This window comes from Anser cygnoides, chromosome 2 (assembly GCF_040182565.1).
Source record: "Anser cygnoides isolate HZ-2024a breed goose chromosome 2, Taihu_goose_T2T_genome, whole genome shotgun sequence".
NCBI lineage: Eukaryota > Metazoa > Chordata > Aves > Anseriformes > Anatidae > Anser > Anser cygnoides.
Genome location: NC_089874.1, coordinates 161,923,627 through 161,994,194, shown reverse-complemented (window position 1 = coordinate 161,994,194; position 70,568 = coordinate 161,923,627). Strand labels below are relative to the sequence as shown.

The following is a 70,568-nucleotide window of genomic DNA, read 5'->3' as shown; positions in this document are numbered from 1 at the left end:
TGGCCAAGGCTCCATCCAGCCTGACCTTAAGAATCATACCTCTGTCCCCATTTAAATCACTAATGAGCAGCTTCTTTTCAATGAAATATGTGTGCAGTTGTACAGACATCTTGCAACGAATGCATTATCATTTTCTTTCCTCTTCCTTCTTCTCCCCATCTTTTAATTAAAGTGACGTAGATGCTAATGACGGCGTTTAGAACGGGAGTTACTGGTCATCGTGACATGACCCGCAATTACGTGATGAGTCTGGTAAGAATGCACCATGCTCCATTATCTCATTGGGCTTGAGATGTGCCTTCCTCTGGTTATCTCATCCTTTGTCATCTGTCAGGGTCAGCAGGGCTTAATCCTGCTGGGACCACAGGGCTCAATGTTCACTGTGACCTGGAGTCCGGCCCTCTGCTATGCACATTAGGTAGCACAGGGCAAGCCGGGGAAGAAGCCAGCAAAAGTCATGTAGTTACTATTCCCTAGCTTCTCTGTGCCTAAGCCTTCTTCCTGAGAGGGTTAGAAACCTTATGTTCAGGGTAAATTTGTTCCTTGCTGCTTGGTGTGAGTAGATGTTGTAGTTCCTGTGGGATTACTGTGGATCAGAGGGATGGGGATGCCATCAGGTGAGACCAAGATAGCACCCACAATGTTCTACCTTTCCAGCAACAGGGTTTTAGCTCTTTTTTCTAGCTACCTGATAAACTTGGTTCTGGACTTAATTATCCTTGCAACAGCTCTACTGCAAGCAAAGAGCTTGTTTTAAAAGCCATCAGCATAGCTGTGTCCTGGTGCGTGTTCACGCCTTTACAAGGCTATTCTGAGGAAGCCACACTGGACAATCCCTTGGGATAAAGCTACAAAAAAGTTTGGGAGACCTCGTTATTCCTTCCAATGGCCCATTCCTTCCTATCTTGGTATTTCAGAGTTTCCTTGTGCCAGGGACTTGGTTATGCAAGTGAGCAAGGGCTAGCGAAAGTGTGGTCAGCAGGTTCCTTGCCCTATACAAAGTTGTATTTGTGGCATTGCCAGGTTCACAATGAAGTTTGTTTCACACGTGTTCTTGAGTCTATAGGTGATGAGCAGATTGCATATGGAGAAGTTAGTTTTCTTCCTTTTTTTTTCCCCCCTTTTCACTCTTGTTTTCTCTTTCCCTCCTTGTGCAGTATATTCTTGTACACTTCATATATGGAAGAAGATATATTTGCAGTTTTTCCTTTCAAACACAGCTGGCAAAGATCTCTCTGAAAGATATATGTGTATTTGAGAGACAGAGAGGGTATGGCAGCCTGTCAAATGCAGGAGATGTAATTCAATATTTTAATCCCAGGCATTTTATGAACAGTTCTCACATTTCCTGGTCCCACTGTAGATATTTTTTGCCCCCAAATCCCCAGCACCTGAAATCATGTGAGAACCTCAGCTGTCGTAAAGCCCAGGAGTGAAAGGCCTGAAAATGTGCAGCCGTAGTAATTAAAAACATTAATAATACAAATGAAATAAATAGTAAGAGCCCAGCATTTACAGAGCATTAAAACTGGAGGCTGTTAAACCAAATGCCTGATTTGGAGCTGGAGGGCCATGATGGGACTGCCCTTAAGTGCTCTGAATGTGTTTACTTGGGCTGGGGAATTAGAGATCGAAATCTCAGCAGAGAACTCAGATCTTCACTTTTCCTGACAAGAGGGGAGGTTTTGAGGGGAGGCAGCTTCACTCTGTACAAGCATAAAATATCCTGGAACAGTTTTTGCTGAAAAATGAGAACAGCTTAGGTCAAAACCTGCCCACTTTGGAGCACGCTAATGAGAAAATGGTTTCTGTGCTTCCATCCTGGAAATGGCTGTATTTCAACGGCAGCTGCTGCCATCTACCACTATGTTAACGTCACAAGGGCTCCCATTTTTTATGTACTGTCTGCAAGTGCTCAAAGCTCACTGCAGCACCGGTCCTCTCTGCTCAGGTTCAACTGGGCTTGCTATTTGCCAAAAGGACTTAAAAAACAAAAAACGTTCCTCCAATGGTTTTTGAGATTATTTTATTTTATTTTATTTTATTAGCAAAACAGCAGACCTTCTCTGTTTGGAAAACACAGACTTGAGGGGACTTCCTTGAAAAAACAGCCAGAACAAATAGGGCCAGTTACTTGTTTGCGGTACTCAAAGAATGTCCTTGCTTGGTGTTGATTTAGTCAAGTTATGTGCTACTACAGGTGACTGTAGTCCTGGAGACTTTTGTAATGAAGGTGGCTGTTGGCCCACAACTCTTGAAGGCAGCCTGGTAGTTATGGTCCTTGGACGCTGTGAGATAGAGGTGCTCAATGCTCTCCCTTCTCTGGGAAAGGCAGATGTGGTGCACATCAGGATGCTTGGAGCTTTAGGTCCCCATCAGAAGGTTCCTGTGAGCCCAATGATTTGCACACAGAAACTGCACACAGAAACTGGGCTCTTTTCCTGAGGTGCTGTGGGTCTTAGCTATTTGGATGGATATGTCTCTGAATCTTCCTTTGTAACTCCTGGAGGAGTTACTTCCCCCCTGGAAAGCTGCTGTCTGAGGGTGTTGAACTGAAACGGAGATAGACACACCCAACTCTGCGGTTTGCTAGGAGTCTTTGTGGTGTACAGGGAAGCGAAGCCCTGAGTCAGTCCTGCCATCTACTGGCTTGTGGTAGACCTGGGAGTGATGCTTTGAAGCCAAGATCTCACAGGTCAAGGAGAAACCCTTAACACAAATAAAACAGAGAGTCAGGACCCAAGGGTGAGCTACCTTTAACCAGATAATTGCATGCAAAGCAGAGTATCGGAGGCATCAGAAGTTGATTGAATGTATTAATTTGTCCAGCTCTGTGCTCTTAGTGTAAATTGAGAAATGAAAGGCATAAAAGGCTTCCCAGGTCCAACATTTTCCAAGGGAACACTTTTCCAGCCCCAAACCTACCACTTCATCAAAACCGAAACACTTCATGAAATTATAAGGCCAATAAAGTGTTATAGAAAAAAAAATATTGTCACATTTTATTTCAGCTTTGTTGAATGATCTCATTTCACTGGAATGGTTACATTGAAATGTTGATTTTACTAATACATATGTGTGAGCTTTGTAATTGTGTATTACCTTTATTGCAACAGAATAAGCAGAATAAAGAAATATTGATTTCTTTCAGTATATTAACATAAGTACATGTGCAGTGTATGTTACTTAATGTTTGTTATACTCTAATAAAACTATATGGAATTAATAAAAAAGGTACACTTGGAACAATATTTTTTTCTGGATGGTTCTGTGTTACGTATATTTTTTACAGATATTACCTCTTGCTTCACTTTTTCTTTTGCTTTCTTGAAAGAAACAGCTCGGGTTGGATTCAAAGCCTAGCACTGGGCATTACAGGCTGATCAGGAAGACCACAGACATGAAGCTGAGCCTATAGGCTATAGGGAGGGATAAATCGGTACTTGTCATCTCAAGGCCATTGGAGTCTTTTCCTGTTGATGGATAAAGAACAGGGATTGTCTATGCCTTCAATAGCTGTGCTCATAAATATCACTGAATGGCCATGACCCTCACAGGAATGGAGTTAGGATTGTCCTTTGAGCCTGCACTCTTGTGGGAGAGGATGGCTATTTTGGGCACATAATGGCCCCTGTGTGGGTGTCTCTGGGCAGCTGCTCCTCTTCCTGAGCTCCTCGGGGCTGCAGTGCTGCGGGAGCTGCTCTGGAGACTCCCCCCTGTTCTCCTGAACCGGGGAGCATTCCTGCTGCTTTGCCAAGATGTGTAGTTACAATTTTTGTTTAAAGCTTTGTTATTTTGGGGGCCCCGAATAGCTCAGTCTCATGGGAGAAGGAGATTATGTTCCCTGGGGAACGTATGGTAAATGCAGAATAACAGCAATGGGCTGTCAGAGTTTCTTAGGAACAGCCATAATCTGGTTGAAACAAATAAAAATATCTTTCTTTTTCTCTGGATAACCCCAACCTGGGCTTTGTCCTTCCTGGGAAAGGGTCTTCTCCACTGCTCCCTCTCTTTTCAATTTATATTTTGCAGCCTATGAGTGCTTTTGGGAGGGGACAGCACTGCACACACAGCAAGTGGGGACAGAAGGAACCTGTTCCCAGGAGGCTACACCTGCTTCGTGCCGGGTATTCCTGTCCTTTCTGCTCACGTTGCCTCCCATGTCCCTGCTCCTGCTCCTCACATACGGACCTATCTGTCTCCAGGCAGGCCCAGGATGTGCTGTCCCACGTTTTGGTGTTCAGAAAATTCATGTAAAATGGTGCTGTTTCGTCAGATCTGAGAGCGGACGCCATCAGTGTTTTGACCCAGAGGTACCAGAGGTGTTTCCTTCATTAAGGTCCGTATTTCCCAGTGAGCTTCATTAAGAGATGCAGTGATACCAATGCCCGAAAGTATTTCTGGAAACAAAACAACACGGGTCGCTGTTTCGGTTGGCTCTGCAGATGTTTCTCACTGGCATTCCAAGGACGTGTTGATCATCTCAGGGTATGAGACACCCTGCGCTAGGTGACAGGCTTGCAGCAGCAGCATTCCTGCCCTCCCATCCCTGCCCTTTTCTGTCCCTCTGGATCAGTAACTCATGCCTCTGCTATAGCCATGGCACACGCAGGTTTTGGAGGAAGGAAGAGTTCTGGAGCTGGAGGGGAGTCTCCAGAAATCAGGTTCTTTTGCTAGTTTAATGTAAAGAAGTTGAGATAAACATGTAGGTAGATAGCTTGTAAGCCAAAATTTGAGGTTTGAATGCTAAAGGAAGAAAGAACCCAACTGAATCAAGAGCCCTACATCCCTTCCAGTGCTGAGCGTCTCCATTTCCTTTCCCTTGTTTCTTTTTTTTTTCCCCAGTTTGTGGGTATTGAGGTCCACATGCAAGACTATGGGGAGCAATGGGGAAGCCAGCATCCCAAGGATGCAATGCTGAGCCCACAGCCTGAAGAGCAGCTGTGATGGAAAGAGGCTGGAAAGATAGGAGGTGCATTGCTGTGGGAACATGCTCTGATCTTCCTGTTTATCATATCCCAAGTGAAAAAGCGATTTAAAGCAATGCACAATGGCCATATGGCTTGGTGGCCTGGCTTCGCCTGTGACACAGGAACATTTGGCCATCCAAGCTGCCATTAAGTTAATAACACTTGTCCTTTATATAGCAAGAATCAGTCTAGCACATCTAAAATATAACACATACATCATCAAACCCAAGGGGGGAGAGGTGTGAGCAGCGTGCCGTGCTCTCCATGCCAATTAACACAAATAACAACTGTGTGTGTTGTGTGTGATTCACACAGGTTCTTGTCATGCCCACATCACCAAGAGCAATGTCACATTGTTGTCCCTGAGCACCAGGTGCTTCTGACTCCTTGGTTTTCTTCTCATTGCCAAAATTGTGGGGATGCAGTCACCCATTGCTGCAGGAGAGTCTGAGCTTTGCATGAGGGCCCCTTCCTGAGCGCAGACCAGCCAAACCTCCTGGTCCTAGGAGAGGCACCCACTTAGTATCATGGCTAAAACTATTAGAAGAAAGATGACAAGAAAACAAGTACAACCAGTCAATAAGTGTGGGGTGGTGGTACTTTGTAAGTGACCACTTTGCAATGCTCAGGACGTTTATCAGGGCAAGACATTGCTGTTCCTCAATTGAGATTGGAGTTCAACTCATGGTTTGTTCAGGGCAGCTTAGGTAGATTAATTTTTTTCTCCTTTTTAAATTTTCATGTGTATGTAACTCATCCTAAATCTGGTTGGAACCAATTGAATAGGAAACACTGTTTTGGAAACTGTGAAAATAAAAAAAAAAACTACAAAAATTTTCCTAATAATACCTTCGTTTTGAGGGGGAAATGAGCAAGAATCAGGCATTGGCATTTCATTCTCTTGTCAGAAGGTGGCAGTAGCAGGCCCTAGATCTGTCCTTAAGAGCTTGGTAGGTTGTCCTGGAGTGGGTTTGTTGATGTATCAGGACCACAAACCCCTTCTGCTAAGGGACATCACGCAGCAGGAAGCTTATCTGGAGCCTGGAGAGGAGGAAGAACTGCGTTAGCCCAGCATGCTCTTGGCTGCATCCCAAGTGTGGAGACACCACAGCCTTTTTCTGGGCACTTGTTCCAAGTTTTGAACACTCAACATAGAGAAATATTTCCCTTCCTGCCATTTGAGGCTAGTGCTGCTTGTCTTGTCCCTGGGCATCCTCAACGACAGCCCAGCACAGCCTTCTCTTTGACCCTCTTTTTTGAATGTTGTTAGATTCCATGAGCTCTCTCTTCTCTAGGCTGAACAATTCCAGTTTTCATAAATTCTTATATCACCTGTGGTCAAGCCCTTGGCCAAAACACATGAAAACATGGGATCACAGCAATGTGGCAGGATAGCTCACATAACAGCTTGCTACCAAGGATGGACACAGGCTCTTTAGGAAGGACAAGCTCTGAAGGTGAGGAAGAGGAGCAGCCCTGCATGTGAGAAAAGCTGAAGTGCGTGGAGCTCTGCCTAGGGATGGGTGATGAGTCAGCTGGGAGCTTATGGGATTAGCAGGCAGATCAACAGCAGTGATATTGTAGTGGATGTCTGATACAGACCAGGAAGAAGAAGTAGATTTGGCCTTCTTCAGACAACTGGAACAAGGCCCACATTTGCAAGCTCTTGTCCTTGTGTGGGGTCTTTACCACACCAACGTCTGCTGGAGGAAAAACACAGCAATGATTGGGGGTGACCGAGGAACCAACAAGTAGAGGTACTCTTGTGGACATCATACTTGCAAACAAGGAATTGAAGAATTACAAACTCTCAGAATGGTTGAGGTTGGAAGGCACCTGTGGGTTCATCTCATCCAACCCCTGCTCAAGCAGGGCCACCCAGAGCAGCGTGACCAGGACCATGTCCAGGCGGCTTTTGAAGATCTCCAAGGAGGAGACTCCACAACTTATCTGGGCAAAAAAAGAACACATGGGGATGTAAGGACTTGGGGCAGTGACAATGAGCTGGTGGAATTTAATATCCTGAGAAAATGGAACAAAACAGAAAGCAGCCTCACAACTCTGGATTTCAGAACAAAAGACTGGCCTGTTCGGGGATCAGCTTGGAAAAATCCTGTGGAGACCATCCTGGAGAGAAGAGGGATCCAAAAAACTTGTTTGATTTTCAAGGATCACCTCCTCCAAGCTCAGGAAAGGTCCATTCCTGTGGGCAGGAAGTCAATCAAAGCTGGCACGAAGTCTTCATGGATGAACAAGGCTGAGAAACAGCCTTTAGAGCTCCTGACAAAATTCAGAGATGAAAAGGAAGCATACAGGAGGTGCAAGCAGGGATAATGTCCTGGGAGGAATACAGAGACATCTGAGCATGCAGATGGGTACATCCACCTGCAATTGAGTCTGGTGAGGGTTATGAAGGGCAACAAGAGAGGCTTCTACAGGTGCATCAACATCAAAAAGAAAGCTGGGGTAAACACTGCTAAATGGGGTGGGAACCCTTGTGACAAGGGCACAGAAAAGGCTGAGCTACCCAATGCCTTCTTTGCTTCAGTCCTTAATGAAGTCCTTACTGAAGGTTGGCCTTCAAGAAATAGCAGTCCATGAACCAGACCGAGAGAGAATTACCTTCAGTGGAGGAGGATCAGGTTAGGGAACATTTAAACAAGCGGGACATAGACAAGTCCATGGGACCTGATGTGTTGCACCCACGGGTGCTGAGGGAGCTGGCTGGTGACATTGCAAGGCCATTCGTGATTATCTTTAAAAAATCATGGCAAATGGGAGAGTTTCTAGATGGCTGGAAGGAAGCAAATATCAGTCCTCTCATCAAGAAGATGAAGGAGCATCTGGGGAACTGCAGGCTAGTCATCCTCACCTCTGTCTCTGGGAAGGTGATGGAGGAACCAGTCCTGGAAATTGTTTTTGGGCACAAGAAGAGCAAGAATGTGGTCAGGAGTAATCCACATGAATTCACAAATGATAAACCATGCCTCACCTACTCGATATCTTTCTACGATGAGATGACTGGCTTGGTGGAAGATAGGAGAGCAGCAGATGACCGGTGCCCATGAACTGCTCTCAGACCTTTCTTTGCTCATTTGCAAGGAGCATCAGAGAGGCTGAACTGCTCACCTGGCTGGGAAACATTACATCTCCTTAGCTACAGAGCTCCTTCCCTCACATTACAGAGAGATAAGCTCCAGGAGCCAGCAGCTTCTGATTCAGAAGCATTTTCCTGAAACCTTTAGGCATCTAGAGATGGCATCTAGTGGGAGAAGGTCCAAGTCTATCACCTGGGCAGTGTAGGTATCTCCAAGATGCTTGGGCTTTCTGCTGGTTTGAGCAGACTGAACTCGGGGAGACATTCCTACCAGGCTTCAGCCAAAGATGAGTAGAAGTTCCAGCTTCAAAGCCAAGCACTGTAGCATTATAGGAAGCCAAAAAAAAAAGTCTGGAGACAAAACTGCTTCCTTTCAGTCAGGCAGTTTTCTGTTTTACATGTATTGTCCTTTTTATTCCCTTCTGGGTCAATGAGAAGTGACTCAGATAGGAAAGTATCTCTTGTTCATTGAATTAAGACTTGAAGAAACATAGGGGATAATTAAACTGGGTGACAGAAAAGCTGAGCAAGTGATTTACATTGCTGCATCATTAACAGTGCCTTGGAAAGCTTGTTGGAGAAAATAATCTTGATTACTCCCTAAGTCAGGGAGTAAGGTTGTTGAGAAGGGGAAAAAAAAAAGCAAAACAAACAAAACAAAACAAAAATGAAAAGTGAAAAATGAAACAAACAAAAAAACTAAAAAACAAATCACAAACAAAGGCAGGAACTAGAAAAATTTGTTACAGAAGGAATACAAATTCACACTAGCTATAAAGATATGACTAATCTTTTCAATGCACATTATGAATAGAGATGGAGAACACACCTTGGTAGTTACTAACTCCTGGAAAATCCTCTACAGGACCCCTATCTCCATCTGAAGGTCACTGGCCAGGCAAATGACAAACATGAAGGTCCCACCCAGAAAGAATTAAATGCTAGACATAGATTAATATAGATAATTACCTAAGGGAAAGAAGCCCCTGCATCGAGTTCGAAGGAAAAAAAAAAAAAAAGGATAAAAAAAAAAAAGCAGGTGAATCATTACAAGGAACGTGACTCCTTATAAAAATAAATCATCTTGTTCCCTACCTCCCCATATCCTGGTGATTACATAAAGCATCACTGATGCTGAGGCAGAGGAGATTGATTTAGTGAGGTCTGGTAGGAATTTGGGAAGAGCAGCAGAATTAAGGAAACCCCTCGAACCCAGGGTCTCGTCTGATCTGCCAGTCCCACATCATGCACTAGCCAACAGCCCCTGTGCCCTAATCCAATATCAAGGTGAAAAGCAATGTGGAGAGAGCTGCAAAGATTTCTGGACTCAACTGCGGCTCCGAACTATGGAGGAATGACCTGCTACCAGGAATGAAAACCACAGCTCTCAGCCCAGCACAGTGCTTTGAGCCTCCAGCTGGTCAGATCAAGGAGACAAGTGCCCTTTCCCCAAGGGCACCTTCCAACGACTCAGTTCCAGGAATTGCGTGACCTTTATGGGCTTGAGGGAGGGCTGAAATGTCTCACAAAGCTGTGCCAATATAATGGTTTTAAAGCCAGCCCAAGACGTGTTGGATTTTTGCCATACATTGTAGGGATTTGTAGTAAAATCAATTAGTAGGAATAAGGCTGCTGTGACTAATGAGCTAATGAGTGATGCCTGAGTGGAAATGGCTCCAAGAGAACTGCAGAGCCTGATACATTATTCATAGGGATAGGCCAAATTCTGTCTTGGCACTGTTTATTTATTTTTTTATTTGCTTTTCCAGGTTTCCCTTTAAATTTTAAAGATATTCCTCATCACAGAAGGAAATGGAGGAGGGCAAAGATGGATGTTTAATTCCTCTCTTTCTAGGTGTGATGTGGCTCTCGCAACACATAACTTAATCATATAACTCATATAACTTAATCCCTCTGCACACCAGCAGGTTTACTGATTAGTCAAATACTCTCTGCTGGCTTCTTTAAATGGCTTTCATAGAATCATAGAATGGCTTGGGTTGGAAGAGATCCTGAAGATGATCTAGATCCAACCCCCCGCCATAGGTAGGGATGCTACCCACTAGATCAGGTTGGCCAAGGCCCCATCTAACCTTCATCACTGAGGTTATTCTGAAGTTACTAGGAGAAAATCATGAACTGTTTTTAGATTTCTAATACATAGCTTACATAATGGTTATGATTCACCCTACAACATGCCCCAACTTAATGTAAAAGATGAATAAACTGATTAATTTTCCAAGGTCATCTGGTAAATCATTGTTAGATCTAAGAATAAACTTCTAAGCACCTGGTTTTAAGGACAACACTCGCTCCTGTTGCTTCCAGTAACTCATGCACCTCTTATCAGGGCTGCACAAAAATAGCAGAAGAGTACTCATAGAAAAGAAACATTAACTAGTGGTTAAAGCATGTGGAATACAATGACGTCTCTATTTCTGGAGTTGCTACTACCTTGATCCATAAGCCTAATTAACCTCTCTGCATCTCAGCTTCCTTATATCTGATCTTGATATAATGTTTACTCATCTTGCAGGAGTATTATCAGGTTTAACATACCTGTAGGTGTGTGGCACAAGCTTAGTGCTAGCATGCAACACTGTTATATCAGCACCCCTCCATGTCTACCTTTGAATCCGATCATAGCTTTTGCTCATATGTATTTCCTCTACGGAAAGCTGTGGGATTCCTAGCAGATATGGATAGAGATGAACAGAGTCAAGAAAATGGAGGGTTTAAAACGATCAAGTCAAGAAGGCTCTAAATTGAAACCAGTACCTGCATTCTCTAAGCACACATTCAGCCTGGGCTCCCTGAAGCTCTACCGCAGAGGTGGATGGGCATCTCTTAGGACTTGTTGGCAAGTTCTCCTCAGCCTGGTAATTGGGGAATGTGAGAAAGTCTTCTGGGAGTTTAGGGGATTTGGAGGATATTGCATTTGGAGACAGTGGTGAGGTTACGGGATATTACCTGTAAGGATGCAACCACTGCAAGACTGCTTCCACCAGATGAAGATGCCTTCTTTAGGAGACTGTTTCAGCTGACCAGGTAGGACAGGAAAGTGGCTTGGCACAGGTTTATCAGGTTGGAAGTAAAAATTCCATTGACCTTTTCCTTTCATTTATGACAACAAATGCCTCCAAAATGCAGAGAGTTCTTGTGCTTGTCTGCATTTGAACACACACAGTAGAAAATATCTTTTTTTTTTTTTTTTTCCAATTCATCTTGTAAGTTGTTGAGGCAGATTTATATAGCTTGTGTCCTTTTTGCTCTTTTCCTTCGCTGTAATTAATGGAAAACCCCCAACACAACACACTGTGAATACCCACAAAAGAAGATGGAGTTCAACGAAATGTTGTTTGGATGTTCCTATTACTTCTTGTTATTTCTTTGGTTGCTTGCCAACACTGCAAAGCAATTGCATAAGGTGCATGTAAAAGAAGAAACATTTCAGGTGCTGCCTAAAGATGCAGATAAGATCAACTGAAACCGTAAACAAGTGACGTATGTTGTCACCCCCCAAAACAACCCTCCAAACGGAAGGAGTGCACAGGATTTAAGCAAGGTTTCAGCATTATAAAGATTCTTCCATCCAAAAACGTAGAATGTAATGAAGATCAGATTTCATATGCGCATGTGAAAACAATCATCTCGTGCACATTTTCTGAGGCCACTTAATACCAGAAACTAGACACCACACCCCTTTCCATGTTTAGTTTTTTTCTTAAGAACAAAGCAAATATGATCAGAGTATTTCCCCTTCCTTAATAGGATTATAAAATTCTCTGCTGAACATGATGAATGTCAAACCAAGAATATACTGAAATACCTTTCCCTGGATAATTTAGAGCAGGAAATAACTACTAGACTTTTATAATCACCATAATGACTTTATTATGGAGCTGCTGTGAAAACAATGGGTCTGAACTCATAAAAGCATAGATCATCCAGAAGTGTTGCTTGTAACTGAGGTTGGGCTTGCTAAAATTACGAGACTGTCACTGGAGCTTTAGGTTTGGACAGAAGAGGGCCGAGTTGTTTATTTGGGAAGAGAAGACCCACAGGACCATTTATTTTTAACATTTCAAGAACTCTAGTGATATTAGCCCTGAGTGAAGTCCTTCTGATGGTGTGATAGTTAACAAAGATGGTGGGAGCATCTTCAAGAATACCTTTGTTTCAGCTTTCCCTTCTTCCTTTCCTTATTAAAAGTGTGTGTTGATTGTGTGGGGGACATCTGGGATAACCACAGAAAGTCTCTTCTTTACTGCTATTTTGCAGTCCCACAGTCCAACTTGCCCACCACATGCAGTAGTAGAAAGGATTCACTAGCATGGGGCTGGCCAGAGACACAGGAAAGGCAGGTTGATACCTGGAGCAGTAGGATTTGGGGATGAGAAATACATTGTGTCTGGCAAAGAAAGAAGTCATGGGCTTGTCACCACGCTTGGAGAGGGTTGGTTTATAGCAGAGTGGCTTCTCCAGACACTATGCTCCCTGAATGGCTTGGGATAGTGAGCCTGAGGGAATTCCTTGGCCCAGACTTTCATGTCCTGGTCCTGCTGCCTTCCCAGGTATTCTCACACCACTTACATCCCTGAAGGGCAGGGAGAGGAGGAAGGCAGCTTGCTCCTGCCCACAGGACTCTAAATCCCCGCTCACAGCTTGGGGAGAGGTATTGCACTACCCCAAACTCAACCGTGCTCTTTCCAGCGAGTAAGGGATTGGAAGCCAGCTTTCCCCTTCTTATCCCAGTCTGGCTTCTGCTGAGGGCAAAAGCATGGAGGAAAAAAGCACAAGGGATTTAACACCTTGCTGTTCACAGCTACAGATGAATTTTCTCAAGATGTATGGAAACAACCCAGGTTCCTCTAAACATTACCAAAAAAAGAAGAAATATCAACAAGCTGCAGGGCAAGGTGGAGGAGTTGGAATGATTTAATACCCCCAGGCTTGCACATGATGCCTAGACACAAAGGATCTAGCTTAAGCACCTCAGCTATTGTCCACCATGTAAACCCTAATTTTCTTCTCCAAGGAACATGAAAAGAAATGACGGTATAGCGGGAGGTGGGGCTTGCTTTGTGGATCATTCAATACATTTATGGCTCAGTCAGACTCGTTTTTCCAGTAGAATTGGATCTTGGGTTGGAATTGGTACATGGCAAGGCACCAGGAGGTGTGCCATTAAAGCCAGTGGTGAAGACTGGTGGCAGCCTAGTGACCAGGCGACGAGAGCCCGCGCAAGATGAAGCTGCTTCTGTCTCTTCTCTTCATTGCCATCACTTGCATGGAGTTTGGTAAGTTCCCACTCCAATTTATCCAAATTGCTGTGGGAGGTGAAGGCTGAAGGGATGCGGTGTGCTCTGTTCCCACTGAGGCCCGTGCCTCCAACTTTGAGGAATTTTCAGCAAAAAACCTGTCTTGGGAGTATTTCCATCCTGTCAGGCTTTCAGGACCATCACGGTCTCATTGGGACTGTTAGTTCAGGCTCTGTAAGAAGTGTTAAAAATGAAAGGTGATTATACCGTGTCATTTCTTTAATGCAAATTTCAGTCCCCCCTTTTTATGTGTTCTTGCTCAATCCAACTCTCATCTTTTTTTTTCTTTCTTTTTTTTTCTTTTTTTTCTTTTCCTTCTTAATTTATGCTCCTCTTTTGATATTTAACCCTGAAGCCAGCCAGCCTGTTTAATGCAGTGTGTGTAGCGGGTTTCTCTAATTATATGTTGCGCACATAATTCATTAGACTTCAGCCATCAGAAGTGGGAAAGACAGGCTGGGACACAAAGCTGGTGACCCACGTACTGCAGGGCTGATTTTTCCAGCTCCATTTAGTAACACAGTGCAGTCTGCATGAAGCCAGGAACAATTTTGCCAAACCACCTTGGAAAAAGTGATGTATTTTGGGAAATTTGCTCCTTTGAGGGAGGATCTGGGGGTTTGTCACCATAGGGAGTGTGACCCCCTACCATCCTCCCTGTCTCCTTGCTGTCCCCACTGGCAACTTGCCACCTTGCTGGGTGGACAACATCAACCTGATATTGGGATCCGTCTGGGATGTGGAAGTAGAGAACAAGCCCCATGAATCTCCTTCCTTCAGGGACGCTATGCAAAACTTATCCTTATATTTCCAGTGGGGAAATTCGATTGCTTACCCTCCGTCACCAGCTCCATGGAGCCAGGCACGGAGGGATGTATGGCAATTAGCTGTTTACATTCCCAAAGCAGTAGGAAATCCCCTTATCGCACCAGCCCCACACGAGCAGTGATGCCATAGCCTCTAATGGTGGAAGGTGTACAGAACACCCTGGCATAGACTCCCCATTCTTTCATACTGCCACCAGAATAGCTTCTTGCTCAAAAACTGATTTTATATTGCTGATGCCAAGTTCAGAGCTCGGGTTTGCCCTGATGTTCAAGGCAAGTCTTTTGCAGGGTAAGGAGCTGTGGTTGTTCTTGGGATACACACATACCCTGGACGTCTCTGGATCCAGCCAGTGCAGGGTATGGTTTTATCAATGCCTGGCTGGGACAATAAGCCAGGATTTTTTCTTACATATTTATTTCCTCTTTATGTAAGGATGTTTTCCTTCTGCCATCTTTGGGTCTACGGAGTGGGTTCTGCCAGGGAAGGCAAGTGGATGGAGAAAGAAGGGAGCTTTGGAGGTTTTTTGGGGGGGAGAAGACAGATGCTGTCTGGGGAGCAAAGGCTGGCACAGCAGCTGTGTGTCTTCTTTTGTTTAATGCACTGACTGTCCTGTTATCTCTAACAGGACTTCTTGTGTCTTTTTTTCTTTTTCTTTTTTTTTTTTTTTGGTGTAATGCACTGACTGTCCTATTATCTCTAAGACATAGTCACTGGTAGTCCAAAGCTTTGGGCTGCTTGTGCTGTACCAAGATCAATGGGTGCCTTATGCGCTCAACACAGCTGCTGCTGCAGAGATCAGTCATCACTGGTCTCTAGGAAAGGGCATATATATATACATATATATATATATATGTTTCGTCATTATACCCTATTCATTCAAAAGTTTCTTGTCTGCTTGTCAATAGGCAGCAGTTCAGAGAGGAAAGTCCTTAATTAACAGAGGACAGATTGGAAAGAAAGGAACTTTGTTGTCAGGTCTCCTTAGGGGAAGTGGTCATCTGAAAGCACTTCATGAAACAGAAAAGCAGCGGGGTTGGATACAAATTTGGTCTAGGATTAACTCATCAACTTTTTTTTTTTTTTTTTTTTTGCCATCCTGCTCAATGAGACTCTGTCAAGAGCTGGGGAAAAGAGGCTCCTGTGTGGTCCAGGGCCACCACATTGCTCCTTGCCCACTTCCCCATCCCATTTAGGTAGACATCGTCAGGATGTATGCTTTGATTTAGCAGGCAAACATGGGTAAATCTTGGAAACTTCATAGTGGATTTGGCAAGGAGAATTTTCTTTCACAAAGAAAATTCCTCTTTCATCCTCTGCAAAGCTGGAGGAAAGCCAGGATGCGTCTGCAGAATCTCTGAGCTTTCTTCTGGACATGAATGGGATCTGAGTAATTATGGCACTTCCTAGAAAGGCAGTTAGAGGTGAATGATGGAAGATCTACCAATATATAAGTGAAGCTAGCAAAATCTCTAAGAAATTCCAACATTTTTTTGCTTATTTATGTTCTCTTTTGCTTTCAGCTCACCGAGAAGGATGTTATATCTACATTCAAATAGTTTAAGAATTTATATTTTCCTCTTTTAAAGAAGGCTTGCAATTTGCAATTTGTCCCCATTCATTCTCATCCTGTGGTTTCATTTTTAAGCTACTGCATATCTTCTTGTCTATGTGTAAGTTCATAAGCGCTTAAATCAAAAAAAGGGATCACTGCAGTTCTGCTACCTTCTCTAATATATACTCTTCAGAGCTAGGCCAGACAGATATCCCAGAGCTTGATTAAACAGGGCTTTTATTCCCCAAGTCTTAAAGTCTTTCAGTTATGGTGTTTCCTCTCTGCTTTGTGAGATGCCAGCTCACCATGACTACTGAAATACTACTTTTTTTTTTTTTTAACCTCGAAAAAAAAGATATAGCTACTATTTAAAATATTCACCTATGTTTGAACCTGCTAGTCTGAATAAGGTTAATGAAAATACTAGGTTTGCACATGTTGGGGACAATGATCTTTTAATTTGACATCCCTTTGAGTTAATCCTTTGTATTTTATTTATTTATTTATTTATTTTTTCAAAGATAAACACAAATTCTGTGGCTTTGACTTGTCAGGGGATGAGTATCATGAAATCTGAGAATAATGACAAAGCTTCCTCCCTAAAGATGCATTTGACAGCTGTCAGACAGAGAATTAACACAAACAAAGCATCAGTCCACAGTGAACAAAGTAGGATAACAAAGTGAGCTTTGAATGAAAGCAAGACAATTGCTGGGGCTACTTATAAAAGGGCCCTTTCTGGGTTGTTAATTAGGGTGAAGCTGCAGGTAGTGTCTGTTTTCATAAAGTGACTTGCTTGCCTCAGCCTGCTCTTATAACAGCCTATTTCAGGTGTGCTGAGATGAGCCAACTAGTTTTCTTTTTTAATGAGGTTTAAAGTATTTTCACCAGGACTGCCACACAGATGGCGTAAGAAGGGCTTTCCACACAGGACTGCATGTTATTGAGGAGGAGCTGCTGGCCTGTGTTGGTACCAAAATGCATTGCTATGCCTTCAAGGCATTGCTATGCCTGCAGGTGTCTGGCTGGCAAGTGGAAGAGAGGACCAAGATCAAGTGTTGGGTTCCTCGTCAAGACCTGCAGAGAGCAAAGTGCTCTCGACAGCTTGTCCAAAAATGGCTTGTGTTGCCTTGGAACCTTAGAGCTGGGTCATAGGAAATATCAATCAACTATTTTGGCTTGATGTCTTCAGCTTGGAATGCTCTGGGAGGGTCAGGAGTGCTCTGGGAACACTATGTCATTGTGCTCTGGGCTCCTTGGTATCTCCCTGTGAAACCTCTCCAGCTCCAAAGACTTTAAGCACTGACGGGCTCAAGCTGTGGTTATTCTGCATGTCTAGGAGGCAATTTCAGCCCAACGGGGAAGTGATAAAGGGAAGCTAGGAGACTGTGAGAGATGAGGCAGGGTGAACTATCTTGGACTGGATTTGGGGTCTTGGGTACCAAAGTGCCTTTTTATGGCCTCTTTCTAGATCACAGCAGCCCAGAACATCTCCCCATGGAGTCCATTATTGCTCCCAGAGTTATCTTCTTAAAACAACTTTTAACACATTCTTAAAGAACTAGAATCTCAGGAGAGGGGAAGGGTCATGCTTAACTTACTCCCATGGCTCAGTTAATATGATGGAGACAGTTTCTTCTCCCTGGGACAATCTCCTACCCAAGAGCTCCCAGTCTTTGGAGAGAGGTAACAGTGGTCAGCACCAGATGAAATTCTCCCTGCTACAATTCATGCTCAAGTCTGACTTCTTGGTGTGTCCAGATCTCTTTCTGGTGCTCTGTTAATGTAATGACAAGGAGAAAAGTAGATGTAGAGTAAGAACAGTTGGGGTAAATCAGCTACAAATATGTTTGCTGTCCGGTGGGAATAAAAGATAAAACCAACTTGGGGATGTGGTTGGCTGACAAGCAGGATGGTTAGTGGCTTGTCATAAACATGTGAAGCAGGGCCTATTAGCTAATTGTGATAATGGTTAAAAGAAAAACATCTTGCAAATTGCACAATTGAAGGGTTGGGCTTCTCCTGGCTCTTTGCATGTCTTAGCTGGCTGCTGGCACCTGGGGCAAGATCTTCAAAGAATTCAAACACCAAGATGTTGTGTTTCACTAAGCCTGTCTTGCTGGCATCCAGCCACTGTGCAGAACAGGCAGCCTCGTCTTAGGCAATGCAATTACCCCAGAACAATAAGGAAGAAGCAGGTGGGTCAAACTGCTCTTCCTCCCTATATTTGTGAATATAATATTGATCTGTTTGTTTTATCATCTTCATTTATTTTCATTTAATGTTGGGATGTCCCATCACATATATACTGCAAGTTCTGGGGTGCAGAACCAAAAAATAAGTAAAATTACCCTTAAACTCTTCTGTGGACTACTTCAGACCTACCTGAAAAAGGAAAAAAACAATTTGCCACCACCCCTCGATAACAAAACAAGAGCAGAAGGACCCAAACATTCAGCAGCCAAGTGTAGACAGGATTTTCCTGTATTGTGGGTCCTACTGCATGTAGCTCTGTCTTTCCTGACTTGTCATAGAGGGGTCTGAACCTACATCTGAGGCTGTGTTTGGATGCCAAGACTACTGTATTTTTCATTCCCCTTGGAACAAATATATTTTACCAATCTATTCCTGTGCAACCTGTGATAATTTTGGAGAGCTATCTTCCACAGAGTTTTCTAGGCATGGACAGAACCTAATGGTCTACAGTAAGTCCAGTCTCATGTTTGTCCTCCTTATAGCCCAAACCTTGCAGTGCTACTCCTGCCATGAACCTACAGCCATTGAGAAGTGCATGAAGATCCAGAACTGCAGTAAGAATGAAACCATGTGCAAGACAACCATGTATTCCCTGGAGGACGGTAGGGACAAGGCTTCTTTATACATGTATTTTAACATGAATCTGTGTTTCTCCAGCACAGACGTCTGGTGTAGGGAGCAATACCTTTATTATAAGGTATTTATATAATACCAAAGGTATATAATACCTTTATTATAAGGTATTTATATAATGCCAAACTTATAAGTAATATTTCATGGGGTGAACAGCAGTCTCCTATTTTCAGAGGAGTGAGCACTTAGCTCATAGCTAATGTTCAACATTGAGAATGGTTAGAGGAAATGTGTTGGCTTGAATCTGAGGTACAGAGCTAGAGAGTTCTGGCTCTCCAGAGTGTCTGTATGATTTGCACAATGGGTGTGGGTTAAACAGTGTTGTCCTGACCACAGAACTGTTATGAAAGCTGGGTGGGGTAGAGAGGCTGCTAGAGGTGAGTCAGGCTCAGTGAAGTGGGAAAGCAAACTTCTGGTCACTAGAGGCAACCTTGAGTTCTGGTCAATTAGAGGCCCTTGAGTTCTCTGGAGCTTTCAGGAAGGCATCATCAGCCTGAACAGTGATCCCTTCAGGTCATAACCTGTCCAAATAAAGAAATGAACTGCTAGGATGGATGTTTTTCTTTTGCTTGATTCATCTGGGAAGGCTCTGATTGCATGTAGTGGAGGAAGGAGGTAAAGGATAGAGTTAAAGCAGAGACCAAATGTTTAATGGGAAAAATACTTTCTTTTGTGGGAAAAAGCTGACCCAGACAAGGCACAGAAGATGCAATGTGCTGTTCAGCTTGGAACCACTAGACAAGAACTGTTTCTTATGTTCCTGGTAGGAAATGGTCCCGTTGTGTTTGAACTATAACTAAGACTTTGGAGGTAAAGGTAGTTAATGTTTCATCCAGGAACAAAGAGATTTCTCCTTCATTCCTCCCATTCCTAACTGTTCCTTCTTCCTTGCTTTGTTGTAGTTTATCCCTTTGTAGGAGTCTCAACTGTCACCAAGATGTGCTCCTCCGTCTGCATCCCATCTGACGTGGATGGGATTGGCATGACGCGCCCCGTCTCCTGCTGTTACACTGACTTGTGCAACACTGATGGTGCAGCTAGTTTGGGGATCAGCGTTGTGTCAGTTAGCATGTTAGCAAGTTCCCTTTGTGCTCTCTTCTGGACTAGACTGTGAGGAGCAGGAGAAGGTTCCTTTCAGCCAAAGAACCCAATGAAGAAGAGAATGAACCCCAGCCCAGCTTTGCATTTGGATGCCTCATGGACTACCTTCAAGAGCTCCCACAAATTGTGTTTTCAGTACCCACACACCTGCCATGAGAGAAGCAAAGCTCAGGAAGTCCCAACACTAATTTTTGGGTTGATTCTTCAACAGCTCCCACAAATATAACTCTGGAGTTTCTTTGCTGTGCTGATCTGGTTGATTTTGAACTAAAAATTTCTGGTGTATATGATATATTTAAAGCAAAAGACATGGAGCTAAGGGCTTTCCATACCTCCTTAGAGCATTCTTTTCCCCAGGTATTCACCAGCAGAGTAGCTGAATCAAACAGACTTCTCAGATGAAATTCACTTTTATGTGGCAGGTCCTCTCCACCCCACAGTTTTGTGTTGGTCCTTTTGTTCTGTCCAGATTTTCTTCTTAGTGTGTAAGAAGTTGGACTTCCAAAATATGAGAGAGGAGACTATGCCATGCCAGTGATCTGATCCAAGGAGGCTGAAATCTCTTTTGTTTTCTGTACCCTTTTGAGCAGAATAAAAATGTTGTGCTAAAATTGTAGTTCTCGGTAAGTTTATATATAGTGCACCTGTCCTCTGATAATTTTTATTTTACTTAATTTCAAACTCCAGTTTCACCTTTCATTATTATTTATACAGTGGGATGAGTTTGGTTTTGTGGTCAGTCTTGGAGCAGATATGTAAGGCATTTCCTATTATTCCCTACTGGCAGAGGCCTTTCATCAACATTTCTTTCACAAAATCCACTGGTGAGAAACTACCTTTTCTGGGAAGATTGGGTGACTTGTGTATGGATTTACTAAATTCTGGCCTAAATTTGGAATTCTGATTCTTCATTTTCCTATAAAACCCTTTTCAAGATCTACCAGGAAAAATGTCCTCCTGTAATTATCACTCTTCTTATGATATTTGAAATAATCAATAAAGATGTTATTTAAAATCTCCCATGTAGCATGATATTTGAAATCATCAATAAAGGTGCTATTTAAAGTCTCCCGTGTAGCATCTGCTTTAGATGAGGTTTCCAAGGGAGGTGGTGCAGTTTCCATCCTTGGAAGTTTTCACGATTCAGCTGGATGAAGCCCTGAGGGACTTGGGCTGATATCAGATTGAGAGCTTTGATCGGGAACTTGGTTTAGAGACCACTTGAGGTCCCCCTTCCGACCTGATTTCCCCGTGATCCTATGATCCACCCATTGAGATCACCAGTGCACAAACACTCTTATTTTCAAGCACAAAGTCTGGCAGACATTTCTGCAGTGATTTTCACCTCTCCCACATTGTTTCCCATTGCCAGAGTGAGATGCAGCCTAGATGAACTACGGTTCTGGATTCATACACAGCTTCCAAGTGGCTCAAAAGTGGTTCCTTTGCTGGAACAACTTTGTGTTAATGGCCAGGGTACTGCACTGGCATGGAGGTGGCCAGAGGAACAACATCGCTGGCTATGGAAGGACTTTAAAAACCAGTTGCAGGCTTGCCCTAGCTGCCAACCTGTGCTTTGCAGTGTCTTCTGCTTGTGAGCCACATCCAAAGCTCGGTCCCCAGAGGTGTGTGAGAGGTTTGTGGCTTTCTGCTGAACAAATGTAGTACATGGGGGTTCTCCCTTTTTATCTGCCAGCTCTGGCAATCAGCAGCCTCCAGTTTTGCTGGCCCAGAGGCTGCGTCAGGACCATTTTGTTTGGTAACTGCCAAGGAAACACCATCAATACACCTTATTTCATGTTGAGTTTATCCACACTTCTAGCCTTCACAGCACCCTTTTGGGCTCGATGCCACCATTTCATTCAGGGTAATTTGTTTCTCTTTTAAATGCTCTGCCTCAGTTTCACTCAGAGCTTTTGTTCTCACAGATGAGCAGTAGTGAGACTGCTTCATGTCTACTTTTCCTACACCATTTATATTATACAGCCCTATGTCCACCCTAGCAACTCTTTCCCTAACCAAAGGTCCCTTGCCTAAATCCAGGTATCATTCACGAAACCATTCTCCACCCTTTACTCGCTGTAGTAACTCTCTATTCTAGGTACTCTGCTGCAATAGAGAGATGAGTGCTAAAAATCCTGGATGAACCCCATGGGGAAAGACGGGTGCCAAATTTTCCCACCAGTCCCAGTGCCAGGAATTAAACTGGGCCCTTGCTGATCTTGCTATTGCTAAAACCTAAGACCTATGCAAGTGATTTGCCGTGTACTGGATCTATGCGATGGTGACATGCCACCTCATGGTCATTGAGTCCCTCACGGCCACCTCTCTGCTCCTCGTCCCATCATTGAACTTTCACCCGAGTCCTTTACCAAGGGAGTGAGACCTGGTAACTTTCTTCTGCAGTCTGGTGGAACTGAGGTTTCCCGGAAAGCAAAGCCAGAGCCCAGATTTGTGGGTAAGGACCTCCTCACCTCAGTCCATAAGCACTTGTGAAAACACTATTTTACATTCTCTCTCCAAATGAAGCTTAAAGGACCTCCATTTATTGCAAGTGTTTGTTTGTTTGTTTGTTGTATTTTTTTCTTTCTTTGATTTTTTTTTTGTTTGCTTTGTTTTGTGTGTGTGTGTGTGTGAATGGAGGGTTTATTAGGATGTGGCCAGAATATCTAGCTACTCACTCACTTGTCAGGGATAGAAAAAAACTGTAAGCCAGAAGTGTATGTCAGCACTTCTGCACATGAAACCAGTGTTATGCATATGTTAGCAAAACTCAGAAAGAAATAAAGCATCACTAGATTTTCCCTGCATAGCACTGCTGTTTCTCAGACATGAGTTACTGGGCTCAGACTACCCTGTCCTTACCCTGTGTTGGTTGATATGCCACAAAGTCATGGCCCAGAACATCACAAAATTATCATGTCAAAGAGCATTTAAAAACAAATACATCAGGAGCCAGATTATTGTGTTATATTGGTATTTTAGTGAACACCACTAAAAATACCACTGCAGTCATGGACACTGAGAGTATAAATCATGGGCAAAGATACTGAAAATGCTTGAAACCAATCCACTGCTGGGCTTGAAGAAGTGAGCTGAGCCTATCTGGCTCCTGGGGGGGGCCCTGGGGACTCCCCTGGGGGAGTCTGGGGGGGCTAAAGTCATCTCTCCAGGAAGGTGCACAGAAGAAAAACCATAGTCTCTCAATTGCAAGAGCTGACAAAATAGCCCTGAAGCTCAGGAAGCACAGTACTGGCATTGCTAGTAATAGGCCACAGGCTTTTTATTGAGTTTGCAAGTCCTCCAGGCTGAGGCTTGTTAGGCTTGCTCTGTCTGAACCCCTCTTGACCTGATCAGAGCTTTGTTTTGACTTTGCTTAGCTATAATTGCAGTTTTCCTAATTGACCTGGCGGTTATAGCTAATTTGCTTTACTTTTGTTTGTTTTTGTATGGTGTAGCTGTAGGGTTACACAGATAGCTGTGACAAGGAGTTATTGCATGTGGAATTTATGACTCCAGCATAATGTTGAGGTGCGAAGAAACAGAGACCTGGTACAGCAGCAGATGCCTTGAGAAGTGGAAGTGCTGGACATGGGCAGGCATGGGGTGATGAGAGAAGGGGCCAGGCTGGCTCTGGAGACCCTGCAGCTGTAAAGAACTCATTAAATGTTAGTTAAAGAAATTCAGACCTGGAGGTTGACAAAATTTTAGGGATAACAAAAGAACAAAGAATCGAACCTACATAAAGTGCACTTTACACAGTTAAATTGGTTGTAAGGTGGACTAAGGAAGGAAAAGCAAGGTGTAAATGTGTTTTAGCAAACATCATCAAAATGACCCCCACTGGTTGATGACAAAGAATCCCTTTCCACCATCATACTCCTCCCTGCAAAGTGTTTGGGATGCAAATGACTCACTGTACTGCCCTATAAAGTGGAAAGTAACATTAGTGGAAAAGTGAACATAACATCAGGCAAAAGGGTAGAAACTAAGAAGCACTCATATACCAATTTTAGCTGTATTGTTATTGAAACTTTATTTTTCTGTAATAATGGAATGTTTATTGTCTCTCTCACTTTTTTTTTTTTTTTTTTGTCTGTAAGAATTTAACCTTCACTAATCATAATGCTTTGATTGGACTGTTCAGTTTTCATTTATTCTTATAATAAATTCTTGACTTTACGTGTAAGGTACATTTCCTTTTTACCTGTAACAAGATTTTGGGCATAACAAAAATAAGATCTCCAGCAGGGCATGGAGAGATGGCTAGGTGTACATATGTCTAAGTAGGCCTTATTTCCAACGTTGTTTATTTTGCTGGGGTGCACATCAATGTCCTCGTGGGAGATGGTCAGCCCACCTCCTGACACTGAAGGCATCTTTGTGGTATCTGAAGAACTCACAGTCAGGATACACATGATTCTGGGGAGCAGAGATTTAGGAAGTGACTGTAGCACTGTGGGTAAACATTTGAAGAAGGGCTCCTAGGTTGATACCAAAACCCCTTGGATTATTGCTGTACATGTTTTCAATGGGATGTAACACTGAAAGGATGAGGTTATGTCACCTCTGATCTGGGACAGTGGGAAAAGATAGAATGAGCAGCACTTTTATCCTGTCTCTAGTGGAATGCCACTGCTTGCAAATGCTTGGACTGCAAGTTCAATGATGAGCAGTGCAAGAACTTCAATGAGGAAAGGAAATCTGGTTATATTTTTATGTAACAGAACTCTTCACATCAGCAACCAGTGACATAGCAAGGTGCTACATGCTGAAGGTGGACAAATTCAGACCAGAAATAAGGTGCATATTTTTAACCACAGAAGTACTTCAAGGTAACAGTTTACCAAGAATTTAGGCGGATTCTCTCTAAGTGGAAATATTTTTTGTAAGGAGCGATGTAGCTGAGAACAGGGCAGAATTACAGTGTAGACATCTACACCTGAGCCATTCCTCAAGGCTCCCTTGAGAATCAGTGGAAGGACAGAAGCACAATTAATTTGGCCAGGTTACAATTAATCTGTTTTACTAACATCTAGTTTAGGACAGAGTAGGCTGGGAACAGCCATTACTTAGTGAGGATTGCTCAAGGGAGCTTGACTAATTCTGGTGGAGACTCCCATGTTAGGAACATCTGAGATTTGGTGGGGTGGGACCTCCATTTAATGTATTTTACTGTTAGTTCTAAGCCTGGCATCACAATGCTCTAGAATAAAGAGCATAGATAGAATAAATAAATAAAAAAATAAATAGAATATATATGCTAGAATGAAGAGCACTGGGAAAGAAACTAAATCGTGACTGTGCAGCAGTCCTTGGTGGGGATTTCTCTGGCTACCCCAGAGCCACAGAGGCAGGAGAATAGCAAATTGGATGGAGCACAAAAAGCAGCACTTCAGAGAAAATCAAAAGGTCCCAACACCTCGATGGTCCTGTGATTTAATTAGAAGCAAGTGGCGTGAATTTATCACACAGCTGTGTGCTTTGGCCCTCCCTTTCATGATGTGCTTGAAGCAAGGAGATTTTTCTGAGATCCTCATCAGTTAAAAAGCATTAGACACAGCTGACTGCAGCCCCTTCTCAGTGCTCTTGCTCCATGGCTTTAAATTCCGTGTCCACGTAGTTGTCATCGCTTTGACAAGCTGCATGCGGAGGAGGCTAATCTTCCCCTCCCTTTGCTGGCCGTGGACGCTTCACGTCTTTGATCTCTGGCCAGATTGTCAGCATGCTTCCTGCATTTCAGCTATTATGGCATGGATCACGGCTCCTGGTTGAGATCTGCTCTGAAAAGCATAAAATCTGTGTGGGTGAGGCCCCGTGTCTCACAGTTGCACCCAAGACCGAAACAGGGTTCTGAAACTGCGTAGCAGTTCTGAAACCTGCGTAGCAATGGTTTCTGGAGCCTCTCTTTCAAGGGGCAGGTAACACAGCATGCAAACCTAGCATACAGCTCTGCTCCCACTAACCTGGTGTAAAAGCTGTCTGCACCTAGGATACTTCTGGGCTTGCTGCCTCACTGTATTTATTTCACCAAAAAAAAGTCACAGCAAGGTTTTTGTCTTCAGTTTTGCTGGCATTTGCTAAAGCATAGAAGCATAGTTCCTTCCTCACCCACATCTCCTCCAGATCCATCTGTTTGTTGTTTTTTTTTTTTAATTATTTTTGTCCTTCTCACTCCTGAGGGCTGTTCAAGTCTTATGCTCCCCCTGAAGTCTTGTCTGCCTTTGTTTAGCAACGAGTCTTTTGTTCACTTCTGTTCCCAAGCTATCCCGGTATCTCGAGCCTGTTGCTTTTTTTCCTATTACCATGTGTTTTCTAGAAGAGTCTGGCCCATTCTTCTCTATACCCTCCTGTTGGGTTGTTGTGGATAGCTGTAAGGTTTTCCCTTTACATTCCCTTCTCGTGAGTAAAGAAACCCAGACTCTCTGCCTTTCTTTGTACCTCTTGGGCTCCAGCCCCCTGAACACCTACGACAGACTTGCTCCAGTTTCTCAATGTCTTTCCAGCACCAGTGTCCCAAAGTAGGAGCATTTGTTCTGAGTTTCTTAATATCTCAGCTCCTCAGACAGAAAGCTAAATGCCATTTATCCTTCATTTCATATTCTTTTTCTCTTCTTTAATTTAGGAATGCACACGGACACGACCACGTTGTCTTCTCCCTGTCACAGCACCCATTGCTGCCATCCCACGATGCTCACTTTGCATTGCACGTGACCATGGGATTAGCAGCATTTCTACTTGAAACCTGGTGGCAACAACATGGACCGTGTGGGCTGGTACTTCAGCCAACATCTCTTTTGATCTCCCAGAGCAATGAGTGCTTGATCTGGGACAGAAACATTGTCAGAGCAGGGATGTAATAACACACACTTTGCAATGACGAGGTAGGGTCACCTGAAATGAGATGGCAGCAACAACAGCTGGTCTGTGTTGCAATCCTGTACAGATCTTCCTGCACAAAGACTTGTAGGCTTAGATACGCAGGAAGAAGAGTTTTGTTTCATGGAATTTCCTATTAGTCTTTTTTGTCTTTTTTTTTTTTTTTTTTTTTTCACCAAAGATATTCTGAACTTCCCAACGTTTTGGGTAACATTTTTGTTGGTAATTATTTGGTCTTGATTGATGGGATTGAATAGAAGAATGGAAGTTTTCCAACCTTGCTCAACCCAGAGAAAAATGAAAATGATTTGTTTTTGTTTAGAAAAGTTTTGAGAATTAAAAAAAATGGGAACTTTGGATTCTGAAAACAGCAAAGCACATCTTACCATATTTCATGTTTGAACTATATTTAAACACTTTAGGGAGGTTCTTTGCGAACCCTTTTCAATACTGGCGGAAGTCGAAAGTGGGGCTGTTAATTTTAAAATGAAAAAAGTTATGTAAATTATCCCAATGAATGTTTTGAAATGGCAGGAGGAGCAATGGTTCATATCACAGATGCAAGGCATGGAGAACTTCAGAGTGAGACAGATAACTTGAAGTGTCTGAAACCTGCCTGAGGAAACCAGGTGGGATTTTCCTCGGTCAGTGGAGAGAGAACCCATCCTATCCTTTAATGATACCCTAGGCTGCGATGGGTTGCTGTCAAAGTTTTTGGAGATGTGAATATCTCCCAAAGTGATCTGCATTCTCTTCCTAGCTCAGTGCTGCTAGGATTTTTGTCAAACTGATCTGGCTGTAGCTCAGTGCTTCAGCTAACAGCCCACGAGTCCTTCTCCTGGGCATTGGAGACATCTGAGACAAATTTCCCAGGGGAGGAACCAGGACTCTCGATAAACACAACATGCAGGGCTAAGCTATCTACCAAATAACAACCTATTTCTCAGAATATAGCGTGGGTTCTCCCTCTCCCCAGTGGCACAGCAAAGACGATATGTTGATTGGGTAGGGGAATACTCTGTTTGGAAGCCCTCCAGGTAAAATCCAGCTTTGCTGACAACCTGCTGTAGGTAGTCCTGCTTGAGCAGGGGGGTTGGACCAGATTACTTCCAACCTCAACCAGTTTGTGATTTTGTGATTCTGTGACTGCAGGATATAGCACAGGCAAGGAACCTGGGAGGCAGTGGGCACCCTGACCCAACTAGTCCAGATTTGAGTCCTGTCATAGATGCCCATGAAAGCCATGAGAAGCATGGGCCTGTCTTGTGCTCCCAGTCCTCAAAGGGTAGTTCGAATCTGTTGGGTTTGCTAATTTATTCCAAGAGGAGGTGTGTTGGGAGGCCAAGGTATTTGTATCCTCCTGCTGAGATTTCAGTGGTATTCAGTAATATCTGTGATGGGGTGAGGGGCATGATGTTTTTTTTTTTTGTTTGTTTGTTTGTTTCCCTTTATGTCCCCGTATAAGTATGCACTTTGCTGCTTCTGATAGTGACATCTGCAGTATGAAGTTCAAGCCATGCTGGTGCTGTCATCTCTAAAAGGGCATCACTCTAATTCCCTGCCATCCACAGAGCAGCACAGCAAGGACCTCATCACATCTACTGCTGCTTTCCTGTTCATGCCAGTTCTCCTTTACTGTGTTTCTCACCTATGGGTGAGAAGTAGTGCAGACTGTTGCTGACATTTGAAAAGATATTCAGCTATAAGCAAAGGCTTATACTGGTGTGTAGGGAAAGGTATTTCAAGGGTAAAGGAGAAAGAAAGGAATCGTCCCCAGTGTGGATCCAGATGCCAGATGGGTTGACGTTGGAAAGGACCTCTGGGTCCACAAAGTTCCACCACACTGCTCAAGCACCCAGAGGTGCTTGCCCAGGACCATGTCCAGGTGGGTTTGAAGACCTCTAAAGAGGAGACTCCACAACCTCTCTGGGCAGCCTGGACCAGGGCTCCAACACCCGCAGAGCAGAGAAGTTCTGCCTGATGTTCAGAGGGACCCTCCTGTGCTCCAAACTGTGACCATGTCCTCCTGTCCTGGCCTGAGCTGATCTAACTATACTCTCCGCTGGCTGCTGTTATTTAATATATGAGCAGACCCCACGTGAGAGCAGATCTGTCCTCCCTTTCCACAGCCCCAGTGCAGCAGCATAACCACAAGTATTGTTTTGCACAAAAAAACAGTTGGAAAACATGTAGATGGAAGTCCTGATCCAAAGCCCACAGCAAATTACGTAAGTTGAGAGACTTTCCCCAGGCTACAGTTGCTTGAGGGTGGTTTGGGAAATGAGCCATTTCTCATATAGTTGTCCTGAACTGTCAACCCTCCTTTATTTATGGATGAACAATGTTATTTATTTATTTATTTATTGTATTTATTTTATTTAACAGAAGTGTTTCTGTTCTTTGGGACATGTTTGCAACCTGCTTTTGATTTTCTTTGGAGTAATTAATCATTTAACAGTGTTCAGAAACCACATAGACTTTGTTTTTTTATGTTTGCAGAGGGCTTTGGTTCATTATCGCATGCAAGGATGCACAGGCTTATGTCACAGCTTCTCTGGCTGTAAAATGGGAAGAATATTTATCACCCAGCTTTGAAGTGGGAACCCTCGTGTCTAAATTCAGCCTCTGAGGGAAAGTTGCTATAGAGCTTCAAAGCGTTGTTTCTATGATTTGTTAGCTTGGCAATGAGCCCTTACCAATTCTCCCATTGCGATTTGCATCCAGGGAGCTTGGGAAACTTTCCAGATTCAAAGGAACACTTTTTTTCCTGAGATAAAGATCTCAGAGGAAGTCTGAAGGCTGGCTGAAAATGTTGCATTCTTCACTTCCTGAAACCAAAGTCTAGAAGCCCGCATCCTTGTCCTAGTTATCAGACTGAATTATAATACGTGGCTATTTATAATGGAAACCTACATCTCAGTACCAAAAATAGAGAGGAATGAAACCTCCTGAGGAATAATAATAATAAAAAGAAACACGTTAGAAATAACAGTGCTGCATTTCAAGAGCTGAAGGTATCCTGTGGACCTGTTTCTCTTTAAACGTAGTTTACCCTGGTGCTGGCTTACCCTGTTGGACCTTTCCATGGTCAGGACAGAGTTTGGCCGAGGCCTTTAGGAAGATATTGGACTTCACTGAGAGAAACAAAGCTTAGAAATGAGGGATGGGAGCAGGAAATAGATGGTCCCATTTGCTGCTGGATTTGCCTGGGTGTAAACCAGACCGGTCCTTGTGGGAGAGTCTGTCCCTCATGATAGGGGCACCCAGGACACAGCAGAGACTTTTCTCAGGTCTCTGAGAGCCAGAGACAAGAAGAGAAGACAATGCCACTCCATCTCCCCGCAGATTAAGCTTGGAGATCCTGGAGATAAGCAATTTGAGGCGTCTGGGGGTGTAGAGGTGAAGCTTGACAGCTAGCCGGCGCCCAAGTACAAATAGAGCATCTCCCGGAGTAATTTCAGATGCTCTTACTCCTCCTTAGTAAAACAATCATGTTGCCACATGTTTGTTCAATCTTTGCATGATTACAGAATACCATAAAACCCATTAAGTCTCCCTTGGCCTCCAGGGCTGTTCAGATCATGCCAAAGTAAACGAGAGAGGTAACTGAGCACCTACGGAGCCACAATCACAGAGGCACAGCCACCCACCCAGGCACAGAGACCAGCAAGCACACGTGCCCGATGCCCTAGCCTCCCCAAAACCCGCAGCCACCCCCAAACTTCTCTCAGCCCAAACAGGGCTGACATCATGGTTTAGGGGTTGGGGGATGGCTGTGCAATTTGTGGGGAGGAAGGGAAAGGAAAGGAAAGGAAAGGAAAAAGGAAAGGAAAGGAAAGGAAAGGAAAGGAAAGGAAAGGAAAGGAAAGGAAAGGAAAGGAAAGGAAAGGAAAGGAAAGGAAAGGAAAGGAAAGGAAAGGAAAGGAAAAGGAAAGGAAAGGAAAGGAAAGGAAAGGAAAGGAAAGGAAAGGAAAGGAAAGGAAAGGAAAGGAAAGGAAAGGAAAGGAAAGGAAAGGAAAGGAAAGGAAAGGAAAGGAAAGGAAAGGAAAGGAAAGGAAAAGGAAAGGAAAGGAAAGGAAAGGAAAGGAAAGGAAAGGAAAGGAAAGGAAAGGAAAGGAAAGGAAAGGAAAGGAAAGGAAAGGAAAGGAAAGGAAAGGAAAGGAAAGGAAAGGAAAGGAAAGGAAAGGAAAGGAAAGGAAAGGAAAGGAAAGGAAAGGAAAGGAAAGGAAGGGAAGGGAAAGGCATGAAGATCCATTTACACATTGTAACTATTTATCTTGTGACCTTGTGACACAGCATTTTCTATATAGGGGGTAGATGCACTTGTGTGACCAAATGATAATCCCTTTATCAGAAAGTTAGTGCTTGACTACACACACTTGATATTTCTTTCCCACAGGCCTCGTGGCTTGTCAGAACAGCAGCCTTGCAGAAATTGCATTTTTTTACTTGTGAAAAATATCCCATGTCTGCCAACTTTTATTCCAAGGAGTCTGAGAGGATTTTGTGAGGTACCCTAAAAACTAAATTTCAGCCTTGTGCATGCATCCTCATTTCCCTTTTGATGCACACAACTTTCCTTCCCTGTCCCATTTAGGAGAACCAGCAAATCAAGAGGACTCCAGTGAGACAGTTGTTTGAGTTTTCCATCAGCTAATGATTTGTGAACTGCCTCCAGAAAGGGGTAAAATTCTAGCTCAGAGACTGCCTAAATCAAACATCTCCCATTTCCTTTATCCAAACCAACTCTGCGCTGAGATACTGATTAACAAAAAAACAAATCCCCTAAGGGTCCTTTTTGTGAAGCCTTTGTAGCTCGTGAGTTCTTGCACATAGCTTGGATCATCCAAGACAACCACGGCTTGAAGATGGCACAGCCACAATTAATGAAAATTATTGTGTTTGGAGAGTCAGTCTTCCAAGATCAGATCAGCGCAAGCTGGCTTGTTTAGCCTAACAGAGCATCTCAGACAGGACCAACAACCCATAGAAATATCATCTCTGAATAGGGAGAAGCAAGAGAAATATTTTATTATACGTGTTTTCCAACCTTCACAGCAGTGAGGGTCTGGAAAGACTTCTGCCAGCAGAGCCACAAACATGAATATATTTCAGATTATTTTTTTTCCTATGAAAGAATTGATAATAAGAAATAAGTATAGATGCTGAGTCTTTTTAGCTTAGGAAACCCTTTGCACATGCTGCTTGAGGTTAGCAGTAAAAGCCCCCAAAAGCACCTAGACTGGCTTCCTATACATGAGGAACCCCAACCGGGCCATGAGATCTTTGCATAGAGCTAGCAAGGCAAACAGGAACTTGAAGAAAACCCTGTTGTGACCTGAAGACATCAGCAGGTAAAAAAATGTCCTGGTCGTGTGCCCCAAAGGCAAAGATAAACCAGACACCTTTCTCCAGATGGCTATGGCAGCTGGGTACAGCAGTTTACTTAAAATCCCTTGTTTTCTCTGAATAGAAGACAAATCTCTTACTATTAACTCTCCCTCTTCACCAGGATGGCTTTCCTCCTCTGCTGTAAGTGCGTCAGAGTCTGTCACCATCCCCTGGGTGTTTGTTTCCCTTTCAGATTTGGATGGCATCCCAAACACAGCGACAGCTGCCTTTACACTGAAAACACCCCTTCCCCTGTGTCTTCTCTCCCCAGGGCCAGGAGACGGGAAGCAGCCAAAAAAGACGAAAACCAAATTCTGGCTTGTTTCTATCCCAGCTTTATGAGGACACCAGACGAGGTACAGAGTGGCAGGGTTCAAATAAAGGTGCAAATCCTCTCCCAGACATTCAAGGCTGCTCCTTACCCAGCTCCTTGCAAGCCCAAAGGTACTGCAGAAGTAAATGCACCAAGTGAAGCACGTTGACTTGACTCTCCCTCCTTTTCCAAGCCATCTTTTTTTTTCCCATTTCCAGATTTTTGTGTAAAACCAATTTATTTTGCAAGGAGGTGAAGGGATGTTCACTCCAGGTCAAGGCTGTGTGTTAAAACAAGAGTTGGGCAATGCTTCTATGCTATCATTGGTGTGATCAAGGGCACATCAAGTTGCTTTCACAGTGGGGAGGAATTCAACATGAAGAACATAGTCAACCTCTGAATTCAGAGACCTGCTGGCCAAAGGCAGCCTGGAGTGTTTTTGTTAGGATAGCTGGGTTCGATTTTGGGACTGTGGCCCACCAATTTCATATACCAGGGCTTTCAGTTCCCTTTAGTATCATGGATCTGCAAGGATTTCCACAATATGCCCAGGAGGAAGTAACTTAAAGCTAAATCTTCACTGGAGATGTGTTACAGGACAATGTCTGGAGCTACCCATGTATGACATGGGTCACACTCCATATCATTCATGTATGTGTAATAGGGGCAGACTGGGAAGGGGATTGGGACCAAATTCTCACGGGTCCAGACCAGCCTTGGATAGGGCACAGAATGATTAAAAACCTTGTATTTTTTAAAACGCCATGGCAAACCTGAGGCTAGAACCCCAGAGAACAAGGATGAAGACCTGCAGGGAAGTCTATCACTGCAGACAAGGTCTGTCTGCCCCATCCTTTTGCAATACCCTGAGCAACCCTCTTGAGTTCTTGTTCTTCAAGTGACCCTAAATGACTTTGCTGAATTGAGATACCAACCACGATGCTTTCTTCCCTGCTTCATGAACATATCTGCCTCAGTCACTCAGAGGTTTCCTTTCACCACATTTTTGGGGGATTTGCCCTGTTCTCAGACTCGGGGTTGTACTGAATAAAGAGGCTTAGGAAATTTTTATTTTATTTTTTTTCCCCTGCAGTCAGGGATGTGGGAACTGTGCAGGAGAGACATGAAGATATCCGAGAGAGGACGTGCCAGTGTGTCAGAGGCAGCCATTCCAAGTCAGCCATGGCCTAATGTGGAAAAACAGACCTATTTTAAGAAGAAAAAAATTTCACATGATAGATTTTAGATGAGAAATAATTTGGTAGTGATATTGAAAATGATATTGCTCTTGCTGCTCTTCAGTCCTGCCAAGCACGTTCTATAATTAATAGCTACTTCAGATGAAGTGACTTTCTTTTGAATGTGCAGTATTAAACATTTAAATCCCTATCTGTAAATATAAGACTATGGCAGATATCTCCATAAGCCTTGCAGCTACATGCTAATGTATATTTATGTTCTAGATAGGTATTTTTAGCAAGAACTACAAGTTCTTTCTCTATTTGATTACATCAGAGCTCTATTTTACATTAAGCGTCTGGACTGTGCAAATATCCCCTTCCTTTTTTTCTTCTCTTGGAGTTTCGCAATAATTTCTGCCCTCATCTCCTCTCTTTTATTTTCATGCCTAACTGTATTAATGCACCTTCCATGAGGGCTATATGGGTTTATTTTCCACTCCCTCCCTGTGCAGACAAAATATCTAAAATTAAAAGAAATCAAGCAGCAAAACATCTCCTGGTGTTTCCCACCTTGCAGCTTGAGCCAGCCTGCAATCAGGACACACCAGGATAACTACCACTGCTCACATCTACGTGTGATGTGAGCAATGTCTTGCTGCGACTCGTGGAAAGTAATTGCAAATGATCCCTGCTGGAAACTCCATTCCTTGAAGTATTAACCACTCTGGTTGTGTAGCTTTGCTCTCCCACTGCACCACTGATGCATTTGTGGGAGTCAAAGCGACAGGACTGAACCCAGGTCCAAACTTCAGCTGGCAGAAGACACCAGAATGGTTCTCTCCAGCAGTTTTTCCAGCAACGCAAGGAGGTAACATCTTTTTCCAGCCAATATCACACAGTCTGGGTCTGAACCATTCTCCTCTGCTCATGATTCTGGGTCTAAGACCTAAAGGATGCTATGGACCTGCTTTTCTGATCCAGCCTGAGCCAGGTCCGGGTGCACGTTGTGTTTGCATAGCATGAACAATCCTTTGAGATACTCACTCCACCTTTAAGAGTCATGGAGCCCACAGTGAAATGCCACCAAGGCAGACACACCACCCTGACAGTCACCTGGAGGCAGGAGTCATCTGGGCATACCAGTAAGAATACCCTCACCAACTGGGTATGCAAACACCTCCCTGAAATTTTAGTCTCTGCTTTGCTTTGGTCTTTACTTTCTAGGCAAACGAAAGCTTTGCCTCCAGATTTGCAAGTGAAAGTGAGTGATGAGGATCATGCACCTGTAAGGGCTGCTCCACATTTGCAGAAAGGCTGGGAGGTGGAGGAAAAAAACAACTGCTTGTCTGGATAAAACATTAGGCATCAAGAAATGCCCTCAAGCCTAGAAATAGTGTCTCTGGCCCTGCACAGAGTGATTACTGGGATGAACAAGCCCCAAGACGGGCAGGTAAAATCCTCCATGACAGCTACAGCAGTGCTGGATGCCACCAGCTGCACAGCCTCGTCTTGCAGGGCTGAGAGGCTGCACATCTTTTTACAGCCCATTGGAGACACTTCTCTCTCTGTTCTATTTTATTCAGCCTATATTTAAACTTCTCCCTCTGTATGTCCACTTGACCCGGTGATGCAAAATTCTGCAAATGCCTTTGAATCTGCTGGCAGTGTCCTGCATTGACTGGGGCAGCAGTGCTTGCTGGGCTTAACTCCTAGGGACCAAGCAGCCAGAATAAATAAAAGCAATAGCAGAAGCAGCAATTTGGTGCAAATCAAACTTTGCAAGGGCTCCCACGGGATGACTGTTTGTCTTGTGGCTTAGGACAAACCCAGCATGAACAGATGAATATTACTGCAAATTTTTGCACCCCTGACACATTGTGCTAAAGGCTTTTCATCTTGCCTAGTATAGGAATATATTACAAGCTTTGAGCCTTTTAGTCTGTTTTCTACACTAGATGCTCACTGCTTTTGCAGCGTAGCCATACTAACAGGGAAGTCCCAGATAACAGGAGACTCTCAGCTCAGTGAGATGCAGGATGCTCACAGCCAGCACCAGGTGACACAAGGAAGGCAGCAGTCCCCATCTGCAGCACCTTTGCTCAAGGCTGCCTGCTCCCTTGCAGTGCTGAGCTCAGCTGATTTCCCTTTGCCTGCTGCAAGAGAAGCTGCACTGGGAAAGAAATCCCATACCCCATATAAGCATCCTGTCGCTACTGCATAGTCCTTCACCCTTCTGCCACACTCCTTCCCATCTTCTCCCACCAGCTCTTGCAAGGAGAGCTTTGCAGTCCCCTGCTTGTCCCCTTCTGTATCTTTTCCCCTCTCTGACACTTCCCTCCTCAGCCAGAAAATTCCAAAGATGTGCTGAACACACAAGAAAGACTCTGAAGGCTGAAAATGGGAGGATCCAACTTTATTCACTGGATTCTCATCCAGAACTCCCCCTTCTTTTTCCTTGATTTTCTTGGCTGATGTCTTGTATAGAAACAGAGCGAAAATGGAGTTTGGCATAGAGGAGGTCACAGGGGCTTCATGAATGCATGAGGATGGTGCACGGGATGTGCCCTTGCTCCCGTCTGCCCCTGTTCTTGCAGGTTCCCTTTTGCTCCCCTGGAAGAGCCAAGGAATAAGACCAAAGAGAAATGCAAGCTCCCCTGCTGTCCCCTCCCAAAAGGGGCCACGAACTGGCCACGTCTAGCTCATTTGGGTCAGCTTCCACTCCTTCTGTTTTTACAGCAGACAGGGCATCAAACTCAAATCCTACAGCTACTCCGAGGGAGAATGGAGCAAGTCCCCAGCAGGGCCTGGTAGCACCATTAACCAGCATCGAGTGGAAAGGTTGACTTTTCCCAGAGCTGAGGGTCTGGGATAATCATTTATTTTCCCTTCCTGTGGCCCCTGCTGTGAAGGGGGGGGAGGGCAGGCTAACAGAAAAAAGTTGCTTGAAACAGCTTGTGAAACATCTGGAAAGAGAAAGCCTGGGGCTCTGATTGCAACCTGAGCTCAGGCAAAGGGCTGGTGGGGGTTGGGCTGGCCAAACTTCTCGATTTGCTTTTACGAGTTTAAACTGCCTTGGCTTGTTCGTCCTGGGTGTCTTATGAGCTTTCCAGAAATACTTTCCATCTCAGTGCATGATGGCTGAGCCCTTCTGAACTCATTCCATGGCTAATTCTAGATAAAATTAAGTGCCAGCTCTCTACATCTGCAAACTACGCTCTGTTGAGCAGGTACTGGGAAGGGTCCAACATCCATCTGCCTCTGGAGATGGCACTCAATGTGCAAAGAAAAGAAGCCAAGATGCTGATGGAGGGTTCCAGCTTTTCGGGGGGTTGTGCATTGAAATATGATAGAGGCACACGGGTGCAGGTTTTGTGGGAGCTGAGGAAGATCTGGAGAAACAGCACCTTTGTGTCCAGCGTGCCTGCAGCCCCTGCTGTGGCTGAGGCTCATCCCCAAGCTTCACCGTGCTTCATGGTGAGGAAAGCTGCAAGGTGAGATGTGGGTCCTGGGGACCAGAAGCAACCAAAGATGGAGAACATCTGCTTAACAGCTGGAAACTGGAAATTTGAAGGGTTTAGGTCCAGGCGCCCAAATGTTTGGCTGAAATCCACTCGAATCCACAACACTGAAGATGGGTGAAGACACACTTGAGCAAAGAAGGTTTTCTCCCAAGGCATCTAAAAGTTTACAAGGCGTCTTGGCACAGAGAGGGGAGGAGATGCTTTGGTCGGAGCAGGGGTGCCCATGGCTTCACAGAGCGCGCTGGAGGAGTATGCCAACAGCCAAGGACATCAGACCCGGTGCTGAGGAGCTGCTTCTCTCCCCCCTGCTGCTCTTGGTGTCATCAGAGCAGAGGTCGGTGTAGCAGCACGACGTGGGCCTGCTCGAACCTATCCCGTCGTAGTCGACACAGGTCTCATCACACTTTCTGGTCACGGTGATGTTGCCGAAAAAGGGGTAACCTGAAATGGATGCATTGGAGGATGGGGAGAAGGAGAAGAGAGAGAAAGAAATGGTGAAGAAAAGCATAGAACACTGGAATTGAGCACCACTGGCTTTGTGCAATGGATGGGAGTGGAAAGCACTGTGTTTTTAGGTAAATAAAGTCAAATAAGGGGTTGACTGTCTTTAACCCACAGGTGCCTGTAACTCAGGCTGCTCTATGTAGGAACAGGTCCTCTGGTTTTCCCTGCTGTCTCCCTCTGTCCCTCCTGCTCCTTCCAAATTTCTTCTAGTGCAGACAAGGGACACAAGTTCCTGCATGTTTTTTTTCAGGGGGGTTGCTCCTGCGATAGCTTTGCATAGGAGATGGCAATGCCAAGAAACACCGGTGCAACGCTAACATACTCAGGTTGTTTTTTCTCTCTAGGGAGAGACTTGGTGTTAGGTGAGGGTGTCTACAAATGGCAGAGGCCCTGGATTTCTGCAGTGTGTTTGCACACATCTGCAATGTCAGGATCTGTAATGCATAGGGGTAGGAAAGGTAAAGCAGACCGAGTGAGTGGGGCGAACGCTGTGTGCTTCACTATGAAGCCCTGAGTCTGATGGACTTTTCTGCTTCCCACCCTGGATAACTTCACCTGGATTATTACAGTTAAAGGATAGCCCAAGGATAACCCAAGGCAGGGTCTGGGAAAAGGAGAGGGAAGCAGGGGAGAAGTTCAGGAGATGGTTTGGCCCACAAAGCCAAAAATCATCTTGCTCGATTACCACTCAAAGAAAACAAAGAGACTTACCTGTGTCTAGAGAGTGCAGCGTTGTTGTGCACACCTTGGCTTTTGGGGGACACAGGGTGGGTGTTCTGCACTCAGAAATGTCTGTTGGCTCCTTGCACGTGTAACACCTCAGGGACTGGGCTGCAAAGGGGAAAAGAAGGGATTTGAGTCAGTCACAGCAGCAAAGGCAGACAGCAAGGCTGCAGCTTCTCTGCTCTGTGGTAGGGATTATGTGACAGTGCCTCACCCCCACAACCAAGATAGAGACCTTGGAAACTAAGCACAGCTGGAGACAGTAACAAAGCTTTGTCAAGGGCAAAGAGCAAACCCCAGCATCAAAGGATGAGGTGGGTGTTGCAGAGGGGCATCATCGTGAGTTTGGGGACTCAGCAGCCTAAAAAGAGCAGATCTAAAGGGAAAACCTGCTTCAGCAGCTTGAATAGCATAGTTGGAGGGTCCTGGGCCATCAGCAGTTTGGTGAGCAGTCTGTTCAGGTGCATTGCAGCGTGGTTGTTTGTTGTTGTTCTGCAGACTCAGTGAATAGGACTGTATCAGCTTCTTAAAATGAATCCAATTTTATATGGAGGGAATCAATCTGACCAGAATTATGACATTTTGCTGTTTTGTGCATCCTCTGTAAGAGCTGGTGCAACACAGGGCGACATAGCTCCTTCTGGTTAGAGCAGTATTCACCTGCAGCCCCTCCGCCTGCAGAGACAGTCACTGAAGTTGAATTTCCAGGGCTCCTTCATGCTTATTTAGAGGGTTTTCTGCAAAACTTAGTAACTGAGAGCAGAATTTAAATTTCAGAGCTGTACCAGAGCTCCTAAGGGATGAATGCGTCCTAAAAACACTTTCATCAGGGGGCTGCTGCTGGTTTTTAAAAGCGATGATGCTACAAAGCTCTCGCTGGCTGCTGCTGACACAGGGACACCTTTACATATGCAAGCCTTGATCTCAGCAGTTGCTCAAAAGTCTCCGTACGAAACCTGCCCATCCACAGCCAGCAGATACGGAGCGTGCATGTTTTTTTTCGGAGTCGTGCTGGTTTGGCTCGATGACAGAAACCAGCCCAGTCTGATGGTTTCTATCCTGTGCATTTTCCAGCAAGGCAGCAGCAGCTGAAGAGCCACCCAAATGTATCCACTGCCATCTATTGGTAAAATTGCGGAAAGACGGTGTTTTCTTGCCGCTAATTCTGCAGCACCTGCTGTCGGAGAGAAACTCCTGGGACTGCAATAAGGATAAATATTTCCGAAGGTATTTATGTGAACACTTGACTTCAGAATGGATTTTCAGGGCATCTATTTCTTTTAGCATCGCTTCTGAAAAATTCAGCTGTGCAGCAGAATTCTCATGCTGCAAAAGTTTTCTCCATCCTCTTTGCAAAGGTAGGAAGGACTTTTTAGTTTGAGAAGTGGTGGTGTGCTGGTAGCCATCTCCTCTGTCAGCAGGTGTGGTGGAGCCATCCCTGTTTACCCAAGTCGAGGATTTTGGTAGATCACTTCAGAATGACCCAGAAGAGGTTTTTTTTTTTTTTCTTTTTTTTTTTTCTTTTTTTTTTTTTTTATTAGTATTATTATTATTATTATTTTGTGCACTTATAGTGCACACTGGGAGAAATCACAATTATCAAGCTGGCAAGCATGGGGATGCTTTTGGGTGTGTAGGACCTGCTTGTGTATGGGTGGAGCAGCACTAATTTAAATCATCTGAGGAACTGGTCTGCAACCTTTGGGCTAAGCTGATTTCCAAACCTGACCATTTTTGTCGGTGAGCAGGACAGCAGCACGGGGTCTGGAGAAATTGCTTCCAGTCAAGAGTAAGTTTAGGTGAGAAAACCATCACCACCTCACCCCTTATTATACCACTGACTCTGTGCGGGGCACTCAGAGGACACTATTTTTTTGGGGGAAGATTTCAATGGAAAAGGAAAGCCCCAGACTGTAAGGAACAGAGCAGAAGAACTGATCATAGAGGACAGTGCTGTGTCCAGAGCTGAGGACAATAATCACTGTCCGTCACTTTCTGACAGCACCTTCCACACCTTGATTCCAAACTTCTGGAGGGTAAGCAACATACCTTGAGCCATGGATATATTCCTGAGCTGCAAGTGCTGTCTAGGCCAGCTGCCTCCCATAGCATTATCCCCCCCCCCCCCCCCCCCAAAAAACATATCTGTCTCAGTCTCAACTATAAAGCAAAATGATGCCTCTCTGCTCCCATAAAGTGCCTCAAGACCCATGGGTGGAAACCTGCTCTGTCAGCTCCTCAGCAACCCCATTAAACCCAGGGCAAGACTAGAGAGGGGCAAAGAAATACATAACATGCCACTTCTGAAGTGTCTTGAAAGAAAAACAAAACAAAACAATAGAAAAACACGTACTGAAATGTAATAAATTGCTGTAGTAGTATGGAAGTAAGTGCACCTGTCCTGGTTGAGCCTTATGGTGTGTTCAACCCAGAGCAAGTAAGGAAATGAAATGTTCAGCTGGAGTCGGGTTTCCTTCAAAGACATGTGGAAGGAGAAATGAGGGTACAGGAATAAAAAAAAAAAAAAAAAAAAAAAAAAAGACGATGCAGCTTGATGAAGAGACCCAACGCACTTCTGTGCAAAATGATTTGCAAGGTGTATGCCTTTCAGCCTTCCTTCATTTGCAGCTTTCTGAATGTCAAAATGCCTCCAGATGAGGGTGTTCAAGCCCTGCCCAGGCTGCCTTTCTTTTCAGATCTTTTAGTCCAATTAAATCTGCCTGAGGATTTCTGGCACCCGTGGGACAGAGGCTGAATCACAGAATCGCTGACACAGAATGAATGGTTTGGGTTGGAAGGGACCTTAAAGATCATTTAAGTTCAACCCCCTGCCATTGGAGAGGGGAAGGGGACACACACACACACAGGGTTTGTGTCACCCCAAGAATGACTGTTCCAGGCCAAAAAAGTCACAAAAAATGTGCACAGCAATGACTGGACCTCACTGCTAACTTGCCCAAGACTCTGATTCACAAGAACCCAAGACCAGACAGACCCAAGGGAATTTATTATCTCCACCCATCTCCTAATCTCTAGAAATCAGTGTAAGCCCTGGAGCTGGTGGTTTCATTAAGCTTCCCCAAATCCCTAGAGTTATTTCTCATACTCCTGCCCATATCTTGAAGTCTTGCTCTCTGTTTCTCAGCGCTTCCAGCAGCCAGCTGTGAGGTTGTAGGGATATCAGGAGATCAGGATGAACATACCCTATCCCATCCCCGAGGGGACAGGTTGGCAGCTTGGCTGGAGGCCGCCAGCTCAGGTCCTTGCCCACACTTGTTCTCCCTGTGCCGTGTGGCTGTCAGTCACCCCTTAGCCTTATGAAGCTTCATGTCAGTCCCCTCCACCCCAGGGTGTGGTGTGAGTGGGGCTGGGTGACCTGTGACCGCCCATGGGTCCAAATGGTCTGCACTGCTCTCCAACAGCCATCACTGTTCTCCCCACCAGGAAAGTGCATCTTCTTTCCCCACTCACCCTCTCCGTTGACCTTCTTAAATACATAAGGGCATTATTTCCCCTGTCTAGGGATTACCAGTTCTTTCTGCATTGCTGCCTTTCCCCTCCCTTCTCAAACATTTCCCAGGGGGTCCCCACGATGTCAGGAGTGCAGGGTCCTTACCCAGCTCCACGCACGCGAGGCCAAGCAGCAGCCCCACCAGAAGCGACTTCATGCTGAGAGCAGATCCGTGCAACCTGGACAGTAAAGGCGAGCGGCTCCCGGGGAGCTTTATATGTCTTTCCACCCTCCACCTCCTCTTGATCCGGTGGGCGGATTCCCCTGGGGTTAGCAGGGGAGAGCTCGTCTCCAGCCTGGATTGGGATTTGTAGAGGAACGAGTTCCAAGAGAGGTGACATCACCGCGATGAGCAGACTCCTGCCGTACCTCATCTCCTTTTCGGGTTTATGACCCGGGGCTGGTCCCATGGAAAAGGAAAAACACAGCTTGTGCTGCAGGGGGTGGCCCCACGCCGGTGTTTGGATGGGGAATGTGACAAGGTATGTTTGTTACTTCAAATCTGGCTCTGCGAGCCAAGAGCCGAGTTGTGTCATGAATGTTGCGTTGGGCAACATCAGGCAAGGTGCAAGTGGCAGCAGGCTGGTCTTCCACACGTGTTAGCTCAGCATCACCAAAACCTGTGCCGTGTTTTCATGCCAACTGCTGCCTGGCATGGCAGGCAGGAATCTGGCATGGCTGGATTTTCCCAAAACATGCCTATTTTCCCAAATTCAGTGCGAAAACAAGCACATTTTCTGGCTCCCAGGGGCTTAGTTGTGAACTGAGCCACAATGCTGAGCTGGTGGGCATGGGAGGCACTGAAAGACCAGTGGAGGGGAACATGGGTGATGGTACCTCTAAGGATGGGATTCGGATATGTCATTTTATTTCAGGTCCTGCTGGCAGAACAGGGAGCTGAACCTTTTTTTGCAAAAGCGTCAACTATTTACTGGATTTTATTCTGAAGATGAGAAATAAACCCAGCATGGAGCAATGGATCTATTTTCCTGCTGCAGTGCCTTCCTGATGGAAAGTTTTCCTTTAACGTGTATCAAGGCATCCCCTTCAAACATGCATTTTTTTCAGGTCTTATGCAATATCTGTGGAAAGAACTTAAAAAAATTTCTAGTTAAGGAGAAAAGTTGTGCTGTTCTCTTTTGACCGAGCCAATGACATTTTTGCATTTTGTTGGAAAATCTGACTTCTGGGGGTTTTGATGTGATCCAGGACACAATTTCCCATAAAACAGCCGAATAAGCCACAGCATAAAAGTTTGTGAAGCACTGTGAAGATCTCAGAGACTTCAGGGACTGGGACAAGGTGAGTGCACAGGATGATTTGTGACCATGGGGTTGTTGGTCACAGGACCGCTGTGGTGATGCACATGGGTGTTACCACCCTTCCCTATCTCTTTTCCCAGTTTGAGAGTGGGGTATTTTTGGGAAAATACAGCTCCTCCAAGAGTTCAGAGTAACTCAAGAAGCATTGCTAATGAGAATTTCCACAGTCACGGATAGCACAAAGCAGATCGAGCCGGGGCAGCAGGATTGGTACTGTGCCGTGGGAAAGGGAGGGGAAGACAGGCACCTTAATGCTCGCTCAGCAGCTGTGAGAGTGAAAACCATTGTTTATCTTCATTTTTATCTTGCTGTGCCATCAGAGAACAGGTACATAAAGGAAAACAGTGCAAACATACCTCCATGAGTATATAGAAAAGACCGTGCTGTGAAAACCCCCAGACCTGGTTAAATCCAGATCCTTTCTTGTAACTGGGCAGTTCAAAGCACATTTGAGCAGCATTTTAAAACACTCAGCAAACTGGAAAAGATCCAGTACTTTAGGTATTCAGAGTGGTTATTCCTCAATAGGTAAGCACAGTAGGGTGGACAGTCTGGCGTTGACACCACTGAAAAGCTTCTTGACACACTGTGTGTGCCTTGGTGGGATGGAGAGGTCCCCATCGGGACATGGTAATGATCTGCTTGTGCTTGAAAGATATTGAGAAAGCCTGGGAATAAATCAGCCTTGTTGAAGGAATAGTGCATAAATTGGAGACTAAATGAGTTTGTCCAGCTTGGTGGAGGTTGTCTATCACTGTGGTGTCTGGACATAGTATGCATCAACATGGAAGCATTATTTGCCTCTGGCCAGTGCAAAACCAATTAACTTTGTCTAATGGCTTGACAGGATTTGAGATCTGGCCATAAGGCAGAGCATTGGAAAAATATCACTGGCAGAGCTATTAAAGCTCCTGCAGACTGTGTAGGAGAGCCAAACTTCAGGGACAGAAAAGCTGGGAGAATGCCAGTAAAACTATTGAGGAAAGGGAAGACCTGCAAATAATAGTTGATCTAAAGATAACTAGGAGCCTCCGGTGAAACTTTTCCCCCTGGGAAAAAAAAATACCAAAACCAAAACAAAACAAAAACCCAAATCACAGGTGATCGCAAGTCATGCATTAGGCTGTGAGGAAGACTGATTCAGGAAATGCTAACCTCTCCATATGAAGCCCTGGTTGCTTCTCACATGGAATATTATTATTCTGTTTCCTGATGGAAAAAAAAAAGGAAATGGGAAAAAATGACAAAACTGCAACACCAGGATCTATCCCAAGAGATGACGTTGGAAAACACTGGCCCTCTTTAGCCTGGCAGAGCAGAGTTTGGAAAGAAACACAGTTGTTACCCAGAAATATATTGCAAGAAGAGAAAGCAGAATTTCAGAAGGAAAAAATCTTTATGCTAAAAGATCACGCTGGTCTAAAGCTATATGCTGGGAGCCCCCCAGCTGGAAAGCAGCTCTGCATAAAAGGGATGGGGGTCCTGGTGGGCACCAAGTTGAAGTTGAGGCAGGAACGTGCCCTTGCTGCTAAGGAGGTTAGTGCTATCCTGGACTGAATTAGGTGAAGCACTGCCAGCAGCTTGAGGGAAGGGATCCTATTCAGCACTGGTGAGGCCAAACCTGGGGTACTGGTTCCAGTTCTGGGCTCTCCAGTACAAAAGAGACCTGTACATAGCGGAGGGAGTTCATCAGAGGGTCATCAAGATGCTGAACAGCCTGGAGAAGAGGATGTTCAAGGGGATCTCATCAATGTCCATAAATACCTGCAGGAGGACAGAGCCGGTCTCTCGTCAGTGCCAGGACCAGAGGCACAAACTGGAACACTGGAGGTTCTGTCTGAATATCGGGAAGAACTTCCATGCCATGTGGGTGACTGGGCACAGGTTGCCCAGAAATGTTGTGGAGTCTCCTCCTTGGAGATCTTCAAGAGGCACTCGGACATGGACCCGAACACCCTGCTTTCTGAGCAGGGGATTGGAGCAGTTGACCTCCAGAGGTCCCTTCCAATCTCAACCACTCTGTGATTCTGTGGTTCTGTGAAGGGGGCTGGTGATCCGAAATAGGTTCTCAAATGCTATGAAAAGGTGGGTCCCTTCTAAAAGCAAAGACTGTAAAAATCCCCCTGTCTTTAAGTTAGAGCTTGATAAATATGTGAAAGAAGTGGTTTGATATAGCAGTTAGGACAGCCTTAGACAGCTCGTAGGACTCAGGAGGACCTAAATTCCCATCTATCTTTTTCAGTGGGAATAAACCCTGGGCAAGGTTTTGAACTCTACCTGACAGGAGCCAAAAGGGACTCCAACTGAGATGTCATGTCAGGTCTGAAGATCTGAGGATATAAATGGGGCATAGTGTGTAGTGAGAAATATCTGCGTTCCCAAAAGTCTCTCTGATTTTTCGGTGTTATCAATCCGAAAACACTGCAAGCCTGTACCTGACAGTCTGAAATCACTCATAAGGTTATCTGGGTAGATGTGATCTTTCTCTGCTTATCACATATGCAAAGAAAGTCAGATGACATAAGGTCAACTTTCACAAACAAGAAGATGATGTGCTTTATAGCTATCTGTTCTAACTTCCATTACCTCCAGTTAATTCTTGTTTGAACAAACAAAAAAATAAATAAATAAACAATTTTTTTAGAGATGTCCCGAGACAGAAAGTCTGTGCCAAACTTCGATTAGCTGATTTAGTCATCAGTTATCACCCATATGTAAAATAACCCCTGCATTTCTACTCTGATTTACACAGTTTCCACAGCCAGTAGTTCCTGTCGCATTTCTGCTAGATTTAATAACTCACTGTTGCAGTTTCCCTCTCCCTCAGGGAGATGCATTTTAGTGAGGATAACCCTTGGATGGCCTTTTGTGGGCTCTTTGACTTCTTCCCAGGAAGGTCTGTTCTCCATGGCTTTAATCTTTCCAGGGGTCCTTCTCTGAACCACATCTGATTTATCACCTTCTCACCTGCCCTGACCAACACAGAACTAACTAGATGTTGTCTTACATCAACAGCCACTTCAGTCCCACATATAAGAAGCAGAATGGATCCTTACTGAACTTCAAACAATTATGTTTGAACCTGTGTCCATGGTGTTATAGCCATGGCATTGGTCTACCTGATGTCAGTGTCTTTCTTGGGGGCCGCTTGTCAGGATGGAATCTGCCAGAGATATCAGGTTTCCAGATACCATGATGATGGTTGGCGTATAGGAAAATAGGTTACTGAGCAGTATATTGAGCCAGCTTGAATTTGGCTCCTGGGATTCAGGGAGCACAGATTTTTGCTGGGGACCATTTGTATCTGTGGGCTCCAGCACCACTGGCTGTGACTCAACAGTAGGAAGCCATGCTGTCCCTGATCATGGCTGCAGTGATGCCTGATGATCTGTTCAGCTAATCAAAGCTCCCACCTGCCAAGGGTGTGTACTAATAACAAGACTATAGGCTTGTTCGGGTGGGGTTGCTCTCCACCCTCCTGATGAAACTGTGCTACTGGGCAGAAAGCAATGCAGGATTCCTTGGGCTGGAGAAGGGTGAAAGCATGAGCACAACACAGTTAGCACCCTTCTCCTCGGAGCTTTTTAGGTCTTGCTTCCAGGAGTTTTTTGATACAAAACATAGGTGTCTCCACATAGGGAAGTATCAAAGAAAAATCCCAAGTCCCATGGCTGACTCAATTAATCTCCAAAGACTTTACCCCTCTTTTCCCCTGTGTGTGCTTTGTTTTGCTGGTTCGAACAATTTGTTTGGAGATGTCAGACAGGAAATTGAACCTTCCAAAAGACAAAGAAGGAAATTGTACTCGTATTTCCCAAATTCTGTTTTAAGCACACTAAACTCTAGGCTAAAATTCAGGTGCACTTGTACAGAAGGGAGGAAATCCTCCACCACACTGTGTTTGCAGAAGAGGAAATGAGCTCTATTCTGTGCTCTGAGAAAAAAAGAGTAGTCCAGGGGTGTGAACTCTCTATGCTTACAAGTGCCTCTGCTCCTAGTTGCAAGGACCAGGACAATTCCTTCAGGCATTGCCTTGGCAGCAGAGTTTCATCAGCCCTGGGAAGAGAAGTCTCCCAGGCACTTACAGAGGGCATGCAAAGTGCCCAACATGTGGTTCTGGATTGCAGACTGTAGATATCCATCCTTCTGGAAAGTCAGGTATCATGGGTTTCCTTTAACCTCTATCATTTCTGCAACGGACTTGAGCTCTGTGTAGGATCTGTAGCTCTTGGCATGTTCCCTGGCCCTGTCACGGCCTGAACCCCTTGGATCTGTCCCAGGTGGGCCCAGGCACACTCTGAAACACAGCATGGGCCAAATATGTTTCCCAGTATAGATGAGGCCATTCTGGTTGGGGGGCATAAGAGGGTTTAGCTATGTGGGCATGAGCTGTGGCAGCTGTCCTCAGGATCAGAGAATGAATCCTGGCCCCTTTTAAAGACCAGAGTAGATATAACACGTGCCACTTCAAATGAAAACCTCTTGTATTCCTTCTCGCACTGTGATTCCCCTGTCTTGATGACAGCTGGTGCAAACAAAGTATGAAAGCCTTTGTGATATGACCCAGAAGTACTTGTTCTGACAGGATCTTGTGGACATGTGATTTTCCATCTAAAAGCTGGATGATTTAAAGCCAAGCCTGAAGGGTGCTGAGAACTGGGAGTCTCTGATGTCTAGGTCCACCCTTTGATCAGCTGATGGCACTGTCAATCTTTGAGCAACCACTGCAGTAGTTCAGGAGAGGACAACAGGCAAAGTCTGGCCAGAATGCAGGGCCTGGTACCTCCTTCCGTTTAGCAGGGGGATTTTCTCTCTGGGCTCTGGTTATACAGAGGACAGGAGAAAGAAAACTGGTTTCTCCCTGTTGGCTTATCAAAACCAGGGACTGTCACTGAGTCTGCAAGTGAGCATTGAGCCCACACCACTTTGTCACCACTTCACTGTCAGCAGCAGTGCTTTTCACTGGTGGGATTGACAGTTCTGTTATCAGGAAGCCTGTTTCTCAGGCTACTGCTTCATTTCCCTTGTTAGCAGCAAAGTCTATCACCAGATACAGGTCTAGCTGCCTTGCCATGATGTTTACTAGACTTACTTGTCTGAACAGTAAGCCTTGGTAACTAATGAGAAGAACTTACCGTGTGGGTCACCACGGGTACCCAGTGCAATAGTAGGAATAGCATTGCACATAATCCAGTCACCATCACTGGGATCTATGTGGTCAGGGCCATCTCCGCAAGGCCCAAGGCTGTAGGAGCACCAATGAACAGAAAAAAAACAGAAGACGATAACCTTTGGAAAAGTACATGGTCACAAACATATCGAAGCAGGCCACACATCCTGAGTGGGACTCATCTGAATTAACTATATCCTTCTATAACATAGATGCATCCTGGGTGAATCACCACAGATCTTTATTTTTGCAGTCTAGTAGACACATGCACAATTAGTCAGATATGCCCTAGACAATTGCCTCAACAAAAAAATAATGGCACTGTGGATTACATTTCCCTTCACTACCTTTGAAAGACACCTTTCAAAGATGAGGACTAGCTCATCTGGAGACCTCTCCATAGCAAAAAATGTACATTTTGTCAGGTGCATCCTACTCCAGTGCTTGTTGGTTTGGAAGGTGCAAAGTCTGATGTCCCCACAAAACATTGTTATCTTTGAGAAGGAGCTGAGTGGCCAGTGGAAGTGTTAAAAAAAAAAAAATCTGAATGTGGTTCCCTGGGAATGGGTTTGAAAAGGACATGGACAGGAATGTCACACAAGAGCAGCTCATTCCAGATGTCTATGAGCCTACACTCAGGGTGTTGAGAGGGCTCTAAATTGGCTCAGATACTTTTGGTGGACTGCAGTTTTCTGGAGGCTGCTACCCTCAAAGCATCTTCAGACTCTGAGGACAGAGCAACACCTGAAGATATGTCTGATTATGAATATTGTTAGCTCATGGACTTATTTTGTGGGACTTCAAGATTATTTTGGAGGTAAAGCAGTAATAACAGCTCTCGTTGTCCTGATGGAAAAAATCCACTGGCCTCTTTCTATTTACATTCCCAGCATTGCTGTTGGGGTGGAGCTGCACTAGGTAGATGATTGATGGAAGAAGCTTGTTCTGGGCTCTGGATCTTCTGTGTAGGCTCAGGCTACTGGTGTGGAAAAGGTGTTTTCCTTTCCAAATCACTAGAAATATTTTCCCCTTAGCAAACAATTTATTTATTTATTTATTTATTTTTTTTGTGTAACATTATTTGTTAGGGACTTCTTGACAATGTTCTAAGTATATGTCTTCCTTTCTCCTAACATCAGGCCTTTGTTAAGTTGAATGGAATGCATAATTGTCTACGATGCTACTGGATGTCTGTTGGAAATTTTTCTGAAGGAGCTACTTACATGCTTAATTTGGAAGGAAAAATAATTGAGAAAGCCAAAAAGACAGGTGCATTTTGAAGCCACTGCTGCATGAATAACAGCGACTGAATATTGTTATGGAATAAGTTGGATGAAACATCAGCAAGACTTATTTGCAAAGGAGAACAGAGAGTAATTACAAACTACTGTAATTCATACCCTGGGATTCAGTAAACTTGCAACACAATAAATCTGTTGTGATTTTATGAATAAAAGATCAATACTTGAAAATCTGTCACTTTGGTCATGAATAAAGATAAGGATAATGATAAAGATAAGGATGCTCTTGGAAGTGTAGGATGAGAATGGCTCTAATGTGTGGTGTCCAGTATTTTCAGTACTTAATATTCTCCACTCTCCCCCCATGGTTAATGAAGAATGCATGTTTTTGATATATATCTTCAAATGACAACTGCATAGGATAATGTTTCCTGGATGTTTTTTTTTGTCATTATTCTCTTCTTAGCCATCCTTGGTTTAGGGTCAGTGTCTTGAATAAAATAACCATCATGAAAGAAATACCATCCTCATACAGAGCAGTGCCAATCCTTCCCAATGCAATTGGGTTCCTTCCTCATTCATCACTGGTTTCCAACTGAAAAAAACAATGGCCTCTCCTTTTTCCTCCTCTAGGTGTGTTGATCTTGGACATCCTATGTTTCCAGAGCTCAGCTGCTTGTCAAGAGCTTAGTTGCTCAAATTTATTTAAATCTTATCTGTCTTCAGCTCCATTTAGCCGCCTACAACACAGATCAATCATCTTTTCCATTCCTCCCCCATGTATCCCCTCCTTGTAGATCTGTTTATCGAAATGGCATAATGTGATGGCTGGACTCAGGAATCTAACACACTTGGAACAATATTCTCCCCTGATCCTGTCTAGTATTGGATTAATTGAGTTTACGTTAAACAGATGCTAAAGATGTGTTGCTATACAGTGGGTACGGAAAGAGTGAGTGAAATTTGAGCTCAAATATGGGATTGTGAGACATGAATCCAGTGGTTCCCTATAATCAAAAATTCAGAGAGATGTCTAGAATATGTTTTCCTAATGAGGAAAAGTTAGGAATAAACATCTACAGAAAAAGAACTGTGGGCTGAAATGAGTGAAAAAAACTTGTTTAAGTTTATAGTGGGAATAAGAGATAAGCCTAGAAAGAGTGGAAGGATAAACTGAGAAGCAGGCTAAATGATATGTCAGAGGTTAAGAAATACGTAAAGTGAAAATTTACAATAGTCAAAATGACTTAGGTAACAGGAAGGACATTACAGCATTAAAATCCCTTACATTGGGAGACAAAATAAAGTAGTGAAGATGGAATAAGATGTAAACTTGAGTATTAAATCAAACCATGTATTCAATATGGAAAGCTTTTGACTTTGGGAGTAATGGCAGCATGAGGACAGGTGTCCAGAAATAGAAATAACCACACCTGGTGTAGAATGAAAGAGTTTAATGTGTTCAAGTTGAAGCAAGGAAATAAAGGACATTTCCCATTCTCTAACTCTTACAGACACAGCATGTTGACCAACAGGTCCAAACGTTGTTCATAAATTGATCAGTTTTGAGATGGTATTACATGATTACAAATTGCCTAAAAGAAAGAAAGGAGGGGGAAAAATCCTGCTGAGTTATTTTTCTGGCATCAATAACATACCAGGATTAAGAGTGGTGTTTTAAAGAGGGGAAAATCATGGAAAGACAGAAAACACAAATGAAGTGAAACACGAACATGGTGAGAACTTTTTAAAGCATTGGAAGTTGAAGGGTTGAAAGTTTTTTAAGTGTTGGGAGGAAGATATCAGTCTGGAGGAGGGCAGTAGTGCAGATCCTGAGGAACTGACTTTGGAGTTCTCTTGTTTAATATTTGCTGTAAAGACCTTGAAAGATTGTAAATCATAGAATCATAAAATCATAGAATTGTTTGGGTTGGAAGGGATACTTTAAGATCATTTAGTCCAACCCCCGTGCCACAGGCAGGGATATCTTTCACTAGATCTTGTTGCTCAAAGCCCTGTCCATTCTGATTTTGAACACTTCCATCCCTAACTTCTCTGGACAATCTGTCTCACCACCATAACCATGAAAAAATTCTTCCTTATATCCCATTAAAATCTGTTTTAATTTTAGAACTGTTGCCCCTTATCCTGTCACTACAGGCTATGGTAAAAAGTCTTTCTTCATCTTTCTTATAAGTCCCCTTTTTATATTAAAAGGCTGCAGCCCTGGAGCCTTCTCTTCTCCAGGCAGAACTTCAACTCTCTTGACCTTTCTTCACAGGAGAGGTGCTGCAGCTGTTTGATCATTTTCATGGCCCTCCTCTAGACCTACTCTAACAGATCCGTGTCCTTCTTGTGTTGAGGGCCCCAGAGCTGAACACAGCACTCCAGATGGGTTCTCACAAGAGCAGAGCAGAGGGGGACAATCACCTCCCTTGACCTGCTGGCCACGCTTCTTTTGATGCAGCCTAGTCTCCACAGCCTTCAACAACCATCTGTTCAGTGAGCCTAACAGTACTGTCCTGCCCCAAAAATGTTGCATAGATGCATCATTTGCTATTCTAAACGTGCAAATATCTCCCATAGCTAGAAATTAGAGTGCATGGACAGGAATAATGCTCAGCTCTGGGCACAGATGAAATGAGATTTTCCACAGGCCAATGCCTGTTTTTTTCTATGCCAGTGCCCTAGTAATCCAGGACGGGGGTATGTGGAGTGGTAGAAGTGGGTGGTGAAGAAAGAAGCAACCAGGCAGCATCTCTGTTGGGTATGGGGGGACCTAAGCAGTTTTGAAAGTCACCCCATGTAAGATGAGAGACACCCACACTTAACTTCTGCTCAACTCATTGACAAGCCTCATGTCAACTCTGTCTAGATACTCCTGGGGAGGTGTGAGTAGGATAATAAGGGTGACAGAAATGAAGTATTCACTTGGTTGTGGGCTTTTGAGACAGAGGTGTTATTCTTGAATTCTTCCATGATCCTGTTAAAGACATAGATGCAGTAGATAAGGCCCTTTTCCTCTTAGTCTCCTCTTGAATAAACATCATCCCCATTATGTGAGGTAGTCCAGCACAGCCCCTCTTACCAGGCGTCTTCAGAGGTGTTCGCATGGCCACTCTGCCTTTTACATCCTTGGTTATTTCAGGATAACGACTGCTTCTTATCACACCACTGAATAGGAAAGAGGCTGCCCTATAGTCTACTTCAGCCTGAAAACTTTGGGCTTGTTTACATTAACATCTTAATCCGAAAGCCAGGAGCGAGGAAGAGAATGTTTCAGGGTAATTTCTGTGATGTAAAGGTGTCCAGTGTTTTGTATTTCAGGATGAATCATCAGGGTGGTGATGACAAGGAATTTGCCTTGAAGTACCCACACAGTGCTGTAGATTGGCTTCCCATTTAGTTCTGCTACACCCTTCGCATTACAGGAAGCATGGTGAAATGTGCGCAGGAAAATATTAATCTCTTCTGTTCCACATTTGGGGAATAAACATCCATCCCAGAGAGCAGGTTGTCTATTTCTGTTCTTTGCACCTTTTTCACTCTAATAAAGTGGTCTTTGGGGAAGAGTCACTTCTCCAGAAGGGGGTACAGTGTTACCCATGTTGACCTCCCTCAGCACAAGAGTCCTATAAATTTGGAAGTCCATTTTTACAGGTAAATGAACTGGTGCAGTTTGGTTGATAGCTATACCTGCTGAGCAACGAGAATAAAAATATGCAGCTCTGTCTTGCAAGGCACAGGGAAGAGGTGTCTCTTTTGGCAGGTCTCTTTTGGGGTTGAGGTACTGACTGGCTGAAGGCACTTTCCCAAGGATTTGGGAGGGAATGGCTCAGATCGAGAACTCCTGCATCCATTTGGAAGAGGGATTTTCGTTCTCAGGATATTTAGCATGTAGCTGCTGATATTAATTAATGACAAACCAGTTTAGCTTGCACAGATTGCTGCTGTAGTAATTGAGATTTATATACCAGCTGCTGGGTCAGGCTAACTATCCTTCCTGCATGACTGTTTCTGTCTCCTGCTCCAGAAATCCCACATTTAGATGAGAGCATCATACCACATTTTACTCACAATTCTTCAGTGCCTGAATAAAAATCCTCTTCTTCAGTATTTTCTGCATAGTTCAACTTCAACAGATATGGCATTTTGGTTAAAACTGATGTTGGAAGGTACCTAAAAAATTAAAGATGCCCAAGACCAGTCTCTGGCACTGAATTTGACTAGCAATTAATGGTGTGTGACTCTTCTTCCTGCCAAAAAAAAAAAAAAAAGAGTGATGACACCCAAACTGCATCCTGGAAATGGTCACTAGCTTGTGTTAATTCCTCTATCATAGCCAGGAACTGTTTGGCAGATCCTTGGGCCTAACCCATGCTGGTAACAGTAGGCATGGCTAATCTTCAGTGCCCAGAAGTGTCCCCTGGCCTAGCTTAATTTTTTAGCATAGTTGAAACCTCTCAGCCTGGAACTTGCTGGACCAAACCCTGAAGGTTAGAAAAGTGGTAAATTGTTTGTATTTTGGTTTCTGTGATTTTGAAGATAATGCTTTTTTTGTCCTTTACCCATCTTGAATTTCTGAGTCATACGTACATATATCCCACCTCTAGAGCTTGTTAGGGGGGTTCCTAGCAGGTGGTATAATGGGTTGCATGGGTCCTTCATGGTTTTGATTAATCCTTAACTGGGCCTTAGAACCCATAAAATAATGTTAAAAAGTACCACAAGGGGAAATGATATTGTGGTGGAGGCCCTGATAATGTCTGCATTTGAATTTCTTCTGCACCAGTGAATTCTTGACGTTTATGGATATCTGATAAAAGTCCTGCAAGAACTTAAGTTCTTCCATAGCATAGACTTTATATCTTCCTATGGAGTTCTATGCAGAAATGAGACCGCGGAAGTTTCTATACCTAGATTAAGTATAAATCTAGCTGGGCAATATTCTCTGGGTAGTCATTCTGTTCTGTGATTAAGCTTTAGTTGGAAATCACCTGTGTGCTTTATTGAAGATCTGGACAGGGCTCAGTGCTTAGTAAATATAAAACTGCGTGAATGAGACTTATTTTGATAATTTCTTAACCTCTTTTCCATCAATTGTCACACTGTGTACATATATACAGATGTATTTTCTGCCCATCTGACTGTCTCTAAGAACTTTTGAACCAGTCGAGTCCTTAAAATTGCTATGAAACGTGTAGGGATAGAAAAGAGAGACGTCTTCTATTTGTGAAAGACTGTGTGGTGACCTCAGCTTTCATAGACATTAAGGGAAACAAAAGACACAAATCTGTACAAAACAAGGACATGGAAGCAATTGTTGAAATGGTGTTGCTGGAACATGGGTGAGATGAGAAGGAGTCATGAGCAGGTCACAGACAGAGTGAAGGAAAGCTGTTGGCTTGGTTACAGTATTATGGTGCTTGTGATGAAGCTGGACATCAGGTAGACCAGGAAGGAAGAGGAGATAAGTATTTTTGCTGTCCTTAGAGGCAAGTTTGAGCACAGGGAGGGAATGATGGTGAGATTCAGAGATATGTCTGTTCTTTGCTGCCTTTAATGACAGCGCCTGTTGACAACAAGAAAGACAAAGTCTGCAACTCTTCTGCCCACACGTCCTCTCCCTTTCCTCCAGCTGTGCAGCTTGCAGCCTCCATATTCACAGGTGTCAAGGTCAGCAATAACGTTTCTCTGTTGGCTTCTTTGGGCTTCTGTTGGGTTCTTGACCTCAGGACTTAAAAGTTTTCCTGGGCTTTTGGGAAGTAACTCCACCTGCATTAGCATGATGCGTAAGGGTCATCCTCGAATTTCCAGCCTGGGAAATATGGCACAATTTTCCATCCAACCCGTGGGTGTTCCTGCTCTCTGATATGAATGGCTCTTGGCTGATGGGTATTTCTTCAGGCCAACATTGTTCTGTCTCATTGCCTTTATCTCAGATGTTACTGTCATCAGATCTTCAGATCAAGATTTGTTTAACAGATTGAAGTTTGAGTAGTAGCTAGTATTGCACTTCCAACTTGGACATGCTTGTAACTGTCTTCAGGCTCCTTGTTTCTCATGGATGCTGGAAGACATCATAATGACAGGTCCCCATGGCCAAGGAAATGGCTTCCTTTCCCCATCCTCCTGGGGGTTCCCATGGAGAAATGGTGGAGAGCTGCAGTATTTGAAGAGTACCTGGTAGCAGAGAATTTGTTTCAGAAACAGGAAGGAAGAAAAATTAATTGCACAGGATTATGATAGCCTCCTGGCTATCAGGGGAGGTCCCAGTTGACTGGCAGTTAACAAATGTGATGCCCATCTACAAGAAGGGCCAGAAGGAGGATCTGGGAAACTACAGGCCTGTCAGTCTGACCCTGGCACCAGGGAAGCTCATGGAGATTATCTTGAGTGCCGTCACACAGCATTTACTGGACAACCAGGCGATCAGGCCCAGTCAGCATGGGTTTAAGAAAGTCAGGTCCTGATTGATGAACCTGATCTCCTTCTACGACAAGGTGATGCACTCAGTTGATGATAGAAAGGCTGTGAATGTGGTCTACTTCCATAAGGCTTTTGGCACCATTTCCCACAACATTCTCCTGAAGAAGATGACTGCTCATGGCTTGGACAGGTGTACGCGTTGTTGGGTTAAAAACTGGCTGGGTGGCTGGTCTCAAAGAGTCATGGTAAATGGAGCTAAATCCAGCTGGAGGCCTGTCTCTAATGGTGTCGCCCAAGGCTCAGTATTAGGGCCAGTTCTCTTCAATATCTTCATCAGTGACCTGGATGAGGGGATCGAGTGCACCTCCAGTAAGTTTCCAGACAAGTTAGGCTTGAGTGTTGATCTGCTCGAAGGTAGGAAAGCCCTGCAGAAGGACTTGGATAGGCTGGACCGATGGGCCGAGGCCAACTGTATGAAGTTCAACAAGGTCAAGTGCCAGGACCTGCACTTGGGGCACAACAACCCCATGCAGAGCTACAGGCTGGGAAAAAAGTGGATGGAAAACTGCCTGTTGGAAAGGGATCTCAGGGTATTGGTTAATAGCTGGCTTATATAAGCCAACAATGTGCTCAGGTGGCCAAGAAGGCCAACAGCATCCTGGCTTGTATCAGAAATAGTGCAGCCAGCAGGACCAGGGAGGTGAGTGTCCTCCTGTACTCAGCTCTGGTGAGGCTTCACCTTGAGTACTGCGTTCAGTTTTGGGCCCCTCACTACAAGGAGGACATGGAGGTGCTGGAGAGTGTCCAAAGAAGGCCAAAAATGCTGGTGAAGGGTCATAAGAATAAGTCTTATGAGGAGCAGCTGAGGGAGCTGGGGTTGTTTAACCTAGAGAAAAGGAGGCTTCAGGGGAGACCTTATCATGCCCTACAATTACCTTAAAAGAGGCTATAGTGAGGTAGGGATCAGTCTCTTCTCCCAAGTACCAAGTGATAAGAGGAGGGCAAATGGTCTCAAGTTGCACCACGGAAGGTTTAGGTTGGATATTAGGAGAAAATTCTTTACTGAAATTGTTGTGCAGCATTGGAACAGGCTGCCCTGGGTAGTGGTTGAGTCACCATCCCTGGAGGTCTTCAAGAAATGTGGAGATGTAGAACTCAGTAGCATGGTTTAGTGGTGGACTTCAGTACTAGGTTAAAGGTTGGACTAGATGATCTTAGAGGTCTTTTACAACCTGAATGATTCCATGATTCTATGAAGGGCAGAGAAATAAGTGTATTTGTACATGGGTGTGAGAACTGTTGTGAAATTCTCTGCCATTTTACTGCCAGGCAGTTGGATTCGGTCCAGAAGCAGTGCTTGCACATGAGCAATACACTCTTGTCAAAGGATTGCCATTCCCTGCTTCTCTATGGCATGCCAAAGAAAGAGCAGGGAGGGTTGTTTTCTTAATTGTTTTCTTATAAATTTTCACATTTAAACTTTGAATGGTCGGCTTATAATGTCAAATCTAACCTTCCTTTATTTTTCTAGAGCTCGTTTAAAGTGTAAAGGAATAGGTCAGATGTATTCAAATTATCACATCTCAAATGATTGTTTGAATCTTAGCCAAGGCTTCTTCTCTTCAGCATGGCTTTTAATCACTGCAGTTGATTTGGCATCATAAAAACTAGTCTTTCTCAACGTCAGTATTTTAAGCAGGATGAACACCTTTCTCTTCACTACAGAAACACTGGATGTTACAGCCAGAGATTGCACCATTTCTTCTTGAATTTGTCTGGGGGAGCAAACAAACACACCTCCTTACTACATAGCAGAAAACAGGCTTAAAGGATGCAGTGAGGCAGCTGTGTACAAATCGAAAGCAGAAGACATAAGCACAAGTAGTGTGGACAGAAGGCACTCGTGTGTGTGACATTGTGGATACACCCCTCCACTGCCACCTGGGAAGACGGGTGGGTGCCTGCAAATAACTCAACATGCAGTGACCCCTGATGAAAACAAATCCCCTCCCTGCCCATTGCTCCACTTTCACTCACTGGGTCTGGGTGAAGTCCTCATTCCACAAATTCCTTCAAAACCAGATTGAATCTCTAATGAAAGTAACCAGTTGGGAGGGAGTGAAACTTTTTCCTTTCCTGATGCAGACCTACACCAGTCATCTCTGTTGCAGGGGGCAGTCAAACTACCCTGGGCATGGAGAGCCAGGGGCTGGGTCCACAGTGTCTAGAAGTGATTCACACGGAGAAGCACTGGCAGAGATTAACATGAGCCCGTGAGGAGCATTGAGGCCATTGCAGAGTGGGTGGTGAACACAGCTGAGGTATATAAAGGTGTTTAAATAAGCTGGTAACTTTATAAAGCAATGTCCACATAATATGGGCTAGTAGACATAAACCATAGCACCCCTACAGAGGTAAGATCAAGGCTGCAATAGGAGTTGTGTATCAAGAGTATCCACAGAGTTGTGTATCAAGAGGAAGCAAGGGTGCAGAATCTGCTTTTCAGGGAGTCCTGATTTAGCTTAGAAAGACATCAAGAGAGCTCAAGGTAAGATCAGAACTGAACTACTTAGGGATCTCTCTGCCACACAGTTTTTAAGAGGCAGAATGGGAGTGGGATGAGTCAACATGGCATGAGCTTGGCTTCACCAGCCTTGCCCAGCCAGCCTTGCCCAGGGTGAGTGATGGGTGCAGTTACTTTAGCGATGTTCTGAAATCAAAGGGCAGGTCTGTTGATTGTTTTTAGTGACAGCCTAGTGACTGATTGATTGTAAGAACAGAGCTCGCTGTGGGCTCTCCCTACGTCTGTTTGGATCATTGAAAAACTTGTTGCACAACTGTGTGTGCATAATAGTGAGCAGGAATGTGGCTGTGCAGGGTGGGTGGGTAGCAGGTAGTCCTTCCCTGCCTACGTTACACTAGCTCACTCTTTTCAGGCTTATTTTTAGCCTGTGTCTTTCGCCTGTCCCCATTAAAGTCACTATGTGAACATCTCTTGATAGATTGCACCTGATAACATCTGTACAAGATAGAGGTATGGAGAGGCTGTGCAACTTGCCCCAGGCCACAAAAGAGACGTGAAGCACAGCGAGGAACTACTAGTCCTTAAATACTGGCTCATCTTGTCTCTCAGCACCAGAGATGTTCTCCAATGTCATGAAAATATTTTTTAACCAGCTGCAGAAAATTGGGCTCAATTCAGGTAACCTTGGTGATGTTTTTTCAAATCAGGTACAGACGCTGATTGTAACTGCTGATGGGCCATAGGAAATGCTTCCCCTAATCCCTATCCACAGAGATAATGAATACTACCAGCAGCAAATACAGTACCATAGAAATAATCCAATAAACACTTTTCTTTTACTCTGAATGTACATTTGTAATGTTTCCTATCATAAAAATCATCCCAAGGCATTTATTCCAGATCAGAGGTTTTTTTTTTTTACTTTTCCCATCTGTAGGAGGTACCCTCACTGGAGAATTGGTTTTACTTTCAGTCCATAATATAAATGCATTTTTTGGAAAATGTAACTACTGCCCTTTGAAAGAAAAAAAAAATCCATTTTACTGTGCAACTCTTTATTATTTAAATGAATGATCCGGAAGGTATAGAAATCTCTTGCATACATGGTAGATTGAATTGTTTAAAAGCACTGTCAATTTTAGGCCCTCCTGATAAGTATGGAAAGAAGCAGACAAAGTGTGGAAAGAAAGTGTGGAGAAGAACTGATAGAACTGCTCACCCAGCAAAGTCAAGAAACAGCTTTTATGGGGGAATAAAACATAGCCTTGTTTTCAAAAAAATGTTGCGTTTGACCCAGCAAACAGCTCTCAGCACATTTTCTCAACAAACTGACCTTCGGCCAGAGCTTGTGTATTTGTGTGATGCCAGCTTGGCTGCACTAACCGAGCACGCTGCTGAAAAAGGGTGCAGAACAGGAGGAAACAATCCCTGTCTGTGTTTATTAGGGGGTTGCAAGGCAGGAGGGGAGGCCAGCCTTTTTGTCAACATGCAGTCACAGCACCTGCGAAAACAGTCCTCTTCCTGGTCCTGCCCTGACCCAGCCCTGGTTCTGACCCATGGCTGAGTCATTTTTCTACCTAAGTGTGCCACCTCCTAACCCTTCCCAGAATTAAGTTGTTTTTGAGACTGTCTGTCGGTGACCTGAACGGGGAGTGAAGTGTCTTGTTATTGCAAGTACCATGCCAGGACCCATCAAGAGGCAGTGAGTTCCACCAGTTTGTACCACATCGTGTCTGCAGATGCTTCCTACCCCGCTCTTTACTGTGCCCATTGCAGCTGGTCCTCACATTAAGATATCAAACCTCTCCTCACCCCACAGTACATGCAAAAACTCCAGGTATATCCCTACACTGAATGTGTTTGACCTCTCCAGCAGCTGGGAGCTGATAACAGATGCTGCACCTCACTGAATATCCCTGGGGACTCCTCTGGCTGGGCTTGCTAACAGGTTTTGACCATTCCCATACAGCCAAACTCTCAGTCTCCAGGCAGGGCCATCATAGTCATGCTGCTGTGACTATGGCATTTGGGAACCATGCCTGGGTGTGGACGTGCCTCACTGCCTGGGAGTTATTTGAGAAAGTGGGCGCAGGGCGGTAGCATGTCGGGGACCTTCCTACAGCATAAGAAGATGAGCCCCTGGATTGGAGAGGTCATGGAGCTGGTCAGCCATGCAGAAAACAGCCTGGCTGGGATGCATACAGATGGATGAGCCTCCTTTGCAGTGACTGAGACTCAGGAGGTTTGCAAGAACTGAAATAAAATACCCCACAGGTGTCCAATATCCTCCCTCTGCTGATAACCAGACAGTCCTGGTATGAAGAAGGTGGTTCATCCTGGATTACCCTTTGGGAAAACCCCTTCCCTGCCTCCTACAATTAACAGCTTGTTAATGCCTTGTGTCCCAAGGATTTAGGTACTTTTCTCTTTCACAACAGCAGACAGTGTCATTATTCTCTGACATCCCGTTGACTTCATCCGAAATTTGATGCTGGCCTTTGTCCCATAGCATTGGGTGCTCTGGTCATCTGCAGATGACTCATCTCTTCCGAATAAATGGTTCTCTGTTATTTCAGCCTGTGGCTCTGCAGATCCTTTGCAGTTCCAGGAGTCCTTAGGGTATGAGGGAGGAAAATGGGGCACTTGGCCAACCTCCCTCCCTTTCAGTCCTCCTCCCACTGCTGTGCTGACTTCACAAAGACTTGCGGGCAAACCCACAACTTGCAGGCAACCTCAGGTCACCCATGGATCAACCAGGACACACCGGGAACACACTTTCCACTTCTCTCCAACAGTTACTGCCTTCCATGGTGCTCCAGGTACCTGACTGTGCAGATCTGCCCACCATCCCAAGGACGCTAGGGCTGTGGGAAGGTCTATGAGTGACCATAAGCACACGTAGCAGGGAATGTGGGCATTTCTTTTGTCTTGTGTAGTAGCTAACAAAGTGTAAGAACCCAGAATCTTGGTCACAAGTAAGTTTCTTTTCAGGTGTAATTCTTGGGGCATGTGCCTTCCAGAATTTGTCATAAATTATGGCCCCTCAAGTTTTGGAGGTACAGTTGCCACCCTTATTCTGCTGTGCCATGGCATCTCACAGCACATATGGTCATTACACTGCAATGACCAAGACGGAGCAATGGCCAGACATGCAAAACAGATGCACCTGCAGCTCCTGCTGAGTGCTGGAATACACGCCTGAGTGATACACATGCAACACACTCACATTTGATTTAGAAATATGTATATTTTAGGTGTTACATGGATTGTATGCACACACATTTTCTCATCTAGCAGCAATACAGCAATACAGTAATAGCAATAAAGAAGCTATCATAAGGCAAAGATCTGCCATCAGCTCCAAAGACGCTGTATGCAACACACCAAATTGCTTCCAGCTACAATTCCCATCATAACAGGGGTGCTCCAAGACTTCCCGTGGTCATGGGATTCCTCTTCCCTCCTCACCATCTGTTGTTCAGGAAGGCCCAGAGCACGCTAGCTGATATCCCTGCTGCCATCCCATAGCTGCTCCTCACACTGCCAGCTGCATTGACGTTGCAGAGGTCGGTGCTGCAGCAAGAGACATTCCTGTTGCCCACTTTGAAGTCCTGAAAGTCTGCTTCACATGTTGATTCACAGCCCTTGCTGATGATGCTGAAGAGCCCGATGATCCCTGGAAGGAAACAGGACCATTACTCCAAGGACTCAGTGAAATGTTACCCAAGCCAAGGATCATTGATCTGAATAACAAGATGTTAATTCTTATCTAGGTTTACTGCATGGGAAAAGAAAATATCTTTAACAATATCTACATGTTTTGCTATTGCAGGTTTTATTTTTGGGGTGTCAGTTCGTCAGTAGGGAGGGAAGGAATTCAATCCCTGATCACTTGCTTGAGGCAGTGTGTTCCACAGCACAGTTCTCAGGGACTTCTGAAGCAGCACCACCTGCATAAATTTTGATAATATAGTTAATAACAAAAGCAGCCATTTACAGCTTTGTCTGGGAGTCTACACTACAAACAGATGAGGAACAAGTGGGGGGGACAATCTTTGCACCTATCCTATACACCTTCATTACACGGAGCCTTTCACCGTCCAGAGGAATTACAGAAACAGGGCTATGCTCCTATGCCCCTTTCATATATGGCAGAATTATATGATCTGTTTGTCAGATGCAGGGCCTTTTTTTTTTTTTGTTTGTTTTTGTTTAGTTTTGTTTTCCCCCCATGGTCAGATTACACTTTACATGAGATCTCCTGGTCTTGCATAATTTAATCAAAGCACTAAGCCTTTGCCATATTCAAGCTTAGTGTGTAAGGCCAGCAGGTTGGCTCTCCTTTATGTGAATGCACGGCCGTGGGTTTGTGCAGTACTGACAAGGAGGGTGCCTACTGGAGATATTGCATTCACTGCCTGACAGATGACTTTGAACACGCCACCAATGGGTTTTGTGCCCCAAGAGCAACTGAGCATGCACCACAAATCTGCACACGGTGAACAAGGGTTACTTTTATTTTTCAAGATTGGAAGAATTAAGTCATAATCCATTAACAGATTTTACCTGGAGACACACAAGCTGGGTGCATTCAGAGCTGGCTGTGACGGGCAAAGTGAAATTCTGTCCTTTCCATTGAATTTCCCTAGTCAGCTTTTGCTGAAGTGCAGCCCCTCACATTGCAACCCATGTATTTAACTTTTCAAAGCTATAAGATTATTGCCCTTGTAAGCAAAAAATCTTTGATATTAAGGAAGAAAAAGAAGCTTTATTTTGCACAGGTGAGAGATATTGGTAGATATTATTCATACTGCCTTGTCCTTAACCACTACTTCCCTGCTCAGCTATGTGCAGTAAAAAGCAGCTGCACTCTCGAATATTTTTGCAGGCACTGGCCATACTGTTCAATACTTCATATGACCTACTGGCCAACACAGAGCAATTTATGAGATACATCATCCACATGACTTTGTAATCACACCATTGGTGATGGCCAGGAGCACTACTAAGACATTAGATATCAAAAAGGGTTAACCATTGTTTTTCTGTCATTCCTATCTAAACTGGAACTCATCCAAAATTTTTTCCTCGCCACTTCTCACCAGATGACTTTTCTCTTCCTGATGAACACCAGGCTTTGCTGGCCCACACCAGCTGGTGTGTCTAGATCAGGTGGGGATGACTGGGAACCCAAGGCTGGGGCCATGCCTGGCTCCAACAACACAACCCCCCCACGCGTTGCCCACCCCCACTTTGCCTTACTGATCACTTCTGTCTTGCATGTGCTCTTTCCGCTGCAGTTCACTTCTTCCTTACAGTTGTCATTGCTGAGTTTTGACTTGCAGCTGAAACACCTCAGAGAATAACCTGCAAGAGACCGAGAGGGGTTGTAAGAAAAATCCATCTGAAGCTCTCCAGGTAACCAAATTTAGTGCATGCGCTGGGAATCAGAACCCTTTTTCTGGGTGCTCAAAGGAAGGCAGTACCTCTGTTATTGGGAAAACAGTGCTGTGTTTGTCTATTTTTTTCCATTTTTGGTGGAGAATGTTATGTTTGCTTGGGATGAGAGGATATTTGGTAGGTGCTGGAGCAGCTCCTGATGTAGGTAGTACAAGGAGGGGGGCAAAAAGAGACCAGCAGGTTATCTGCTCTCATCAGTCAATGGCAAGGGGGCTACTCCTTCCTTAACATTTGAGATACTCTGCTCATGAATTGAGCAGAGATGGAAGGATCAAGTCCCCAAAAGGACAGGTTGATGTTGTTCACCTGCCTCTATAGACAGGAGTGTTGTGCCAAGGGTGCTTGTGAGCTTTAGCTGAGGCATTTCCCCATTGAAATGAGAAAGCCCAGGGGAAAGAGAGGAAGAGGGAGGGGTGGAGCAGGGGATTTGCAAGGTTTCTTCCATCCCTTTTGCTCGGTTTGGCCAGCTTGTGCCACCTGCTCTCCCATACTCCCTCTTAGAAAGCAAAAGGCGAGCAGAAAGGGCTTTCATGTCACTTTATCATGTCACCACGTGTTCCCACCCCATCATGGACATGGGGGACCAAAGTCAGTGCTGTTAACACCTTCTGAGCAGTGACACGGGTCAAGACAAGGCAGAATAAGCAGTGTAGTTTACAAGTGTCTAGTCCTCATGAAAAATAGTCCCCCAAGGAATGAGAGCATGGTGCAATTACCTGTTCCTATTACCTCCCTGTGCCCCAGGGCATCTCTGGAGCTTTGCAGCCTTCTAAGTGTGCTGTGAATGTCCATAAGCACTTTAACCCCCTGACTGCCAGGCTTGTCTCACGGTTTCTTCAATACCCTTAAACCTAAAACACTTTTTCAGGACACAGACAAGCCCTAACTAGAAATAAGTGTTATTCAGAGCAGGAACAGGAAGTAATTTGAAGATCTTGGTCTCCTCTCCAAGATGTTCTGAAATAAATGCCTGATTCAGCAAGCAGCCAGACCCCAGATTATCTGTAGTGCTGCACTCTGTTGTCATGTTTATCTGACTTTTAATACAGTGAAAGTCACTTTTCAGAGCACTCTGCTGAAAGGTGGCAGAGGAAAGGGTCTGGCCAAGGCTGTACAAAACCCTTCTCAGTCTATTCCTTAAGCATCCTCTGTTGTTTGAGACAAGTTTCTGCTCAGATATGCATTTTCTCTTCTCTGGTAATAGGGAAGAGCTGTTTTTAAACAGTTTTTTTCCTAGTCAGGCCAAAAAAGTGACAGATCTGTGCTGCCTGTATCCCACCCATCACCCATTCAGCCTAGAAAACAACATTCTGTGGTATTCTCCCCATTTCTCTCCTCCTTTCTCGCCAACAATCTGTGCAGCATCAGAGGCCACTTTTAAAATGAGTCAGAAAGCAAGCTGGAACAAAACCTCTTTGCAGAAATGCTGCAACAGGCATTTTAATAGCATGGGAAGGGTGATAATAATGCTCCCTCCCCCTTTTATGAAAAAGAAAAAATAACAAAACCGAAAAACCCTATATATAATTAAATAATTAAGTAATTTTTATGTCAGTTAAATTCAATGTTTTATAGGACTTATCTTGCCTGGAAGCTGTTCTACCCAGCACAAGGATCAGCAGAGACACACGATATATATATTTTTTTCCACTACAGCACCCAGGACATCTTAACAAAAAACAAACATCTTAAAACATCTGCATCAGCATTTCTTCCCTCACTGCCAAACCCCATAAAAAGCCTTTTCTCCTAGCTGAAGATATGCTGGAGAGGATGCAGGACTATCTTACCTGAGTCCATGCACAGGACCGCTGCCAGGAGGACAATGAAGAAAACCTTCATTTTGGGATGTCTTTTCTTGTGCTGAATATGGGCTGTTTCCTCGTGGGGTACTTTATATACTGTGGGAGGCAGCGATCGTGCATGCCCAGAAGATCACCCTGTGAAGGCACCTGAGCGAGGTTATATGCTGGACCAAGGGAGGGGTTGCTTTGTGGTGGTGATATTTTCTTTAGGTGCCTCTCCTATCTGACTGTGACTTGCCCAGCTGCCAAAACTCTCCACTTCTACACCCTCGCCTTCCCTCCCACCCTTGGGCAAAGTGTTCATGAGCGGAAGAAAAAAACCCGAATTCCTTAGAACAAGTTGGCCTTATGCATCTCACTGGGGCAAGCAAGACTGTGGTCGCACCCTGTGAACAGAGCTCTCCACCCCCACTGCTATCCTGTGTAGAGCTATTGTTATTTAATCAAGCACAAAACGTTTTGTTTTGTTTTCGTATTATTTTTTTTTTAAATACACACCTCCTGCTATTTTATCTGACTCTATGTGACACTGGTGGCATGCAGTGGCAAGGTATTTGGGCAAATCACAACACATAATACTCTTTCAGGTAACTGTGTGCTCACATACATTTATTTCTGTATACTGCTTATAATCTAGTAAGAGACAATGCCCAATTCATTTTTTTTTTTTTTTGAAGTGTGTTGAAACAAAAGGGACTTTGTGATATCTTTCTCTGGTATTATTCTTACCTCCACGTCATATACACTGTGGCATGCCTCTATTCATTGGCCTCTCTGTCAAGTAGAGGTTGGGTCCAGTTTTGACATTTGAACTCTCACCAGAGTGTACTGTAAATAATCCAGGCTTGTTAAAGAAAATGGCATTTCCCACCACAGATGAGGATGAATTCAGCCACATTCCAGACTGAAGCACAAATGTTTTCTTTGGCCGGTTGATGAGATCTCTTCCATCCATGATGTCCTTTGGCCACTTCTCAGTGCACACCAGCAGGAAAGGAAAGGAAAGGAAAGGAAAGGAAAGGAAAGGAAAGGAAAGGAAAGGAAAGGAAAGGAAAGGAAAGGAAAGGAAAGGAAAGGAAAGGAAAGGAAAGGAAAGGAAAGGAAAGGAAAGGAAAGGAAAGGAAAGGAAAGGAAAGGAAAGGAAAGGAAAGGAAAGGAAAGGAAAGGAAAGGAAAGGAAAGGAAAGGAAAGGAAAGGAAAGGAAAAAGGAAAGGAAAGGAAAGGAAAGGAAAGGAAAGGAAAGGAAAGGAAAGGAAAGGAAAGGAAAGGAAAGGAAAGGAAAGGAAAGGAAAGGAAAGGAAAGGAAAGGAAAGGAAAGGAAAGGAAAGGAAAGGAAAGGAAAGGAAAGGAAAGGAAAGGAAAGGAAAGGAAAGGAAAGGAAAGGAAAGGAAAGGAAAGGAAAGGAAAGGAAAGGAAAAATCTTCTTAAAGGAAAGATCTTCTTAAATCTCAGGAGCATAAGGCTTTGCAGTAACAGCCTTCAGGGACTTGCTTGCACACAATTTACCTCTTATGACACCAGGTACTTCAAGTTGAAAGGAAGGTGTGTCGGCATGTTGGTGGATCTTTTCTCTTCATCAATGGCTGCAGGATGAGTGATGGAAGATCAACCAGAATAACTCTGCTGATGTTAATGGTGCTACCATGAGTTACAGCTTTGGATGCAGGGGATAATTTTGCAAATCCTGTTTCCTATGAGAAGATTTTTATCTTCAAGTCCTCTTTGAACTCTTGAATGGAACAGAACAGAAAGGAAGGGAAAGGAACAAAAACAAACAAACAAACAAACAAACAAAAACAAACAAACAAACAAAAAACCCCACAAAACTTCCTTTCTGTGTCTATTGCCTTTTGCTTCATCTTATTTTATTTTTTTCTCCCAAGGACAGCCCATTTATAGACAACTTCTATGGGATAGCTGGAGAAAAAAACAATACACTTTCAGGCTCTGGTGTTCTTTTTTCAAAAACATTTAAGGGTAATTTTTGTTTTACCTCTTTATGTTTTCCCGCGTAGGGTCTGATTTCTTGTGTTAGGCAAGAAGAGATCCAACTGGAGAGGATAACCTGGTCCCCTAGTCAAATCCACCCAGACCTGGAATGAATATTTCTTCCTTCAAGTACTTTGTATGTACTTACATCAGTTGTTGTTTCTCACTTTTTTTGAATGTATATGTGCAGTTCCTGCTCAACTCCTGAAGATGGCAAACATGCCCCGTTACAACAGTCATATTAACCTGTATTTGTCCATAACATTGTAAGTGCATGGTATCTTTTATTTTAATTTTATTTCTTATTTTCCCGATGTTTTAAAATCCCAAGTTAATTTAATTACATGCAGAAGACTAATTCCCTCGGGGATCTAAGGATGTCTACAAATCTTTTTATTTATTTATTTTATTTATTTATTTTTTTAAGGTTGGTTTATGTTGACACTGCAGATTCCTGACAGATACAGCTCTGGATCTTTCTGTTGAGGAGGCAGGGTTGGAGGGCTTGATTATTTGCTGTTCACCTGTCTGGCATCATGCTGAAAAAGTTGTGGCAGGATGTGATACTGAGCATGGTGCCACCAATCACACTGAGGGGCTGGATCACAGTGGTAGGCATTAGCTGGAATTTTGAGGACGTGAAAGGCAGTAGGTGAAATGATGCTTGGGAAATCTGGATAGAGATACCAAGCATCTCCAAAGACAAAAAGCACCAATTTCCTGGTCTGCAGCACCATTTGACTAGATGGTTTGAAGAAGATGTAGCAAAGCCTGTCAGACGGCATGGAAAATGTATTAAGACTTCAAGCACAGGCTGCCCTGTTCATGGGGATGTCTTTTAAGTGGAGAAGAAAAAATAAAAAAAAAAAAAAAGAAAAAGAAAAAGAAAGACAGAACCAGTAAGAAGGAAACTGCAGGTCAAGTTCTATGTACTCATCAGGGCGCCTGGATGAATTGCAGCCACTGAAAGAGCCAAATCATCAGGGGATCTTGCAGAGTCCAACCTTCAAGCTCGGAGGTGTGATGCCTTCTCAGACGCCTTAATTCAAGCCAGAATTAAGTGCCAGAACAGGAGGAATCGCTGTCCAAGGCTGCCTGGCCTTGCAGAGAGGTCACAGTTCTGCTCAGCATGACCGTGGCTTACAGCTCCTTTACCTGTTGATCATCCAGGGTGCCTTGGGACTTCCTCTTGATCTTCACATCAGTGCTAGTCTGTCTGAACAGCATCCCTGGAGAAGAGCTGTTTCAACTCACTCTGCACTGACAAGGAATCAAGTCTCTGTCCGTCATCCTACTTCTTTCAGTAGTGAATGCAAAGAGGCCACCTCTCCATAAGGTGATTACTGAGGTCAGCATCCAGGGCAGGTGAGATAAGCTCAGGCCTCACCTCCAAAAATGGCCAAAAAAAGCCCTTTAGGAGTTTTCAGAGTGCTCTGAAGTTCCTCTGTGGAGTTTGCAGGGGGAATCTTACTGACTTTTCCAGTTCTTGAAAGTGTTTGGTGTGGGTGCAGTGAATCAGCTGGTGATAGCTGCATATCATGGTCTATCCTTGGAGTTTTCTGTGTAGCTGAGACTGAGGATGTGAAAAAAAAGAGGCTGGTGTTTCCTTGTCCTTAGCATTCCTGTGATGACCGTAAACCTGCTCAGGATGTGGGGATGTGTTTGCTAAAATAGACTATATCATATTGGATTTTAACAGCAAATTTTAGGCATCATAGTGAGAATTCCTAGTAGCTGCACAACGACATTTCAGGGAAATCAAGCAGCCTCAGGAGCAGCTGTCCCAAGTCAGAACGGATGGAGAGCAAACGACACCGAGTCACTAGATGGCAGTAAGGAAAGTCTCATTACAGACGTGTCCATAAGGAGGGAATCATGGATCCTAAATGAGACATATGATAGGACAGACAAGAAACCAGATGGATAGATAAGGGGAGAGAAAGATTTAAAAACAAGTAGATATATAGATGTCCACAGAGAGGGATGGACAGATAGCACAGGAGGAGACGGCCCAATGCCCTGTGAGTGTGATTACAGGCAGCGTCATTTTGGGGCTTGGCTGTGCTTGGGACAATAGGAGGCAGTATGTCCCCTGTGCTGGCCCAAGGTATTTCTCACCAAGCTCACAGCTGTTTTCCACCCTCCCATGCACATGAGTTGGGGTGGGGAGGCATGCTGTGCTCCAGCAGCAGGAAACATGATTCCTGCTGCTGCTGGACTGCCTTTGGCAGGCTGCAGGGATGTAGCTCCAGCTCCAGGTGTAGGTGCTTACCACCGCTTTAGGTCATGGTCTAGGAAATTCTACAAGGGTTTACATCTAGGTTTCTGTTCAAGTAAGCTTCAGAGCACGTGCAGGCAAGGATAGGCTGCCTGGGTCCAGCAAGGAGACTTGAGCAGTCATTAAGAGCTGAGCATTGAACAAAGACAGAAAGGTCTTGAGGTCCCCGTCACTGGGCTGCTGATGGACATTTGCCATATGCCTCTGCTTCTTTGTGCCTCTTCTTTCTCTAATGCAAAATAGGGCTGATGACACCTGTTTCACAAGGGAAGTGTTCTGAGATCTGTAAATGTCACAGGTACAATGTGTACACTTGTGGGTGCCAACAAGTACAGTGATCGTTACAAGGCTTTGACAGGCGAGGAGCCTGTTGGACCTTGACTGCTTCTACAAGGGACCAGGCACCAGCTGTTCCCATTTGGGATTTCAGATTTCAGCGATTTGCCCGACCAGCCTTGGAGGAAAAGTTCACCTTCACATCACGCACGCTCTTGCTGACAACCATGAAATCAATGCGTTGCTCCAAACTAATCCCATCATCGTGCTAATTCTGTCTGTAAAGCAAACTG

At 44.3% G+C, this 70,568-nt stretch overlaps 3 protein-coding genes across 3 annotated transcripts; 1 reads left to right on the top strand and 2 right to left on the bottom strand.

The window, feature by feature from the left end:
- The first annotated feature begins 12,125 nt into the window (after window positions 1–12,125).
- LOC106042190 (ly6/PLAUR domain-containing protein 2-like) lies at window positions 12,126–20,772 on the top strand. Its single transcript, XM_013190967.3, has 3 exons — window positions 12,126–13,367; window positions 18,507–18,626; window positions 19,560–20,772. Exons 1-3 carry the CDS (start codon window positions 13,316–13,318, stop codon window positions 19,769–19,771), a joined length of 384 nt encoding a protein of 127 aa, XP_013046421.3. The 5' UTR covers window positions 12,126–13,315; the 3' UTR covers window positions 19,772–20,772.
- A 15,148-nt stretch (window positions 20,773–35,920) lies between these two features.
- On the bottom strand, window positions 35,921–42,020 carry LOC106042178 (ly6/PLAUR domain-containing protein 2-like). Its single transcript, XM_013190960.3, has 3 exons — window positions 41,887–42,020; window positions 38,259–38,378; window positions 35,921–37,484 (listed from the first exon to the last, which is right to left on the bottom strand). Exons 1-3 carry the CDS (start codon window positions 41,936–41,938, stop codon window positions 37,273–37,275), a joined length of 384 nt encoding a protein of 127 aa, XP_013046414.2. The 5' UTR covers window positions 41,939–42,020; the 3' UTR covers window positions 35,921–37,272.
- Window positions 42,021–61,688: 19,668 nt separating this feature from the next.
- On the bottom strand, window positions 61,689–65,985 carry PSCA (prostate stem cell antigen). Its single transcript, XM_013190966.3, has 3 exons — window positions 65,718–65,985; window positions 63,730–63,834; window positions 61,689–62,143 (listed from the first exon to the last, which is right to left on the bottom strand). The coding sequence occupies exons 1-3, from the start codon at window positions 65,767–65,769 to the stop codon at window positions 61,932–61,934; spliced, it is 369 nt and encodes a 122-aa protein (XP_013046420.3). The 5' UTR covers window positions 65,770–65,985; the 3' UTR covers window positions 61,689–61,931.
- Window positions 65,986–70,568: the final 4,583 nt, after the last annotated feature.

Bases quoted from the DNA above. Each gene is read 5' to 3' on its own strand.
- LOC106042190 (XM_013190967.3), top strand. From the start codon at position 13,316: ATGAAGCTGCTTCTGTCTCTTCTCTTCATTGCCATCACTTGCATGGAG. The intron at 13,368-18,506 runs GTAAGTTCCCAC...TCCTCCTTATAG, and splicing joins CATCACTTGCATGGAGTTTG to CCCAAACCTTGCAGTGCTAC. The intron at 18,627-19,559 runs GTAGGGACAAGG...GCTTTGTTGTAG, and splicing joins CATGTATTCCCTGGAGGACG to TTTATCCCTTTGTAGGAGTC.
- LOC106042178 (XM_013190960.3), bottom strand. From the start codon at position 41,938: ATGAAGTCGCTTCTGGTGGGGCTGCTGCTTGGCCTCGCGTGCGTGGAG. The intron at 38,379-41,886 runs GTAAGGACCCTG...TCCCCTTTGCAG, and splicing joins CCTCGCGTGCGTGGAGCTGG to CCCAGTCCCTGAGGTGTTAC. The intron at 37,485-38,258 runs GTAAGTCTCTTT...CATCCATTTCAG, and splicing joins GCTGCACTCTCTAGACACAG to GTTACCCCTTTTTCGGCAAC.
- PSCA (XM_013190966.3), bottom strand. From the start codon at position 65,769: ATGAAGGTTTTCTTCATTGTCCTCCTGGCAGCGGTCCTGTGCATGGAC. The intron at 63,835-65,717 runs GTAAGATAGTCC...GGTCTCTTGCAG, and splicing joins GGTCCTGTGCATGGACTCAG to GTTATTCTCTGAGGTGTTTC. The intron at 62,144-63,729 runs GTAAGGCAAAGT...GTTTCCTTCCAG, and splicing joins ATGCAAGACAGAAGTGATCA to GGATCATCGGGCTCTTCAGC.